The sequence below is a fragment of the Cannabis sativa genome, chromosome 3, assembly GCF_029168945.1.
Source record: "Cannabis sativa cultivar Pink pepper isolate KNU-18-1 chromosome 3, ASM2916894v1, whole genome shotgun sequence".
NCBI classification, from domain to species: Eukaryota; Viridiplantae; Streptophyta; class Magnoliopsida; order Rosales; family Cannabaceae; genus Cannabis; species Cannabis sativa.
The window spans coordinates 69,951,178-70,023,266 of NC_083603.1; the positions used below are offsets into that span (position 1 = coordinate 69,951,178).

At 32.2% G+C, this 72,089-nt stretch overlaps 1 protein-coding gene and 1 long non-coding RNA gene across 4 annotated transcripts; one reads left to right on the forward strand and one right to left on the reverse strand.

Moving 5' to 3' along the window:
- Window positions 1-21,148: 21,148 nt before the first annotated feature.
- LOC133035847 (uncharacterized) lies at window positions 21,149-22,224 on the reverse strand. 2 transcript variants are annotated; one of them, XR_009686966.1, is made up of 4 exons: window positions 22,053-22,224; window positions 21,750-21,959; window positions 21,469-21,625; window positions 21,149-21,387 (listed from the first exon to the last, which is right to left on the reverse strand). It is a non-coding gene; the product is annotated as an uncharacterized LOC133035847 (long non-coding RNA). The 2 variants fall into 2 exon arrangements; XR_009686965.1 differs by having other exon boundaries at window positions 21,149-21,625; window positions 22,053-22,221.
- Window positions 22,225-34,041: 11,817 nt separating this feature from the next.
- On the forward strand, window positions 34,042-43,363 carry LOC115702300 (truncated transcription factor CAULIFLOWER A). 2 transcript variants are annotated; one of them, XM_030629748.2, is made up of 9 exons: window positions 34,042-34,530; window positions 40,141-40,219; window positions 40,419-40,483; window positions 40,601-40,700; window positions 40,789-40,830; window positions 41,322-41,363; window positions 41,486-41,607; window positions 42,583-42,751; window positions 42,993-43,363. In XM_030629748.2, the coding sequence occupies exons 1-8, from the start codon at window positions 34,346-34,348 to the stop codon at window positions 42,716-42,718; spliced, it is 771 nt and encodes a 256-aa protein (XP_030485608.2). In that variant the 5' UTR covers window positions 34,042-34,345; the 3' UTR covers window positions 42,719-42,751; window positions 42,993-43,363. The 2 variants fall into 2 exon arrangements, with proteins under 2 accessions (XP_030485608.2, XP_060968230.1); XM_061112247.1 differs by having other exon boundaries at window positions 34,085-34,530; window positions 42,583-43,363.
- Window positions 43,364-72,089: the final 28,726 nt, after the last annotated feature.

Sequence of the window (72,089 nt, forward strand, 5' to 3'; positions counted from 1 at the left end):
TGACCCCAAAGGTGCACTTCTTTGGGTTGAGCTTCATGTCGTATCTCCGGACTAGCTCAAAACACTCTTCTAAGTCGTCTGCATGGCTATTGCATGCTTTAGACTTGATGAGCATATCGTCCACGTACACCTCCATGTTTTGCCCCAAGAGGCCTTTGAACATCCCGTTGACCATTCTTTGGTAGGTCGCCCCGACGTTCTTCAGTCCGAAAGGCATGACCAGGTAGTAGTATACCCCCTTATCGGTCCTGAAGCTAGTGCATTCTTGGTCCGCCGTGTGCATCTTTATTTGGTTGTACCCGACGTAGGCGTCCATGAGGGACAGTAGTTTGAATCCGGAAGTGGCATCTACCATCTAGTTGATGCTGGGTAGTGGGAAGCAGTCCTTCGGACAAGCTTTGTTTAGATCAGTGAAATCTATACAAACTCGCCAAGTCCCATTCGGCTTTGGCACAAGGACCAGATTGGCTAGGCATTCCGGGTAGTATACGTCGCGGATCATGTTGTTTGTCAAAAGCTTGTCCACCTCTTTCTCTAGGGCCTCGGCCTTTACTGAATCGAGGGGGCATCACTTTTGTTGGACTGGTGGCATGTCCGAGTTGACGTTGAGGACGTGGGTGATGACATGGGGACTTATGCCAGTCATGTCCTCTTGGCGCCCTGCAAAAATGTCGATGGCGCCCTTTAGTGTTTTTATTATTTTTTTCTTTTTCCTCCGAATCTAGGCTCTTTCCCAGCCGGAGTACTTTGGTGGAGTCGAGGTCACACACTGATATCTCCTCGACATCCTCCATTGGTTCTACAATTTTTTCGGACCCCACCCGGGGATCCAACTCATCTTATTCAGCCATTTCTGGCTCAATGGTTTCCCGGACCATCAGTACGGCCAGGTGGGTTGCAACGTTGTAACATTGCCTTGCCTCCCCCTGATTTCCTCTCACCGTTCCTATTCCAGCTTCCTGGGTAGGGAACTTTAAGCACATGTGTCGTATGGAAGTGACTGCGCCGAAATCTACCAGGGCCGTTCGGCCGAGGATCGCGTTGTAAGCGGTCGGGCAGTCCACCACCACGAAAGTGCAGTATTTGAATGTGCTTTGGGGGGTGTCCGGGCACAAGGTGACGCGAAGTCTCACTTTCCCCATTGGGATAAGCGTCGTTCCGTTAAACCCTGTGAGTTGGGAACCGCTGGGTGAGAGGTCTCGGTCCGTCAGGCCTATTGTACTAAAGGCCTCTTTGAAAAGTAGATTCACGGAACTTCCGTTGTCAATCAAGACTCGGGCCACCACTTTATTGGCGATGGGGGTCTCTATGCCCAACGAGTCATGGTGGGGAAAATGCACAGTCTTGGCGTCCTCTTCCGTGAATGTGATGGGTTGATCCATCAGCCGGGGCCTTTTAGCTGGGAGTTGAGCAACCTCCCAAACCTCATTGTCTTTTACGGCTCACGCGTACCGCTTCAATTCTTTGCAGGTAGTTCCCCCAATATGGGGTCCCCCTGAGATCATGGCCACTCTCCCATTAGGTCTGGGTGGTAGACCGGGGATATGCTGGGCATCTCCGGTGGGAGCAACTGGAGTCAATACTCCTGCTGCACCCTGCGGCAAAGCCCCTGTCGCCTGACCTGGATTAAGGTGAGGCAGCCGATTCTTGATCCATTCATAGAGGTGCCCCAATCGGATTAGGTTTTCAATCTCATCCTTGAGATTTTTGCATTCATTGGTGATGTGCCCAATGTCGTTGTGGTACTCGCATCTTTTGTTGGGGTCCCTCCGGGAGCTATCCTTGTACAAGGGAGGTGGTCTCCGGTAGTGCGTATTTTTCCTGGTAGCAAAGTACGCACGCTCTTGGGAGTCCGTCAACTCCGTGTACTGGGTGTACTGTGGAGTGTACCCCCGCTTTTGTCGTTTCTCCTCTGTCTGGGTGCTGCCTTTAGAGGATCATTTACTCCTCGAGCCTTGGGAAGGACCTGCCAGGCTGGCGATTGGAGCGGAGTGCGAGGGAGCTTGTCCATTTATCCCTGAGGGATTTCCAAAATGGGACAATGCAGGGGCCAAAGTCTGGCCCTGGCTGTATCCGGGAGTGGCAGAGAATTGTACGCCGCTCATTGGTGGAGTCGCGGTCGTGACAGTACCCGACGGCGGGGCTCCGGGCATATACCCTACTATCCCGGTGGGATAGTATCCTCCATAGGCCACTATTTGGGCCTCTTCAAGGTTGATGTATTTTTGGACTCTCTTCTGGAAGTCCTGAAGGTTTGCGGCTCCTTCCTGTTGTAGTTCGTTCCAGAATGGAGTCCCTGTACGGATGCCTGCCTGGAGAAGGGCAAGCTGTTGTCTGTCATCAACTTTCTTGGTCTTCGAGGCTTCCTCTCGGAACCTCTTTATATAGTTTTTCAAGGTCTCTGTGGGCAGCTGCTTGATATTAGTCAAGGCACTGACCTCAAGGTTGACCTTTCTTGCGGCGACAAACTGTCTCCGGAAGTTGGTCTGTAACTTATTCCAACAGCCCACGGATCCTGGTTCCAGCTTCTTGAACCATTCCTCCGCGGACCCACTTAGAGTAAGCGAGAAGCACAGACATTTTGCGTCATTGCTGACTCTCATGACCGTCATGACACGGTTAAACCGCGACAAGTGGTCGCTTGGATCGGAGTTCCTGGTGTAAGCTGCCATTTCAGGCATCTTAAAGTTCTTGGGGAGCTCTGCTTCCAGGATGTGCTTAGCACACGGCTCCCGGTCCTCACAGTCTAAGTCGGAGTCGTCCCCTTTCTGTCTCCGGGAGACTCGGGCGATATCTTTTCGGAGTATGGCGAGTTCCACCATGATTCCTTCATTTAACGTTCCCGTGGAGATCGCAGGCCCGTATTTCTTTTGGTCAAGGTGATCCCGGAGGTCACCTTGATTCCCATTGATTTTATTTCTCAAATCGACGGGAGGACATCTCTACCTCCGCGGTCTTGGTGCACGGAAACTCTTTTTCGGTCCTCTTGATCCTGAGGGCCAAGACTCCCTTTTTGGAGTTTCCCCTCTGCAGACCTTTCCCTTTCGGGAAATCAGAGCGGACCTTTCGCAGATCCTGCACATTTTTCTTTCTCCCAGGGGCAGAGGTAGGGTTTTTCTTTTGGTTCCCTTCAGCGGGATACCTTATAGGGCTAGGTTCCCTAGACTTCTACTGTTGGGTACTAGGCGAAGATTCCTCTGGTTCCTTGCCAAGTCCAGCAATCATTGCCTTGGGAAGCACGTGGATGCCAGCCGCCTCCATGGCTTTTTGCATGGCCAGCATTACCTCTTGCATTTTTTGGTTTTGTGCTTTTTGGGCTGCGATCTCAGCTTCATGATCGACAGTCTTTTGTCTTAGAAGCACCAACTCTGAGTAGCTACCTTCATCGTAGGCATACTCATTGAGGTTTCCCTCGTAATCATCATCAAGAATTCCTTCTTCTTCCTCAAAGCCCTCAGCTGCTCTTGAAGCAACGTCTTCCTCATTCGGGTCTTGAGCGTCTTCCAGAGGGCGAGGTTGACGATTGCTTCTAGTTTCCACCATTGTTGTAACGTAAAGTATGTTTACAGAAGCTTTCTTCAGCTGTCAATGAAAGCACCAAAATGTTGACCGAGGTTTTCGGCAACCAATAAAATAATAGAAGATTAGAGCGCTGTAAGAAATTAAGAGAAGGATTTTTACGTGGTTGGGGCGTTAATGAGCCTTAGTCAACGAGTCTGTGTATTTATGAGTGTATTAAATACAGAGAATGTTCTTGGTGAGTATTTACTCTTCTTGCACTTATGCAACCCAAAAATTCTCGACCCCATTAATGAGCTTTGAGGGGGTATTTATAGTGTTTTTGGTGGGGTGATTCCCAGGATTACAGTACATGTATTTCTGTAACTATCCATAAAGTTGGGTATTCCCAATGAATATACCATGGGTAATGCATGGTCAAATCCCTAGGTGCTGTAGGGTTTTTATGTGGAATGTCCTTATTGCCTTTTGACTGACGTGACCCTTCACAATGTACCCGTCAATAGACTTAAGTGATCATAGCTTCGTAGGTGCAGATTGGGGGTTGTGTCGTTAGACTTTATTGCGTGTGGCAGTCGTAATACGTTTCCTCCCATGCGGTATTAAATGCGAGATGACTGCTCAGGGGATGCCTGACACCTCGCGGAGATGCTTTGATGTTATTTAGGCCTCCGGGAGCATAGAGGACTCCGGATGCCTTCTCTGGGAGGCAGGTCCCGGAGGACGCCTTTCTTCATCGAGACTTAGCAATTAATTTGAATGTTAAGATCTTTTGGTCCACGTGTCCCTGTCCGGTTGGTCCACGTATATTGGGCAAAATCAGGGGCAACATCCCCCAACTCTCACACAAGGCCCAAAATAGAGGAATTCAACCATTCAATAAACAATTGTTATTCATTGAATAAGCCCAAATCTAATTGGGCCTAAATAAATTTACTTATGTCAAAATTTATTTTAGCAACCTAGTCCATTTACTTAGTAAAACTTAAATGGGCTTCCTATATGCATCTAAGCCCAATAGCAAACATATAGGCTCACACAGGTCAAATGATTTGGATGGGCCCTATCATGTTACTAGGTTTACAAAGATGAAAGAAATTGCAAAATTTACCTGTTACAAAATATTTATAAGATCTATTGACAATTGGACTATGACAAAAAATCAGATCATTGGATCTGTCAACAAGTTAATCATAGCAATTTAGATCAAATAAATAATAGGTTTGTAAAAAAAATTTGTATATAAATATATAAACAAACAATACAAACAAATAACTCATCTGGAATATCTGGAAAGTAAGCTAAAATATCTCAATTTAGAATTTAAAAAAATTTAAATTTTAAAATAAATATCTTAACTAGAATTCAAATTTAGGTTGTTAGAGAATGTTTGAAAAAATTCAAAATTCAACAAACTCCTAAATTTCTTAAATTCTAACAAAAAATCAAAAAAAATATCTAACCAATTTTTCAAATATCAAGTTTATTCAAAATTTAAATTTATTTAAAATTTCTAATAAGATAATATAATAAAATATCTTGAAATTGAAAATTTAGATATTTCATTATTATATTCTAAGTCTTATAATTTAATAAATTTAAATATTACATAAATAAACTAATTGAAAAATAAGATATTTTATATGGTTAGAATATTAAATAAAAATAATAATAATAAGTTTGAAAAATTTATGGTTTGAAACCCTAAAATATCTATTCAAACTAAACTAACAAATTTTTCAAATCTTCATGTTATTTTTGCCAAAATATAATTTTAATAAAAAAAATGTCTAATAAGATAAAATGTTAAACCTAACGTATTCCTAATCTTATAATTTTAATTAATAAAATATATTTTGAAAATAACAAATTTGAAAAAGATATGATATGGTTAGCAAATTTTGAAATGAGTACAAGATTATTTTTAAAAGATAATATTTTAATATCAAAGTAAGATCATTAAAAATTAAATAAAAAAATAATATCTGATCTTATAATTAAAATAAATAAAATAATCTAAAATTTCAAAAATAACCACAAGGCTCCTTTGTGAGAAATCAAATTTTCAAAATTCAAAGCCTACTAATATCAGGAACTAATTTTAATTAATAAAAAGTAATTTGATTCTGACAATTTGATTTTTCATTGAAAATTTAGATTCTACTCAAAATTCTACCAAAAATTGGCTTTTGTTTCAATGAAAAACGATTTTTGAATCAAAAGTTATGACGAAAACAAGTTTGAGGCACAGGGGTATGCATTGCATACCCCTGCGCGCGCGAAAGCATGGATTTGGCCTAGGAAAGAGGCTGCAAGCATCCTCATTTGACCGAGGGATGCGGGCGCGAGCTACCCTTCAGATAGGGCGCCGTCCAAGCGTCCGCGCGCGCGAGCGTGCATTCAAATCTTGATATTTTCGTTCAACTTCAAAAAATCATAACTAATTTATAAAAAATCCAAATTAGATTCTGTAAAAGCCTAAATTTATTAATTTTTCGTCTACTTTCCAGAGAAAATAATTCCAGATCGAAATAAAAAATATTTCAGTTACATATATTGTGATTTCTAAACTATCATCAAATAAGCACATAAACCACATGAAACCATCCAAATCAACATATAACATCGTTTTAATTCATATTTCATGAAATTAAATCATTACCATGGCTCTAAGGCCAGTTGTTGGATATATTTTACTAGGATCTAGATTTACTAACAAGTATGTTTCATTAACATCCTAATATGAATTCTAAAACAACGAAATAAATACATATAAAGTTTAGTAAACCTTACATTGGGTGCAGCGGAATATAATGACTCCTTCTGTTCAGATCTCTAGCCCTTGATTCCTTTCTGTAGCAGAGCATCACCAAGATCTGAACCTGGATCTCTTTCTCTCCTTCCTTTGATGCTGATTCTCCTTCTTGTTGGTTGATTTTCCACAGTCTTACACACTATGATTGAGATACCAATTGATGTGTGTGGGCACTCACTCATTCACTCAAGGATTTCGAAATTTATGAGGAAAAGAAGAGAGAAGGGAAGTGGCGGCTATGTATAGAATAGGAGGCTCAACTTTCATCTGACAGAGTTAAGTGTGAATGAGAGGCATCACTATCTATTTATAGGTAACCACCTAGGTTTAAGTTAGAATTATTTGGCATTAAAAAAATAGAAAAATAAATGGTAAATAGTAAGTGTGGCCGGCCATAGGATGTTGGATTGAGCCCACTTTGCAATTTTGCCATTTTGTCATTTTTCCATCCCAATTTCTCAAAAACGCCAATTTTCCAATTTAACCACTTAAATGCCAATTCTAATTAATTAATAACTAAAAATTAATTATTAAATAATATTTTCATTTAATATATTTATTAATTAGACATATAAAGTCTCTTAATTAATAAATAAAACCTAGAATCTCTTTTCTTTACAATTTCGCCCTTGCTTAGTGAAAATTCACAAAGTAGACATAGTCTAACTTTAGAATTATAATTGATTAATCAAAATCAATTAACTGAGTCTTACAAGCAGTGTGGTCTCAACTAGTATGGGGACCATGGGTCTATATATCCGAGCTTCCAATAAGTAGATCAAGAATATATATCTTAAATTCATTGACTTATTAATTCTTCGTTGAATCCACGCATAGAACTTAGAATTGCACTCTCAGTATATAGAACGCTCTATATGTTCCACGATATAGATACGTCATTAGTTATCCATTGTTATAATCCTAATTTGATCAATGACCCTCTAATAGATGATCTACATTGAATGGGCACTAAATTACCGTTACACCTTCAATGTAAAACACTTTGCTCCGTATAAATGATATTTCAGCGAAGTAAAATGAGATCTCCACCATTTATCTCTATTTAGCCAAGCTCGAAGGATATCATCGTTTCACTTCTAAATTCCTATAGAAGTTATAGATTCCATATTTATGTTAGCACTCCCACTCAATTATACTATCATGTTCCCAAAATGTACGTATCACCTTAACCCAAAAGTAGGCTTAACTAACAAATCAAAGAACATGTATAATACTCTTGAGATCGAACCTAAACATATCAGGATTAAGATCATTTGATCTAGGATCAACATGTGATATTGAATTGAATAGATATTACGGTAAATTTTAATATATCTAATCAAAGTTCAATATCGGTCCCTTCCAATGTATACTCCATACATCCGATGCTGGTAAACTTTGCCAATGCCCTAGAAAGGACATAACACTTATCCAAGGTGTAAGAATACCTATCGATGATTATCATGTCTGTCTAAATCCAGTAAACTGACAAATCAGGGAATAAACTTTCGAACATATAATTAAGATTATATTCCACTGTGCTGACAACACTATAATCATTAACAAATTGATATGTTCTGGACTTAAATAGAATTCATACATTATATACATATAATCATGAAATAAATCATGTGAACCATGCAACATAAAATGTTATTTCTGATCTTTATTAATAAGTAAATCTGATTATATTGAAATGAGTTTTATTTAGGGCATAAAACCCAACACCTGGTTGGGTCCTAGGCGCCATCCTCGGAAACCTGGTTAGGAAGTGATCGACCGTTGTTTATCCTAGGCCCTTCGAGTCTGAGTCCGCAATACTGGGTTTTCCTAGAGCCAGTGGCCTGTTCAGGTGATGAATCAAAAGATCCTTGAGGACTCAGAGGCTCTTTTCCAGGACAATGACTGATTCCTTCATGAGGATTATCTTCATTGTTGTCATCCATTACTTTTATGTCAGGAGGCTTTTTCAGAGCTTTTTTCACGAAAGCTCTTAATGAAAGCACCAAACTGTTAATGCAGAATTTCATTAATCAAAATTTGAGCCTCACAGTGATAATCTCACTCAGAAAAAGTTAAAGCAGTAAAATAAAAGATATGAACAAAAGGGAGTTTTTACGTGATTTTGCAGTTAAAATTCTTCATAGTCCACGAGTCAATCTTATTAGATTTCTGATAGTTTTCTCAGGGTCTTTTTTGTGTGATTTTTTTCGTCCCCTTTGATCTTACTTGGTACTATTTATAATTACATAGTAGGCAGTTAATTACGAAGTTGACTGTAATCCTTACAACAATTATCCCCTTAAATAATGGGATCTGATTACATATCACATTAAGTAAATGCGGTTTTCATTTAAATTTCACAGAGTTGTGAATATTCCGCTTTTATTGGGTCAAAATGAGCGTGTATTAAAGATATATGGTAAGCCTTATCGTATTGGAATGCCTCGCTGGGAATGGAGTCGAGTTAACCTTGATGGCGAGCTGGAGCTCGTCATATGTCTTCCCAAGGTTGATAATGCTTTTACTTTAATTCTAACAACTGCAGTTTCTGGTGACGAGATGATCTTTTTTCGCTTGCATGCCTTCCTACGGCGAGGTGGACGCCTCGCAGTATCTCGCTTTGCTTCACCCATCTATTATACTTAGCATGTATATCATACATTGTACGCTAAGTATCTCTATTGTCATTATATCTCCTCCACGTAACGAGGTTAGTGCCTCGTCTTGCACACCTAAAGTTACATGGTTTCTCATCGAGGCACAAGGCAACAATTTATACATTTTTATCTCGCATAAGACTGTTCAGTCATCCGAGTTGTAAACATACTCTGTTAATTATGCTTTTAACGAGTTATTCCATGTCAAGTGTAATTATGATTACGTGTTTGAGTTCTTTATTCTTCTAAACTTGACACGTGTCTTCCTCTGATGTATTAGCCGAATTTCGGGTATAATAGAGCATTTCTTTGATGTTATGCACAATTTTAATATTGCGGCTTACCGATTGATTAAACATGCTCTTAGAATAAATAATGAGTTTTTTTTTAATGGAAGAAACTCCTCAACCGGTGATGTAATTTCTTTTTTTATCACTAAAGTGAAAATGTAAAAAGCAAAATCTTAGAGTTAGGATATTTTTTGTTAGTTAGTTAGCTTCTGTTATTTTCTGTTATTTTCAGTTATAACTACTATTGGCTTTTGCCTATAAGTAATTGTAATCTCTCTCTGTAAGAATATAATTCATTCTTCAATAAACTTTTCTTTACAAACACGCTGTTATTAGTGTTCTGTTTCTAATATGGTATCAGCTGTAACAACTCTGAAGCTCTAAGCATTCAACTTCCAGCTTCAAGATTCAAGATCTCAAGATCTCTCATTCACGATCATGGTGAGAACTCGGGCCACCAGCTCTGCTACAATCTCTGATGAACCTTCTAGAGTCGAAGCTCCAATGGCTCCTCATCCTCCACCAAATCATTCCGCTGACAACACAATTCGATCGAATCTTCCCACTCCATCTGCTGTTCATCGCCCTCATCAAGCCGACAAACCAGCCTATGAAGACATTCGATTACCATACTACATCAGCACCGCTGATCATCCCGAATTATCTCTGGTTACTCCGGTGCTTTCTGACAAGAACTTTCAACCTTGGAAAAGGGACTTCAAGCTCTCCCTTGGAGCAAGAAACAAGACACCATTTCTCGAAGGTACCCTCCCTCAACCTCCTGAAAATGATTCCCTTCTTGATTCTTGGATTCGATGTAATCAGCTTGTAATGTCATGGATAATACATTCGGTTTCCCCTGAAATCAAAAGTAGTATCATGTATTTTGATACTGCAGCTGAAATGTGGACCGTGTTAAACAATCAGTTTAACCAAGGCAATGGTCCACGGATCTTTGAGTTGAATGAAACACTAACATATCTCAATCAAGGAGATGATTCTGTTAGTGCATATTTCACCAAACTCACAGCCATGTGGGATGAAATCAACCAATTGAAGCCTAGGATTCCATGCACATGTGCTGCTGTTGTTCAGCACTTGGATCATCAAAATCATGATCAAGTACTTCAGCTCTTGAAGGGTTTAAACGATTCATACCAAGCTGTACGTGATCAAATCCTTCTTCTTGATCCATGCCCTCCCTTGAACAAAGTCTTTTCTATGGTAATCAACTAAGAAAGACAAAGATCCATTGGCCATCGCATGCTACCCCGCATGACTAGCTCGAGTTCCTCTACTGCACCAGAAGCTGCTCCTGTAGCAAATGCAGCCTCTAAAAACAAAAGGCCAAGACCCCATTGTACCAATTGTCAAAAGCCTGACCATTACAAAGACAAATGCTATTTTTTAATTGGCTTTCCTCCCGGTTATGGCTCTCGAAAACCATCAGATTCCAACATCAAAAAATCTGATGCTGGTAATACCTCAAACAATAACCCTCAGGCCTCTCAAGTTTCCTCATCAACACCTGACATTTCCAATTCTCAGCTCACACAAGCTCAGTGTCAACAACTGATTTCTATGTTGGCACAGCAACTGCAGCCCACAGATGCATCTACCTCAACTGACAAAGCAGGTGTGAACAATTTCTCAGGCATTTTTCACCCTTCTTTATGGATTATCGACAATGGTGCAACGCACCATGTCTGCTGTCATTTAGAGTGTTTTTCTTCTATACAAACTGCTCCAATTGATTTTTCTATCCAATTACCTACTGGTGCCAAAGCTAAAATCCTAAAGATTGGCATAGTTGCTATTAATTCCAATATATCCCTTACTAATGTTCTCTTTGTACCTGACTTTAAATTCAATTTACTGTCAGTAAATGCACTCACACACACAAACAATTACAAGTTTCTATTTGATACTAACCATTGCCATATCCAGGACCCTTTGACATCGAGGATTGGGACAGCTAAACGTTTTGGCAAACTATAATACTTGAAGCAAATCGACTGTGAGGATAATTTTTCTATTCAAACTTGTAATGTTCAATTGAAAAATAACCAATGGCATACACGCCTTGGACATCCTTCTGTAAAAGTTTCAAATAAACTCAATAAATAATTACAAGTTCCTACAATTTCCATTCCATTTAATTGTCCAACTTGTCATATTGCCAAGCAAAAGAAACTCCCATTTCAATCTCACAATAACATAGCCTCGGCTGTTTTTGATCTTGTCCATATGGACATTTGGGGGCCATATTCTATCACCTCTATTGAAGGTTATAAATATGTTTTAACCATAGTGGATGATCACTCAAGACACACTTGGTTATATTTTTTAAAAACCAAATCAGATGCCATATTGGCAATACAGAGTTTTTTCAAACTCATACATACTCAATATAAGACCAATATCAAAGCAATAAGAACCGATAATGCTAAAGAACTCACTCTCACTTCCTTCTATGCTTCCCAAGGGACTATGCATCACACTTCCTGTGTAGGAAGACCACAGCAAAATGTTGTGGTAGAGAGGAAACACCAGTATATTTTGAATGTTGCCCGAGCCCTTGCCTCTCAATCCAACTTACCTCTCCAATATTGGTCTTTCATGATCTCTACTGCTGTCTATTTGTTAAATAGAACACCATCCATCTGTTGGAAACTTATTTTACCAGGATCTTAGATCTACTCACAAGTATGTTTATTAACATCCTAAATAAGAACTTTCTAAAACGATAAATTAAACACATATAAAGTTTAAGAAACCTTACAATGGGTGAAGCGGAATATAATGACTCCTTCCGTTCAGATATCTAGCCCTTGATTCCTTTCTGTAGCAGAGCATTATCAATATCTGAACCTGGAACTCTTTCTCTGAATCTTTGATGCTGAAACCTCCTTCTTGCTGAAAGTCTTTCTTCACGATCTTCCTCACTATGATTGAGGTATCACTTGCTGTGTGTGGGCACTACTCATACACTAAGGATTTCGAAATTCAAGAGGAAGAGAGAGAGAGTGGGTTCGGCCAAAGATAGGGAGAGAGAAGGCTGAATTTTTTCTGAATCAGAAGTGTCAGAAGAAAAGTGTGTTTTTCCTAAAGCCTTCACTATCTATTTATAGCATTCCACTAGGGTTAGGTTTGAATTATTTGGCATTAAAATAATGAAAATATCAGTTTAAATTGCCTACAAAAGTGGTTGGCCCTATACTAGTGGATTTGGGCCTCACTTTTTGCAATTTTGCAGTTTTACCTTTTCTGCATCTGATTTTCTCAAAAACGCCAATTTTCTAATTCAACCATTTAAATGCCAATTCTAACTATTTAATAACTATAAATAATTATTAAATAATATTGTCATTTATCATATTTATTAATTGAACCATACAAAGTATCATAATTAACAAATATGCCCCTAAAACTCTTTCTTTATAATTTCGCCCTTACTTAGTGAAAAATTCACAAATAGACATAGTCTAATCTGAGAATTATAATTGATTAATCAAAACCAATTACATGAGTCTTACAAGCAATATTATCTCAACTAGTGCGGGGACCATGGGTCTATATAACCGAGCTTCCAATAAGTAGATCAAGAATTTAGCACTAAAATTCACTAACTTATTAATTCTTCGTTGAATCCACGCATAGAACTTAGAATTGCACTCTCAGTTATATAGAATGCTCTATATGTTCCACCATATAGACACATCATTAGTTATCCATTGTTATAATCCTAATTTGATCAATGATCCTCTATTTGAATGATCTACACTGTAAAGGGATTAAATTACCGTTACACCCTACAATGTATTTATTCCTTAAAACACTTGACCCCGTATAAATGATATTTCAGCTTATGTGAAATGAGTACTCCACCATTTATGTTCGTTTGGTCAAGCTCGAAGGAGATCATCCTTTGCTTACTATTCGCCAGATAGAAGCTATAGATTCCATGTTTATGATAGCGCTCCCACTCAATTGCACTACCGTGTTCCCAAAATGTACGTATCACCCTGACCTAAAAGTAGGCTTAACTAACAAATTAAAGAACACGAATAGCCTAATGTATTGACTATGGGATGGTCCACCCCTAATCACTTAGAATAGCTAACAAACCATGGTTAATAGTTCTAGCTTTTCTTAAGATTTTGATTAGGTCATCCATGAATCTAGTAATGATTTGCATTAAGTATACAACCATTACATCATTCTGAAATTGTATTACCATAGAAGGAATTAGGCAACGACTAGTAACTAATCATCAACATGCAACTCGAAATTTTTGGGGAGGTAAGTTTGGATATAATTCAAAAATCAATTTTATGATCTTTGAACTGCATATCTACTAACTATTTCTCCACCCCTATCAGTTCGCAAGATCTTTAACCACTTACCTTAATGGTTTTAACCATTGCTTGAAATTAATGAAATATTTAAACATTTCAAATTTCTTGCTAAAAGGTATAATCTAGAGTTATCGTTTTAAGAATACAACGAAAAACTCATATCCACCCCTGAATGTACATCCATCTGTGAATGAGATGAACTACTTTCAGTGGATATAGGCATATTAACCCTTTGCAGAGATCGATCTTGTCAAATCCACTATGAACAAGATACAAATGCCATAGATTAAAAAAAGTGTGGTAGTGTCTTTTGATGACTTAGGTTTAGTTACATCAAAGAATTCTTAGAATAGTGCAAGTGGATCCTAGTCACAGAATACCTAACTCATATTCCATACAGTTTGAATCCATTAATAAAAGATGGATATTAAACACTTGAGAAAGTGTAACTTTATTGAATCTGGAATTAGAAATATAAGAAAATTTCTATTTGGAATCTAAAATTAAAGTCAAAGACTTAAAATTTATACCAAATATAATGAGTAATTCTATCTTGGACCACCACTACTATTTAATTCTAAGTCTGATTTGCCCATACAAGTAGGAGATTTCTAAGATTGAGGATTTATATCAATTGGGAATAGAATTTCGGGATTATAATCATAAGCGTCATTTAATTTTTTAAGAGAAAATATAGAATGACATGAAATGATTTATAGACCATTCATCCAATGATATGTTTTGAAGCTAATTCAAAATGAATAAGGTAAGAGGAATTAGGATAATTTCGTTTATAAATAAGAATCCAACGATGCTTCGATTAGCGAAAGTCAAAGTAATCTTATTTATACAATCTTCTTGTTTCATATCGTAAAAATACTAGTCTAAGGTGTCATCAATTGATGAACAGCTAGATGTCGCATATACAATATTTATCTTTCGAGATCTAACACTATTATGTATGTCTAATGGTTGAAATCCACTAGGGATTTATCTCATTAGATAAACAAGCCAAGTTAGACCAACAATGAAGATTCGAAATTAAACTACAACTTAATAACAGAAAATAACATGGTTCAATATAAATTCATACACAATTCAGAAATTATAAGCATATAGCAAGTAGGAATGACAAGTAAAAATACTAAAACATACAATCCTAAATAATTTCCAAGGTTTTCAACAAACTGATATCAGTGTCCCGTTTAGGCGAGAGTCAAAGCTACCATCCATTGAATAGAGTTGTCAGCTCGTCTAAAATGTTAAACATTCTAGCAACCTTTTATTCGATCAAGATTGGAATTCAGCGTTGTCCCGTTTAGGCGAGAGTCAAGGCAATTCTATCTTATGAGCTTCCACCATTGTTTCATAATTTGCAAGTCAAGTATGGTCGCCACCATACAAAACACTTACAAACTACTTATCATGCGAGGTTAAACGGTGCGAAATTGCTAATGAACGTTCCTCCATTAGGGAGGATTACTCACTAAAACAAACACGGTGTAAAACCCACAATGGAGATCGAATATCTTAATAATAAAGCTCATGATTTAAAGAGAGTTGTATTTTTTTTTTTTTGATTCTCTTTATTTAATCTATTTATTTTAAATATATATTTATTTAATTAAAATTTCTAATTTAAAATGAAAAATTCTAAATATAAATTTTAATTTAATATTTATAAATTTTACTTAGATGGATATGAAAATAATATGAATTATTTCCATCTGAGTACTAATTTCCAATAAATATTTAGAAAAATATTCAATTTAAGCTGTTACCAAATTAATTTAAATTAATTTACAACTCAAATTTAATTTTCTATAAATATATATTGCATTTCGAAAAATTAAAGTATTCAAGGACACAATTTTCGAAAATGCATGTTAAAATAAAAAAAATTAATCCTGGAAAAATTATTCTAATTTAATGTTGGCCCAAAATTAATTAATAAAATTAATTTACAACAAAAAATATAATTTTCTTATTTAATTAAATATATAAGAAAAATTTCAAATATTTAAGTATGATGATGAAAATCAACTTAAACATTAATTTTCTATTTAATTAAATACACTAGAAAAATACTTCAAGCAAAAATATCATCTATCTAGATTTTCCTTTGACTAATTAATTCAATTTCTAATAATATACTTTAATTCAATTTATTTTAAATTAATCAATAAATGAAAAAATCATTGATTTAAGTTGGTCCAAAAATAAATAATTTACAACTCTAATCTATTTTTCAAATAAAATTCGAAATTCCAGCATTTAAGAAATGCAATTTCAAAATTTGATAAATAAAATAAAGAAAAGATATATTTTGAAAATTGTTTAAATTTAGTTGAAAAAATAAATTTCAACTAAAAATAATTTTCTATTTAATTAAGTGTCATGAAAAAGAAATATTTAAGTATCATGATGAAAATCAACTTAGATATTTAATTTTGAAATTAATTAAATGTATTAAATTCAAGAAATAAATAATTAACTGTAGAGAAGGCTTAATTATTAATCTCTAGTTTAATACTAGGAAAAAATATACTTAAAATAAATTGTACCAAAATTAATTATTTAAATAATTAATTTCACAATGTATAATATTTTCCTATTTAATATTAGAAATAATAAGTAGTCTAGAAATAACTATCTATAAAATATCTTATTTGACTAAGTATCTTTTCCACAAAATTTAAAAAAATATCTAATTTAAGTTGTATTAGAAAAAATCTAGAACTTAAATATTTTCAAATTTAAATTTAATTAAATATCAAAAATTAAGTTGTAACCACTTAATTTTAAAAATATTCCATTTTAAGTTAATATTCGAAAAGATATTAACTTAAAAAATATCTAAAATATTCCATTTTAAGTTAATATTCGAAAAGATATTAACTTAAAAAATATCTAAAGAATCTTAATAACCAATGCCTAAAATTCCTCAACTTAATTTTGAAATTTTAAATCCAAAAGATATTCAGATTTAAGTTGGTTAGTTGTAGATAACTAAATATTAACTTAAATAGGAATATTTAATGAAAAATTTAAATTAAGCTTCAGAAAGAAGCTAGATGGTTATAATTCTATATTTAATTAAATACAAGAAAATACACATAGTTTAGCTTAGAATAAAATTCTTTAAACTATGATTTTCTTAAATTAATTTCAAAATAAATGAAATTAATTATGTTGTTAATCAATTTTATTAGGTTAAACTAGTTTAATTAACCTAGTACAGTTATTCAAATCAGGCAAATGGCCCTTCACAATTGGGGTGGTGCATGTGAGAGGTAATGGGTCCCAACTCTAACACAAGGCCCAAAAGAGAGGAATTTAACCTTAATAAGAACAACTGTTATTAATTGAATAGGCCCAAAAACTAAATGGGCCTAAATAAATTCTATCAAGAACTATGATAATTTATTTTAGCAACAACAACCTATATGCATCTATAATAAAATTAAACACATAGGCTCACACATGCACACTTTGGATGGGTCCTATCATGTTGCTAGGTCATACACAGATGAAAGAAGATTGTAAATATACTTGTTACAAATTATTATCTTGACCAAGGGAGCCATCAGATCATTAGATCTGGCAAAAAGTAACCATGGCTATTTGCAATCAAGTAATAATAGGTTTTGAAAACTTACAAACAAGTTAAAACACATACTCCTGCAACAAGGTTAGCTGGATAGTTGGATGTAGGATTTATTTAATTTTAAATTAAATAATTAATTTCGAAATTAAATAATTAATTTAAAAAAAATTGAAATAAAAAAAATTGAAATTAAATTAAAATTTAAATATAAAATTAAACCTACAATTTTGAAAAATTAGGTTTCAACCAACCTAAATATCATTTCAAAATTTGCTAACTACTTTTAAAATTTAAATGTTATTTTATAAATAAAAATTAAATAAAAAATTAGAAAAGATAAATGAATATCTTTTTCAGATTTAATGTAATTTAAATAAATAAAATAATAAAATTTAAAAGTTAGCAAAATATCTTACATCCTGTAAAAATTACTTGATTATAATTATCTTATTTTAAATTTAAATAAGGTCAAAATATCTAAAAAAGATTTAATTTAAAAAATATATATCAAATCTGACCTTAAATTTAAAAATAAGATAAGATATAATCAAATTTAAAAATAAGATAGATTTTTAAGCAAGAAGATAGATACTAATTCTATTCAAATTCAAATTACACTAATATCTTGAATTAAATTTAAAAAATATTAAATTAATTCAAAATGATAATTAGAATTGAATTAGGAATAGTAATAGTATATATACAAAACAATACAAAAAATCGGAAGTTAATTCCATGAAAAAGCATGAAAAATCGAAGAAAAACGAAAAAATTGTGAAATTTATCTTGTGATTTTCGCGATCGCAGTAAAATTTCAGCACAGCTCCGATTTTTTTCAAATCTTCAAAAAATCATAACTAATTCAAATAAAATCGAAATTGAGTTCTGTAAAAGGGTAACTTGTTTAATTTTTTCCATACTATCCAATAAAAATAATTCCAGAAACAGAATCGCAATTATTTTTCAAGAAAATTTACAAACATCAATCAATCATCAAATAACACTCAATACAACATGATACCATCCAAAAACAAACAAACAATCGTTTTAAAGTCCAAATTTCTTGCAAGTAAATCAATTACCATGGCTCTGATACCAGTTATTGGAAACTTATTTTACCAGGATCTTAGATCTACTCACAAGTATGTTTATTAACATCCTAAATAAGAACTTTCTAAAACGATAAATTAAACACATATAAAGTTTAAGAAACCTTACAATGGGTGCAGCGGAATATAATGACTCCTTCCGTTCAGATATCTAGCCCTTGATTTCTTTCTGTAGCAGAGCATTATCAATAGCTGAACCTGGATCTCTTTCTCTGAATCTTTGATGCTGAAATTGTTGTAAATTATTTTACCAGGATCTTAGATCTACTCACAAGTATGTTTATTAACATCCTAAATAAGAACTTTCTAAAACGATAAATTAAACACATATAAAGTTAAGAAAACCTTACATTGATGCAGCGAAATTAATGTCTCCTTCCACTCAGATCTCTAACCCTTGTATCCTTTCTGTAGCAGAGTATAATCAAGATCTGAGCCCGAATGTCCTTCCTCTTCAAGTTTGATCCTTCACAGTCTTCCAATCTATGATTGAGTTACTGCTTGCTGTGTGTGGGCACTTACTCTTTCACTAGGGTCATGAAATTGATGAAGGAAAAAAGAGAGAGGGATTTCGGCCAGGTATAGAAAGTGGGGAAGGCTCAGTTTTTCTGAAGAGAGAAATTTCTGTCAAATTACTAATGAAAAGCATTGTGTGAGACTGAGCCATCACTTTCTATTTATAGGCAACTACTAGGTTTAGGTTTAGAATTATTTGGCATTAAAATAATGAAAATATTAATTTGAAAAATCAACTTAAGTGGCCGGCCATGGTGTTGTAATGGGCCTCACTTAATTTTGCAATTTTATCAAATTTTATCTCTATTTTCTCAAAAACGCCTATTTTCCAATTCTAGCCTTTTAAATGCCAAAACTAATTATTTAATAACTAAAATAGATTATTAAATAATATTGTCATTTAATTTAATTATCAATTAGACATATAAAGTCCATTAATAAATAAATAAACCTAGAAACTCTTTTCTTTACAATTTCACCCCTGCTTAGTGAAAATTCATAAAATTAGACATAGTCTAACTTTAGAATTATAATTGATCAATCACGAATCAATTAATGAGTCTTACAAGCAGAATGTTCTCAACTAGAATGGGGACCATGGATCTATATGCTGAGCTTCCAATAAGTGAACCAAATTTACCAAGTAAATTCCTACTTATTAATTCTTCGTTGAATCCACTCTTAGAACTTAGAATTGCACTCTCAGACTTATATAGAGCATATTGTATGTTCCACGATATCAATATACTATCTCATTTAACCATTGTTATAATCTTATTGTGATTTAAAGATCCTCTATATAGATGATTTACATCGAGATGGGAATTTCTTTACCGTTCTCACCCTTCAATGTATTTTGCCCCTTAAAACACTTAGCTACCTGTAAATGGTGTTTAGTGATCTAATAATTAGTCAGTTAAACAAGAGCTCATCCATTTACTTCTATTTGCTAAGCTCGAAGGGAATCATCACTTGAATTCTATACACCAGTAGAAGCTATAGATTCCATATTTATGTTCAGCACTCCCACTCAATCAAACTATCATGTTCCAAAAATATACGTATCACCCTGACCCAAAAGTAGGCTTAACTAATAAATCTAAGAACATGAACAGCACTCCTGAGTTGAGCCTAAGCATATCGGGATTTAGATTCTTTTAATCTTAAGATCAACTAGTATACTTTACTAATGTCCTGGAAAGAACATAACACTTACTCCAAGTGTAAGTACACATCATCGCTGATTATCACATCAGTGTAAATCCAATAACACTGATGAAACAGGGACCAAAACTTTTGATTCATATGATCACAATCACATTCCACTGTGTTGACGATACTGTAATTGTGAATAAACATATGATCTGGATTTAACAGATTTTGTGTGTATGAATGTAATAAACATATTAAACATATTAAACCATTAGCATGTAAAATTCATGCAAACATCAATCACTTCAAATTTTTTATATTGATAACTAATCAGATTGTAAAGAGTTTTATTTAGGGCATAAAACCCAACAAACTCCCACTTGCACTAATATAAAACAAACTGTGCAAATAGGTCAATCTGATGTCTTGATCTTCAGATCAAGTGTAGTATATTTGAATCCACCCAAACTTCTGGAAACTAGTCACTACTAGAAAAATGGGTTTTAGTGACACACATTGAGTAACTCTAAAACTATTTAGTGACACTTCAACGCGCGTCACTAATGAGGGTGACTGGAAAGATAGTTTTTAGTGACATTTCACACGTGTCACTGAACCCTTTTACATTCACTTTTTGCGCGTCACTATAGGCATAGTGTCAGATTTTGTCAGACTGAACAGGTAATAGCCACACACATGAAGTGTCACTATATCCCTTTTTTTCTTTTTTTTTTTGTTATATTTTATTAATATTTTTAGAGATATAGTGACACACAAAAAAAGTCACTATACTTATTCATTTATTTATTTTAATAATTTTTTTAATATAAAGTTTTATTTTTTTATTTATTTTAATAATTAATATACTTATATATATATCAGATTTGTTTTATTTTAATTTTCAAATAAAACAACTTTTTTTTTTTGAAATAGATATAAAAAAAATGTATATATACATTTACATTCAATAATCAAAAATTATTTTACAGAAAAAAAAAATAAAAATAAATAAAGTATATTGAACAAAAAAAATATTATTTTAAATCAATATAACAAGTATTGTTCAATACAACACTAAAAATTTAGGATAATTAAAAACAAAGTAAAAAAATAGCTATGAACACATCCAGAAATAAAATTGAAATTTGAAAAAAGAAATTACAAGCAGAACCCTACAGCCACCATAGACGATGAGCCTAAAATCACCAGCGTTCGAATGTTGAGATCCACGAAACCTGCCACCTTAGACCAAGAACCTAGAGCTGTCAGCATTCGAATGACGAGATCAATGAACTCTGCCACCGTAAACCACAGACGACTTTGAATAGCGAGATCCACGACGACCTTCAAACATAGTCCTCCTGAAAAAATCAAAGACAGAGGGAGAGATTTATAGCTCGAAAAAAAATATACTGAGGGAGGCGAGGGACACGAAGGGAGACCTTGAGCGATTGGACAAAGGAGAAGCTATCGATCATAATGGCGAGAGATGTTTCTGCAAGCTTTTATTAAAGTATTTTTCCTTAAAACATGATTAAAGAAATATTTTGTTGAGGCTATTGTAGCTGTGAACAAATATGGACTCCACCATCCCCCAACCTGTTAATAAGAATAAAATTCCATGTCACAAAGTTTTGGGAGCATTTCATTATGTATTTCCATAAAAGTAATAAATAAAAGCAAAACAAAATTATTCAGCAAAAAAAAAGAAAAACAAACTCACGAATCCAGGAGCTAGGAAAAAGAATGGAGTTTGAGGAGAATACTTGATTGTTACAAAAAATTACATTAAACATCCATAAATTGTTTAAAAAATTTGGTCACAAAAAGGCGCTCCTCTTTCCATTATGGAAGGTACCATTGGATTTGTATTACAAAGGAGGAGCTCACAACTTTTTCCAATTAAATTATATGCTGTAACCATTATTTGTGCCTGCAAATTTAAATTAACAATTGTTTTCTTTGTCTTCAAATAAAAAATGTCTGGGAATATTTGTTAAATTTATTTAGTTTAATTAGTATGTACCTGTAATCCATCCTCTACGCCCTAAATCCGCAAAGTCTCAGGCGCTTGTCGCCAGAGGAAGCTGGGCAGCAACATCTGCCAAGAGAAAGGAAGAAGAGGCGAGAGGAAGAGATTGCAGAGGCGAGAGGAAGAGAGGCAGAGGAAGAGGCGAGAATATTATTAGGGTTTTTTATGAAAGAGAAAGAAGGGTTCAGACCCAATTTATTTCTTTTTATTTTTTTTATTAATATATGTTTTATATTTTTTGGTCAGTTTTTATGGGAAAAAAAGCTTTGGGTTTGAAATTATAGAAAACCGTGCTACCTTTTAGTGTTTTTATATTTTTTTTAAATAATTAGGGCTGATTATTAATTATTATTTTTTAAAATAAAAGGGTGTATAGTGACACGCTACGCGTGTGAGCAAATTCGTATTGCCAACGCGTTATGCGTGTCGCTAAATCCACGTGATTCACATGTGGCTTTAGCGACACGCATAACGCGTTGCCAAACAAATTTCCTCACACGCGTGGCACGTCTCTATAGGCCGTGGTTTTTTTATTTTTATAAAATTATAAATTTTAGGTTTTAGTATTTAGTGACACTCCATATTTTTAGTGACTCGCATTTCGGGTGATAAACACCGAATATTTAGAGTCTAATAGTGTGTGTCACTAAAACCTACTCCTAATTTTTTAGTGACCCACACTATTATGCGTGTCACTATATAGTGTCACTAAAAGCCTAATTTGTAGTAGTGAGTTCATAAAAAACTCTTATGAAACATCCTTTACTATATGCTTTACTCATCAAGGGATACTGAAATCTTTACTGTTTTAAAAGTACATCTGGATAAACAGAAGACATATCTCTCATATTTTAAAATATGTAATTGAGATAATACAGTGTAGACTTTTCTTCAGTGATATAACTTTCTGGTATTTTCGAATAGACCAAGTTACAATTCTTCTCTAGTAGAGCTTGAATTATTATACAATAATTCCTCCACCCCCAAAGTAAGCACCATCTCAAGAATTTCGAAATTAGATGGCTAGATACAAGGATAACTGATACACAGTTCCTTAATATCTGACATATAGATCACTTTCATAAATCTTTCTTGAATATCTTCTAATGTTCCCTATTTGGTTACATCTCAGATAGCTCCCACTCAATAGCAGATGTTTGGTTAAATAATACTTTTAACCTCTGATTGTTTAGAGAGTTACCTAGTTGTGACTTTTGTATTAGTCTGAAACTTTAAGTCAAGACTAAGTCATCAACATAGCAGACTAGTATTTGAAGTGAAAAATACATGCCAGAGATAAAGTAATCAAAATTAAGATGCCATCAAATTTTTATAAGGATTAAGAATTCCTTGTTCAAGTCATTCGAATGGACTGAACTAGAGTTATTTATCTTATTCTCATAATTCTGATAAGCTATACCTATCCATGTGAATGGTTAGATTTGCTTTTCAGTAGTGTTCTTAAGTACCTATCACAATTATCAACCTAATGAAGATGGGTATAGAATTTTAAAATTCTCCCACTCAATTAAGGTAGTGTGAAACTTTAACAAAGAACTTTAAAAGGTATCATAACTTTTACTTACAACAGTAAAATCGAAATGGAACATACAATCAAGATCAAGAATTTATATTGACAATAGCTGACTCATTATATTACTTCCATGTTTAAACAAGATATGTGTTTCATAGGGAATTGTGGAATGGACTCCACCCCTAATAATATACATATAGGGTATTATGGATAATCTCCACCCCTAAGTATATAGAGATTATGATCCACCCCTAAAGGTTGTAAAGATCATGATTCTCTTAGTGTGATAGAGTTTATGTGGAGTTGAATACTATCCAGAGTTCATTAGATATAAAAGATCGTTGAACTGCATAGTTTTCTTAACTTTTTTCCACCCCTATCAGATCATAAGATCCTTTTATTAAACAAATTCTTAATAATTGTATGAGAATTAACAATTATTGATAAACATAGAAATAATTTCTAGTGTTTCTATAATATAACTCTATGAAGAGTTGTAAATATTATAGAATTTGCATCAATAATAAAAACACTTACACATACAAACATACAAATATAATGTGGTAATAATTGATGAAGATAAATTAAATGAAGCTCAATCTCATAAATTGCAATAGTAAATTTCGAAAAAAAAAAGAATACTTTATTAATAAAAAAAAATGTATTGCAACAATATGAGAAAAACAGGGATAAATACCCCTAACTAAAATTTGAAATTCAAATTGTCTTTAAACTAAAACAATTAATTCAAAATTTGAATAGCTTCATCTTCATCTGGACGATTTCACCCTTGGTCCAGCTTTCTGATCCAACTCAACTGAGTTCAAGTAGCTTGGCCTATAAGAAGAAGAAATAAACAAAGTTAGTCCAGAATCATAAATCCAATTGGATAATAATTCACTAAAACTTATAAAGTTTATAAATGGAAATACCTTGTTTCTTTGCAAGAAGTTTAGGACACTGGGGTTTCCAATGACCTTTCTCATTGCAGTAGAAACACTTTCCTTTAAGTGTAGCATCACCAGAAGGAGCAGCCTTTTTCATGGCTTTTGTTCGCTTCTTGGTGTTCTTCCACTTCTTCTTCGATTTGGGCTTTGAAGCAGAGGCAACATTTGCTTCAGGTTTCATCGTCCCATTACCATTACCAGGATTATGAGGTTTACTCCCTTTCTTCTTGGGTCCTCCAATCAAATTTTCATAAGTTTGAAGGTCATTGACTAATTCATGAAAGTCAATTTCCTTCTTATTCATGACATAATTTGATGTGTATGGTAGAAATGCTGGAGTCAGGCTATTCAAGATAAGACTAACTTGAGTAGCACTGTCCATTTCAGCACCATGATCCTGGGCTTCTTGGAAATAACTGGACATGAGGAGAACATGGTCACGCACGTTTTGATGAGGTTCCATCCGTGCATTAATGTACTTCTTAGTCGCGTCAAAGCGTGACTGAAGCGATGCCTTACCGAATAGCTCATTTAACTTCGTCACAACTTCAGCAGCCTTCTCAGTTTTAGAAAACCGAGTTTTGAGGGTGTCAACCATGCTAGAAAGCATAAAGTATAGAGCTTTGTCATTTGCCTTCTGCCAACGCTCATACTTTTCTTTCACAGCTTTGGATGCATTATCCCCAGGCACTTCAGGTGACGGCTCAGTTAAAACAAACAAGGCACTTTCTCCTATGAGAGCAATATTAATGTTCTCATTCCATTTATTAAAGTTAGATCCATTCAGCTTGTTTTCAGTCAACAGTGATAACATGGGATTCATTTTGACAAAACAGAATACTACAAAATAATAGAAATCAACAAATAGAAATTAATAATGGTTTAACACACAAAATCAATTTAGAAATTATAAGCACATAGCAAGTAGGAATGATATGAGAAAATACTTAAAAAATTCAATCCTAAATAATTTCCAAGGTTTTCAACAAACTGATATCAGTGTCCCGTTCAGGCGAGAGTCAAAGCTACCATCCATTGAATAGAGTTGTCAGCTCATCTAAAATGTTAAACATTCTAGCAACCTTTTATTCGATCAAGATTGGAATCCAGCATTGTCCCGTTTAGGCGAGAGTCAAGGCTATTCTATCTTATGAGCTTCTACCATTGTTTCGCAATTTGCAAGTCAAATATGGTCGCCACCATTAGGGTGATCTATACCATATAAAACACTTACAAACCACTTATCATGCGAGATTAAACGGTGCGAAATTGCTAATGAACGTTCCTCCATTAGGGAGGATTACTCACTAAAACAAACGCGGTGTAAAACCCACAATGGAGATCGAATATCTTAATAATAATAAAGCTCATTATTAAAATGTATTTTCTTTATTATTCTAATAAATAAATCTCATTAAATTCTAAATTAAGAATTAAAATTCAAAAATAAGAATTTAATATAATATTTATAAAATTATACTTAGATGGTGATTAAAATAAAATAAATTATTTCCATCTTAAATATAAATATTAAGGAAATTAATTTAAGTTGAATTAAATAAATAATTAGCAACTTAAAAATTTCCTTTGAGAATATATTTATTGTGTTCGAAAATTTAAAGTATATAAAAATATAATTTTCGAAAATAATAAAAATAGAAAAGAAATACTTCAAGCAAAAATATCACCTATCTAGATATTCTTTTGACTAGTTAATTCAATTTCTAATAATATATATATATTTTAAATTCATTTATTTTAAATTAATCAATTAAATGAAAAAATCATTGATTGTAGTTGGTCCAAGAATTAATTAAAATAAATAATTAATTTACAACTCAATCTATTTTTCAAAATAAAATTCGAAAATATTGCATAAATAAAATGCAATTTTTGAAATTGATTAAGAAAATAAAGAAAAATATATATTGAAAATTATTTAAATTTAAGTTGAAAAAATTAAATTTCAACCTAAAAATAATTTTTTATTTAATTAAGTGTCATGAAAAATCAATAAATATTTAAGTATCATGATGAAAATCAACTTAGATATTTAGATTTTTGAAGTTAATTAAATGTATTAAATTCAAGAAATAATAATTAAGTGTAGAGAAGGCTTAATTATTTATTTCTAGTTTAATACTAGGAAAAATATACTTAATAAAATTGTACCAAAATTAATTATTTAAATAATTAATTTCACAAAGTATAATTTTCCTATTTAAATATTAGAAATAATAAGTAGTCTAGAAATTACTATCTAGAAAATATCTTATTTGACTAAGTATCTTTTCAAAAAATTTGAAAAATATCTAATTTAAGTTATATAGAAAAAATCTAAAACTTAAATAATTTCAAATTTAGATTTAATTAAATATCAAAAATTAAGTTGTAACCACTTAATTTGAAGATATCTTTTTAAAGTTAATATTTGAAAAGATATTAACCAAAAAATATCTAAAATATTCCATTTTAAGTTAATATTTGAAAAGATATTAACTTAAAAAATATCTTAAGAATCTTTAATAACTAATGCCTAGGATTCCTCAACTTGATTTAAAATTTAAATCAAATATTCAAATTTAAGTTAGATAAGAAAAATCAGTTGTTACAACTAATTTATAACTTAAATAGGAATATTTAATTAAATAAGCTCCAGAAAGAATCTAGTTAGTTAAAATTCTATATTTAATTAAATACAAGAAAAATACAAATAGTTTGTCTAGAAATAATATCTAAACTAAAAGTGTTTTTCTTAAAATTAACTTTAAAATATTAAAATGAAAATAAATTTCATATATTTTAAAAGTTAATTATGTTGCTAATTCAATTTTATTAGGTCAAACTAATATAATTAACCTAGTACAATTATTCAAATCAGGCAAATGGGCCTTCACAATTGGGGTAGTTCATGTGAGGGGGTGCTGGGTTCAGTATGTCGTACCCACTTCTATGGCTCCCAACTCTCACACAAGGCCCAAAAGAGAGGAATTTAACCTTAAAATAAATAACTGTTATTAATTGAATAGGTCCAATAACTAAATGGACCTAAATAAAATCTATCATGGTGTGACATTTTATTTAGCAACAACCTATATGTATCTATATTAAAACAAAATAAACATATAGGCTCACACAGGCACACTTTGGATGGATCCTATCATGTTGCTAGGTCATACACAGATGAAAGAAGATTGTAAAATTTACCTGTTACAAATTATTAACTTGACCAAGGGAGCCATCAGATCATTAGATCTGGCAAAAAGTAACCATGGCTATTTGCAATCAAGTAATAATAGGTTTTAAAAACTTACATACAAGCTAAAACCACACACTTCTGCAACAAGGTTAGCTGGATAGTTGGAAGTAGGATTTATTTAATTTTAAATAAATAATTTCGAAAAATAAATAATTAAATAAAAAAAAATTAATTTAATTTTCGAAAATAAATAAAAAAAATATTTATTTCGAAAATAAAAAATTTAAATTTCGAGATTATTTAAAAAAATATTTAAAATTAAACCTACTATTTTGAAAAATTAGGTTTTAATCAACCTAAATATCATTTCAAAATTTGCTAACTACTTTTAAAAATTAAATGTTATTTTAAAAATAAAAATTAAATAAAAATTAGAAAAGATAAATGAAATATCTTATGAGATTTTAAATTTAATTTAAATAAATAAAATAACAAAATTTAAAAGTTAGCAAAATATCTTACATCTATTTAAAATTACATGATTATAAATATCTTATTTTAAATTTAAATAAGGTAAAAATATCTAAAAAAGATTTAGTTTTTAAAAAAATATATATATAAAATCTGACCTTAAATTTAAAAATAAGATAAGATATAATCAAATTTAAAAATAAGATAGATTTTTTAAGCAAGAAGATAGATACTAATTCTATTCAAATTCAAATTACACTAATATCTTGAATTAAATTTAAAAAATATTAAATTAATTCAAAATGATAATTAGAATTGAATTAGGAATAGTAATAGTATATATACAAAACTATACAAAAATCGGAAGTTAATTCCATGAAAAAGCATAAAAAATCGAAGAAAAACGAAAAAATTGTGAACTGTACGGACAGTTTTGCGATCGCAGGAAAATTTCAAAGATGTACTCGATTTTTTCAAATCTTCAAAAATTCATAACTAATTCAAATAAAATCGAAATTGAGTTCTGTAAAAGGCTAACTTGCTTAATTTTTTCCATACTATCCAATAAAAATAATTCCAGAAACAGAATCGCAATTATGTTTCACAAAAATTTACAAACATCAATCAATCATCAAATAACACTCAATACAACATGATACCAACCAAAAACAAACAAACAATCGTTTTAAAGTCCGAATTTCATGTAAGTAAATCAATTACCATGGCTCTGATACCAGTTGTTGGAAATTATTTTACCAGGATCTTAGATCTACTCACAAGTATGTTTATTAACATCCTAAATAAGAACTTTCTAAAACGATAAATTAAACACATATAAAGTTAAGAAAATGAACAGCACTCCTGAGTTGAGCCTAAGCATATCAGGATTTAGATTCTTTTAATCTTAAGATCAACTACTGATATTGACTTGGAAAGAAATGTATAACGGTAAGTTTGTCATATCTTAACTTAGTTGCAATATCGGTCCAGTCCAATGTATACTCCATACATTCGAAACTAGTATACTTTACTAATGTCCTGGAAAGAACATAACACTTACTCCAAGTGTAAGTACACATCATCGCTGATTATCACATCAGTGTAAATCCAATAACACTGATGAAACAGGGACCAAAACTTTTGATTCATATGATCACAATCACATTCCACTGTGTTGACGATACTGTAATTGTGAATAAACATATGATCTGGATTTAACTGATTTTGTGTGTATGAATGTAATAAACATATTAAACATATTAAACCATTAGCATGTAAAATTCATGCAAACATCAATCACTTCAAATTTTTTATATTGATAACTAATCAGATTGTAAAGAGTTTTATTTAGGGCATAAAACCCAACAGAAACCTCCTTCTTGCTGAAAGTCTTTCTTCACGATTTTCCTCACTATGATTGAGGTATCACTTGCTGTGTGTGGGCACTACTCATACACTAAGGATTTCGAAATTCAAGAGGAAGAGAGAGAGAGTGGGTTCGGCCAAAGATAGGGAGAGAGAAGGCTCAATTTTTTCTGAATCAGAAGTGTCAGAAGAAAAGTGTGTTTTTCCTGAAGCCTTCACTATCTATTTATAGCATTCCACTAGGGTTAGGTTTGAATTATTTGGCATTAAAATAATGAAAATATCAGTTTAAATTGCCTACAAAAGTGGCTGACCCTATACTAGTGGATTTGGGCCTCACTTTTTGCAATTTTGCAGTTTTACCTTTTCTGCATCTGATTTTCTCAAAAACGCCAATTTTCTAATTCAACCATTTAAATGCCAATTCTAACTATTTAATAACTATAAATAATTATTAAATAATATTGTCATTTATCATATTTATTAATTGAACCATACAAAGTATCATAATTAACAAATATGCCCCTACAACTCTTTCTTTACAATTTCGCCCTTACTTAGTGAAAAATTCACAAATAGACATAGTCTAATTTGAGAATTATAATTGATTAATCAAAACTAATTACATGAGTCTTACAAGCAATATTATCTCAACTAGTGCAGGGACCATGGGTCTATATAACCGAGCTTCCAATAAGTAGATCAAGAATTTAGCACTAAAATTCACTAACTTATTAATTCTTCGTTGAATCCACGCATAGAACTTAGAATTGCACTCTCAGTTATATAGAATGCTCTATATGTTCTACCATATAGACACATCATTAGTTATCCATTGTTATAATCCTAATTTGATCAATGATCCTCTATATGAATGATCTACACTATAAAGGGATTAAATTACCGTTACACCCTACAATGTATTTATTCCTTATAATACTTGACCCCGTATAAATGATATTTCAGCTTACGTGAAATGAGTACTCCACCATTTATATTCGTTTGGTCAAGCTCGAAGGAGATCATCCTTTGCTTACTATTCGCCAGATAGAAGCTATAGATTCCATGTTTATGATAGCGCTCCCACTCAATTGCACTACCGTGTTCCCAAAATGTACGTATCACCCTGACCTAAAAGTAGGCTTAACTAACAAATCAAAGAACACGAATAGCCTTTCAAGATTGAGCCTAATCATATCAGGATTAAGATCATTTGATCTAGGATCAACTAGGCGATATTGGCTTGAATAGATATTACGGTAAGTTTAATAAATCTAAGTCAAAGTTCAATATCGGTCCCTTCCGATGCATACTCCATGCATCCAACCTGAGCTTTACTTTAACCAATGCTCTGGAAAGAACATAGCACTTCTCCAAATGCAAGTAAACTCTGTTGTAGATTATCATATCAGTAAAACCCTATGTCTGATAAATCTAGGAAACTTTATTCATCACATAGTCATGTTTACTTTCCAATGTGTTGACGGCACAATAAACAGGATCAAGTATGTGAAAAGGGTTTCAGATGAATTTATACATTATGTACATATAATCATGAAATAAATCATGTGAACCATGCAACATTAAATGTTATTTCTGATCTATATTAATAAGTAAATCTGATTATATTGAAATGAGTTTTATTTAGGGCATAAAACCCAACACCATCCTCCTCAAAGACCAAACTTCTTATCAATTATTACACAACAAACCCCCCCAATACAACCATCTTCGAAACTTCGGTTGTCTTGCATACGCATCTCACGTTAGCACCTAAACCAAGTTTTCCCCTCGAGCAAGAGCTTGTGCATTTATTGGTTATCCTCCAAACATGAAGGCCTACACTCTACTAGACCTTCAAACAAAAAAATATTCCATTCAAGAGATGTTCTCTTTTACGAAAATATTTTTCCCTTTGGTTAAGTTATTGACAGTCAGACTATAGACCCATTTTTTCCACATAATACTGAGAATTATTCATCTCAAACACACAATTCTCCCCCTGTTACCACTGAGACCACTTCACCTCAGTTACATATACCAGACAGTTCAATTCCTGAACATTCACACACTGAATTCAATCAGTGCAAATACAAAAATCCAAATAAGCAAACTACACAAAAATGCACTACCAAATCCGGCCGTGCACCTAAAACACTTGCTTATTTAACAGATTACCAATGTGACTCTGTCACAACAAATCACAGCACTCATCACCCCTTGATAAACTTTCGGTCATACCATAAATTCTCACCAGAATTTCGTGCTGCAATATTATCCATTAGCTTAATTCCCGAGCCAACCTCTTACAAATAAGCTTCCAAATTCAAAATATGGAACAATGCTATGGATACCGAGATTGATGCTCTCGAGAAAAACCATACATGGATTGTTGTACCTTTACCACCAGATCAACACGTGATTGGCAACAAATGGGTTTATAAAAAGAACTTCAATCCATATGGCACTGTCAAACGTTGCAAAGCACGTTTAGTTGCCAAATGATACACACAATTACCAGGCATAGATTACTTTGAGACATATGCCCCAGTTGCCAAAACACATTAAAATTGCTATTTGCCTTAGCTGCAATCCATAAATGGCATTTACATCATATGGATATCAACAATGCATTCCTACATGGGGACCTCAATGAGGAAGTATACATGAAACTTCCCCAAGGTTACAAGCCTAAACATCCCATTCCAACCAATGCTGTTTGTAAATTACAGAAAAGCATATATGGTCTTAAACAATCTTCACGCCAATGGTATGCAAAATTGAGTTCCACATTGAAGCAACAACAATTCACTCAATCTCCAAATGATCATACTCTATTCATACGAAACCAATCAGGGGTCTTTATGGCTTTGCTCATATATGTTGACGACATTGTCGTTGCCACAAACAACACCACTGAACTACAAAAGTTCATCACAACTCTCGACACAAGGTTCAAATTGAAAGACCTTGGTTCTCTGCGATTCTTTCTTGGCCTCGAGATAGCCCGTTGTTCCCAAGGTATATCAGTATCACAACGGCCCTTCACCATACAACTGTTAAAAGAATCCGGTTGCCTTGGTTCCAAGCCTGCATCAACCCCCATGGAACCAAACAACAAGCTCAGCAATGATATCGGGGACCTCCTTCCCAATCGAACACAATATAGAAGCCTCATTGGGAAGCTCCTTTACTTGACTATCACACGGCCAGACATCAGTTTTACTGTTGATAAACTTAGTCAATACCTTCAATCCCCAAGACTTACCCACATGCACGCTGCAACCAGAATTCTCCAATATCTCAAAAACTCACCAGGACAGGGTCTCTTTTTTTTATGCTTCCCCAACATCATCTCTCAAATTAAAAGCTTTTGCCGATGCTGATTGGGGAGCCTGCCTTGACACCAGACGTTCAATAACAGGCTATTGTATATTCCTTGGCAAATCTCTCATTTCATGGAAATCCAAAAAGCAACAAACCATTTCTCGATCTTCTGCTAAAGCAGAGTATCGAGCCACGACTCACGCGACTTGTGAACTCACTTGGCTCACCTCAATCCTCAAAGACTTCAATGTCCACATTACATTACCCTCTACTCTATACTGCGACAACAATGCTGCAATTCACATCTCTGAGAATCCGGTATACCACGAAAGGACCAAACATGTGGAAATAGACTGCCACACAGTTCGGGAAAAAGTCAGCCAAGGCATCCTTCGCATGAGCCATGTCCCATTAAAAGCCAACTTAGCAAACATACTGACCAAGCCGCTCTTCCCTACTCAGTTCAAGGAGATCTTATTCAAGTTGGGTGTTCGAAACTTCTACGCTCCAACTTGAAGGGGCCTCTTAGAGTTAGGATATTTTCTGTTAGTTAGTTAGCTTCTGTTATTTTCTGTTATTTTCAGTTATAACTACTGTTGGCTTTTGCCTATAAATAATTGTAATCTTTCTTTGTAAGAATACAATTCATTCTTCAATAAATTTTTCTTTACAAACACTCTGTTATTAGTGTTCTGTTTCTAATACAAAACTATACAACATATTTTTTTTTTTTTTTGATAGATTTATTGCTTTACTAGAACTACTATGTTTTATTATTAATCTTTCAAAATTCATCCAAAAAAATAATAATAAATAACATAGCACAAAGATGACAAAATTTTGTACCTGGGTTGCAAATATACGAGGAAACGCAATTAAAAGTAAAAAGTAAAAATTAAAAGTTGAAAAAAGCGGAGTCACTAAAGGAAATAAAGTAAGTAATATTTTTTTTTTTTTTAAAAAAAAATAAATAACAAAAAAACAAAATAAAGTGTGTGGTGAGAAAGAGGACAAATTTAAATTAGATTTAAATGAAAATTCCGGTTTATTACACCAAACCAACCAATCAAAATTCGACAACATTTTAGACGAAACCACTCCCGGTTTTATAATACTAGCCATCTAAAATCAGGATGGTTTTCAATAATTTTCCAAAAATATATATACATAAAATTCTGCATAATATAACAGAACCAATCTTTCCCACACCATATTTACACTAAAACACTCTTTCAATCTCTTTATATATCTATCTTCTTTGGAAGACGACGACTCGAAAGTCGTTTCTCTTTCTTTCTTTCTTAAGAAATTTTCTGGGAAAATCAAGGTGAATATTTGTAAGTTGGGAGGGGAGCTACAAATATAGTAGTGTTGCGTGTGCGTATAGTTTAGATATATATAAAATATATACATATATATATATATATACACACACATATACATCATGGGGCGAGGACGAGTGGAGATGAAGAGGATCGAGAACAAGATCAACAGACAGGTGACATTCTCGAAGCGTCGTTCTGGGTTGTTGAAGAAGGCACATGAGATCTCTGTGCTTTGCGATGCTGAAGTCGCCTTGCTCGTCTTCTCCACTAAAGGCAAACTCTCGGAGTACTCCACCAATTCCAGGTAAGTAACATCTATCATTATATTCTCTTTCTTCTCTTTTGTTTCATTTTCTCTCTCAAAACTCCATCTTGTTACTTTGCTTCGTGTTCATGTGCTCCTCTAATTGGTATTTCATGTTTTTTTTTTTTTTTTCAAGTCCCTTTCACCCTTCATTTTTATAAAATAAAATCTTTTAACCAATGTTAGCATTGTTACTCCATGAATTTTCCCTTTATATATCTGCTATTTATTATTTTTCTTATTTCCCTATTTTCTACCTATTTGTTAATTAGTTCATTTCATCCCTTCATACATACATAATATATTTGTATGTTCTTGGTGTTGTGGGATTCTCTCGTCTAATTTGTTTTATTAATCATGTTATTGTTTAAATTTTTCTAGTATTCATAATTTCGCCCTTCATGAAAAAATCTATTGGTTTCATTATTGATAAGTTGATTTCATGTACAGTATATGTGTACTGATTTTTTTTTCTTTTTCTGTTCTGCATAATATTTAATATATATGCGCAAATAAAGATATATATATATGTATATATGTATTTAATATATATATATATATTTTTCTCATCTTTTGTAACTTTTCTATAATAAATTTCATGCATAAATATTGCTTCATAATTTTCATTTATACTAGCAAAGAAGAGTAGTGCTAAAAATCCAGTATAGATTTAGATATGTATATGTATATAAAAATGATAAGTACATAGTCGTACAAAATGTGAAACGTTTTGTATTTTAGTGAGTACAGTAAAAGAGAGTGAGAGTACTTTTAACATTTAAGTATGTGGTTTCATGCCATGCTTTAACAGACTATTTGGATTTGTCTCGTTTAACTAATTTAACATATTATGTAATTTGTACATGTTTATAATAAGAACATATTAGTTTTACACAAAATTATATTGTAAGTTTATATTATATATTAGACAACTAATACATTTATGCTTTTTTTTGAGGGGATGAGAGGGGAAATATTTAGATATATATGTTATCCTTTTTTATAGTATTTGAACAAAATATTTACGAATTTCTAGACACTGTTAAATGAAAACTGATAAGGTCCTAAAGTTAAGTAATTTACAAAATTAGGGTAATTGAGATTAATTCCAGTTATTTGGCAAACATTTGACAACATATTCGAAACGTACTCACATGACCTATCATAGATGTACTTTTTTTTTTTTTTTTTTTTTTAAAAAAAAAAAAATTCACTGTGTTTTTTACAGTTATTTTGTGCCGTTGATTTTAATATAGAAAAATTATGTCTATAACATTAGTTATAGAGGTCTTTTTTTCAAAAATAATAATAAAGAAAAGGTATAGTGGATTAAATTTTATCGTTGTATACAATTGAAGTCTAAGATATTATATTGGCTTCTCATAATTTTTTTTTTCTTTTTGATAAAATCTTTTGAGTCGATTCTTAAACATCATTTTTCTTTTTTTGAAGCAATATACTTATACTACGTGCACTATTCCATTATTTTTGTAGATATAATTTTTTTTATGTTTATTTATTTATTGATATAAAGAATAAGTATCGACTTATCATACCATAAATGGCCCAATAATTTTACTTCGATGTATAAAGTAAGGTTTACACATTTGATGCACACATAATAATGCAAAACATCAAATATTTAATAATGGCATTCTTTGCTTTTTATCTTCACCAAGTAATCATATCTGCACATTTCACCTCTTTTTTCATATTTTTTATATAGTTTTCAATATTGTACATATTATTAATACAAGTTTAAGTGAATATTTGACATACTTTGATGATAATAATTTCCCGATTGACATCGTAATAAGTGTACATTTTTCTTAACAAATAGCCTTACTTTTGGAATTTTTATTTCTTAAAAACCGAATACCTGACAGTAGTGAAAGCATTCGGTTAATTAGTTTTTTTAATTAGTTTCTTCTAACATTTACAATATATGGAAAATTTTGGCAAACATCAATGATTTGTAAAGCTGTTCTTTTTTGCTTTTTCGTTTAGTTTGAATTTTATTAATTGGTGGCTGTCCTGTACAGAATGTGTATTTGAAGATATTATATATATATATATATATATATATGTATGGATGTATGGTTGTGCATTGCTTCCACATTGGACGTTTTCTTGATTGTAGGAAAAAATTAATAAGCATCACTTTGGTGTCTCTTAATTAGCATTTTTCATATATAACTTATTTATATATATTATTAGATTGCATGTACATGTTCCTATAATTGCTCTTAACTATTAACTGTTTTCTTAAACCATTTTAAGGAGATGTACATGTTCTGTTTTCTTATGTGTATATGTTTCGAATGTTAATTATTTTTTTTTTAAAAAAATATGATTTAAATGATTCAATCCCTACCTAATAATTAGTTTATTACGAATGCACAGTTTTCCAATATGACGTACATATTGCGCATTTAACTTACAATGTGTTTAAGCTCTTAGTAACACTATATTCTATACATCTACAAAGTTTGATCCCAACAACGAATTTTATTTGCATATAAGATTACTCATTCTACATACAAAATTCGTTTGTCTATATATTTAAACGTGTTAACTTGGTAAGTGTTAGTTGAATAGTTCGTCAATAATGGTTCCGACATTTAACATTTTATTGATAACAAACTGTAAGAGAAAGCGTATTCCAAGAATCTAAATTAAATAGATCTGATAAATCAATTAATGTAGTAGTAAAATTCTTACTAATAACTCTATGCGCTTAAATTGTTAATACAATGTAGGAAATAGGTAGGTAGAACTTTCATAAAAACAGCCTTATAAATTTCTCTCAAAGAAAAAAAAAAAAAAAAAACCTATTAGAAAAGTTCAGTCATAAAATTTCATCCAATGTATTACATCATCTACAAAAGTCGTAGAATTAAGTACACCTATAATTCTAAAGCTGATACACCTTATTAAAAAGTTTTTAATAATGTTGTAGAATTTATCGCTCTAAAATCACTTACGGATTGCAGGCACTTACCTTATCAAATTAAACTTTATTAAAAAGTTTTTACCCCATGTACTATATCCTAATAGTAATAGATATAGTGGTCCTGTTATTATTATGTAAGAATTGTATTACTAACTCTGATTGCTTTATCAGCTACAATTTAATTAATTTGGATCCTTAGAATTCACTTTGTCAAAGTCAAAAATAATCATAATAAAATAATAATTCGCTTATAAGAACATATAATTGTAACTTATTACTTTTACTTTGTAACACCCTATCACAAATATCATCTCTCCAAATTAAAATCTTAGAATTAATTATATCTTATTAATTAATGTTCTACCCGAATGCTATATCCTAATAAATATAGCCATATAGGGTACCTAATAAGTTATCAATGAACATTAAAGTTTAAGAAATTAAATATCAATGCAAAGGCATGAGTTCGTTGTATGTGTACATATAATAAATATTTAACTTTTAATTTTATGATTGATAATAAAATATGTGAATGTAAAGTTATGTACCTTTTTTTTTTTGTTAATACGTAATGCGTATGTTTTACTTTCTAGATGAATATATATAGCCCCTATTATTAAAAAAAATTAAATTAAATTATTTTTTAAAATTTGCTCTTAACATTATTTCATAATTTTTCCATGAATTTCATAATTTCATAATTTCATATGTTTATATTAATTAGTAATGTTTTTTGACATTTATTTTAATAACACTTCATTTTTGTTTGCTGTCTTCATATTTAAAATCTATCTTATTTATCTCATAAAATAAAGTTATTTTTTTAGAATATGAAATAAAAAAAAAAAATAGGAAAAGTGTGTATAAATTAAAAAATATCTAATAATAATAATGCTTTGATAAAATTGTGGGGTGTTAATATAATACAATATTAGAATATATGCTACAGTAGTACATCTCATAATAGGATGGCTGTCTATTCATGTAGATTATTTCTTAAAAGGCATCAATGAAGCTCCATCACATGAAATTATTGTTCGTACAAATCAAAATTAACTGCATCTAATATATTTTAGTTTAGTAATATCGGATATTAATTACTACTATAACCACTCTTCATGTATCACTTAATATAGTGTTAGGCAATACAAACTCATTGATGAATTTGGTGTTAAAGAATAAAGATTATATTCTAAATCCTATTACCTAGATTGGTATTGGTTACCCTATCCGGGAAGATAAGGATACTCACAATTAAGGCTTTGGTACCAATTAATATGTGTTTTTGCGAAGTATCATTTTGGTATTCTTGTTTTTAATTTTTTGATATCTTATATTTTGAAATCTTACCTATTTGGTACGTGCTCTAAATTGAAATTTATGTAATGAATTTACGATTATGTATAAATTTCTCTCAATTGTATAAATTCTAAATTAATTATTTAATTACATGTTAGCTAGTTTGGTTGTACGATAAAATTTTATTTATTAAATTTAAATGTAGACTACAAATATGTTGGATTTTAAAATACTGGTAGTGGTACCTGATAAGCATTACTGATAACCAAGATACTTGGCAAATAATTGTAAATTCCCATATTAATTAATTATTATTCGTAAAACCACCCGATCGAGTTATAAAGAAATAATTACTCAAATCCGACATATCTTAAGTTCCTAAGATATTATCTAAATGTTTGTTGTTTTTTATTTAAGTGGTGTTTGGTTGGAGGTAATGAAATTGAATGGAATGGAAAGGAAACAATTTTCATTTCATTGTTTTGTTTGGTTGCATTTTAAAGTATTGGAATATCATTCCAATAGAATGTCTTTTCCACCATTTTGGTGGAATGACTATTCCATTTTCGAAGGAAAGACCATTCCAATACAAGATTTGAAAAAATTTAATAATTTTTTTTATTAATTTTTTTATGCATTTTAAATTTTATTCCATTCCTATTCCAATTCTCATTCCACTTCCTATATTTTCATTCTTCTCAACCAAACGGCGTTTGGTTGGGAGGAATGAAAATATAGGAATGGGAATGGGAATGGGAATGGGAATGGGAATAGGAATAGGAATGGAATGGAATAAAATTTAAAATGCATAAAAAAAAATTGATAAAAAATCATTAAATTTTTTTTCTTGTTACATTGGAATGATCATTCCTTTCTTTTTAAAATGGAATAGTCATTCCACCAAAATGGTGGAAAGAGCATTTCCATTGGAATGCTATTCCAATACTTTAAAATGCAACCAAACAAAGGAATGAAATAAAAGTTGTTTCCTTTCCATTCCATTCCATTTCATTACCTCCAACCAAACGTCACCTAATCTCATTAGATGTTTAATTTAGTTGTTTATCTATTTGCATATAAAATAGTATTATTTTGTCTATGTAACATTTTAGTATGGATTAGCAGTCTAACATATAGTATCGTAGCAGAAAGTAATGTTATAGTAATTAATATATTAGTTAATAAGAAATGTCCTAGAAAATATTTAGTATTGCTCTGGCTGATCAGTCGTATAGAAAATTAAGAGAACGTATCTGTGAATTTCAAACTCTCTCCTTTTTTGTGTGCTGAATAAGTTATGGTTTAGGAAATGTGAGTATATTCGATGTTGATATAAGTGTATCATTGATTATTGACAGCATGGAAAGGATCCTGGAACGGTATGAAAGATATTCATATGCAGAAAGGCAGCTTATGTCAAATGATCCTGAACAAACTGTAAGCAACCATTCTCTCAACAAACTAAACTTTGCTTCCTCAATTTGTTTCGATCTGTCTATTAGTAACATTATGTAGGAGTATATAAATATATATACACAACAATGAATCAAATTTGTCTCTATGTGCCTAAATTTATTGATTAGGGCTAGAGAAATATACTAGTTAATACTTACAACATATATATGAAATCGTTTAGGGAAGCTGGACTCTGGAACATGCAAAGCTCAAGGCTAGGATGGAAGTCTTGCAAAGAAACCAGAAGTAAAATATATAAGAATCAATCACTGTTCTCATATTATATATATATTTATATATATATATATGTGTGTTCATATATGTGTGCCAAATGTATCATCTTTGTTGTATGATCGTTTTCAGGCATTTCATGGGAGAAGAACTAGACTCCCTAAGTATGAAGGAGCTTCAGAATCTGGAACAACAACTTGATTCTGCACTCAAACACGTAAGGTCGAGAAAGGTAATAATGAACTCCTAACTAAATATTAATACTTGATTAAAGCATTCATTACGTTCTTGGTATGAACTGATCTTTCCTTGGTTTTCAGAACCAACTCATGTATGAATCTATTTCAGACCTCCAAAAAAAGGTAATCTCCGATATAATATTTAGTTTTTGGCGGCTAAATCTTTTTAATTATCGTTTCACTTGTACTTAATTCTCCAAGTTCAAATCGCAGTAAAAGCTTCTAAACTAATAAACTATTAGCAAATTTAATGTGCTATCTGGTTAATTGTTACCATAAACTGCTTATGCATACACTCTTGTATGTGATACAATTATATTGGTACACTTAATATTATCATTTCAACATTTATTTTAAAAATTAAATAAATTATAAAAATAAAAAATATTATAAATTTTAAAATATTTTTTTATAATTTTTAAATAATAATATTAGGTGTACCAATATAAACGTGTTACGTCTATAAAAATGTAAACATAAGCCGTCTATATTGGCAGTTAACTATAAAAAATAGATGCCACCAGTTTATTAGTTTGGAAGAAGTGTAATATTGGGTAGATTAACAATTGTGGAATAAGTTTTAATAATTTTTTTATGCTTGTGTGTCATAATAGGATAAGGCATTGCAGGAGCAAAATAACATTCTGACAAAGAAGGTCAAATTTTTCTCTGATCCTGATCAGTAAAATGATACGAGCAATACAAATATATATAATATACACATAAATTTTAAATTTAAGTCAAATTTGTTGTTCATGCATTAATTACCAAATACCAGATAAAAGAAAAAGAGAAAGAGAAAGCCCAACAGGCGCTGTTAGAACAACAGCAGATCAATCATGAAGTGGAATCATCTTCCAATATCGTTCTACCACAGTCCATGCAAACCTTGGATATTGGGTAATTAATTTCTTTCTAATTAACATGAATCTCTATATTTTGTTCAAATTATATTATCTGTTTATTCTCCTGAAATGATTTATGTGTTTCAAAATTGATATCATCTCATATAGATGCAGTGTTATTGAACTAATTATCCAACAAGAAGTGGCAAGAATATTTATGAAAATACACATTGTTTTTATAACTTAATTATAGGCTATGTATACGAAATAATTTTAAAATTTTAGTCACATCTTCAATAATTTTAGTCCATTCACATGTTGCCTCGTGAAAAATGGATTAAAATTGAAGGAACTCACTTTAGTGGAGATCTTGTAGAGATATTTAGTTTATTGTAAAAATTATGTTTGTATTTGGTTATACTTTTTTAATTAATTTTTTATTTTTAAAATTAAAATAGTTAAATTATTTTTTAAAAATTATATTTTATGAAACTGTTTTTACTTTTTAATTTTTTAATTAACAATTTAAACTTTACAAATAAAAAAAAAATCACTTTTAAAATTTTTTGATACAATTTTTTTAATTAATATTTTGAATTGGGGCTCCAACTTAGACATTGGAAACCGAACTTGGACCCAACTTCAGTCCTGACCTCAAAACCGACTTAAATAAAATTTACAAATGAAAATAAAAATAAAATTTACAGATTATATTTTTGTTTTGTTATTAAAACATTTTTATTTTTTAAAAACAAAAATTTTACTTTTATTTTTATAATTAAAAAATTTGAAAATAAAAGTGAAGTTAAAATAATATTTTAATAATCATAATAAAAAAAAGAATAACGTACAACTTAAATATCGATTATAGAGCACATGATAGTCACATTCTAGCTTTGAGCATATATATATATATATATATAGATATAGAATATAGTTATATATGTAGATAAAATAGATATAGAAATAGAAGTGTAATAAATGGCAGAAAAGGAAGATCAAAATATGTACTGTACCTATAATATTGCAGAGTGTCGAGTTACTCGGCCAGAGGTGATGATAATAATAGAGACGGGGAGGACGAAGCACGCGAAGACCAAAATCGAGGCAATAATAATAATAATAGTCACCTGCCTTCATGGATGCTCAGCAATCACAATGCATAAAAGGAAAAGGAAAAGGAAGGAGATACTATAAAAGTAACTTCATCTTCAGTCCACATATATATATATATGCTTAATTTACTCATGCATATATATTTTCATATAACCGTGTACATATATAATATTTCACTTGGTAGCTAGCTATTAGCTCTCTCACACTTGAAGCTTTTCTTTACATATGATACGGTTCTTTTAATTAATTAACGTACGGTGACTAGCCATAGATATATATATAAAGACTATGATCATTTTTGGCTTAAATTATTTTAAATGTCAGGTGTCCTCCAACTTCAATAGGAAAACTCAAAGAAGATACATCTGTACGACGTGCTTCCAGCATGGTGTCTTTTTTCTTTGCAATTTTTTTACATTTTCTTTTGGGAGGTTACGCTACAATTGAAACCAAATAACTCTTTTGCATGTATGTACTACGTGGATGAACTGAGCTCCTCCATCACTATATAGATTATCCTAAACTAAGTTTGTACGACAATATATATTTATATACGTAGCTACCATGTTTGCTAGCTAGTAGTATATATGTATATGTTGTTGAAATAGTACTAGTCGTACTCGTTTTTGTTGTATAATCTTTTTATCGGTCATACTAATCTTGTATATATGTATGCTGTTCTTTGTTGCTGTTTATTCATCTTTTTTTGTAATTTTTTTTGGAACTGTCATTTGTTTTCTTCCTTTTTTAGTTAATATGCTATATGGGGTTAATTTTAATTTGTTATTGGAATTCGGAAGCCTCTCTGATATATATTTTTGACCATTGAAAATGATAGTGCGGTGTTAATATATGTAGTTATTACTATATTCACAGTTGATCTATATATGGGTTGATTCTTTTGGATTTATGAACTAATTATAGTGCCATATATATTTGATCACACCCCCCAATTTGGGTAATTAGAAATATCTTTATTTGGGTTACGATCTTATTGAAGAGATTTCTTTTGTCTCAAGTTTCTACTTTTATAATCAGTTGTCAAAGTACGTGATAATTACTAAAGAAAGTGGGTTTCGCTAATTTTGTCCTGTTTGATTTATGTCCGGGATTTTCTAAAGTAATTTGTCTTATTTAATGTTACCTGTATTTTACACCAAAAAGGAATAAATATTTAAACAAATCTTTATTATCTTATTTCCCTAAATATTAAGTTGAGCGGTAATACTGGCGACTAATTAAGAAACTAATTGCTCTTAACTAGTAATTGTAAATCTTCTTTACATACTTTGTCGGCACGATATCTTTTATAAATTTCGTTTGGCAGAATATCTTTTGACAATGTTTCAATTACCTGATATGAGATCACCATGCAAAGTAATTTACTTTTCAAATTTGGCTGACTTAATTGAATGTTTTTTTTAGTAACTCACAAAACTACACTTCATCTACAACGAAAAAAAATGAGTTCTCTTAATAGCATCAGTTATGAAGTCCTCCTATCGACGTCAATGCTATCATACTATTGGGTCTGACCTTGGCATTGGTATAGAACTAGAGGCAACCATTCTAAAGCAGCGTTAAAAGCTTCTCTAATAAAGCTGTCCTATATATATATATATATATATATATATAAAAATTGTTAACACTTCTAAATCAACTTATTGAATAATTTAAGGAGTAGCTTTTGATGCTGAAAAGTGACCAATTTCGTACCGTTTAATAAGTGGTAGCGGCCTCCCAAAGAATAAAAAAAATAAAGGGAATACCACAAAAACTATAGTACTTCACTCCTTGTGAATCGCTAGTATAGACCTACTTCTACTTCAAGCTTTTATTATCGTAAAAGTGAATTTTCTTACAAGAGAAGTAGAAAAAAACTGACTAAGTCTAGCTTCAAATCACAATTTTTAAAGAGAGAAATAGTAAGGAGAGAGAAGCCATGACCTTGTAGGGAGAATGGAAAGTGTCACTACAACATTTGACTTCATTAGCGGCGGACCACTCCTCCGCTAATACCCCCTAAATCGGCCGCTATAGGGTATTAATTAGCAGCGAATTTCGGCCGCTATTGGTTCGCCGCTAATGCGTGGCCGCTATTAATACCATTAGCGGCGGGACCCCGCCGCTAATGCTCTTTGTCTATCTCTTGTTTCGAGAAAGACAAAGAGCATTAGCGGCAGGGTTTCGCCGCGAATGCTCCGCCGCTAATGGCAATTAAAAAATATTTTTTTTTACAAATAATTATAAATATGTAAATAATTATTTATTTACAGAAATATATAATAAAAGAAATTATAATTAATATTATTTAAATCCAATAAAATTTATTAATAATTAAAAAATGTATCAAAATAAATTACTTAAACATTAATCCTATTACAATATTGTCTCAAAATTAAACAAAATTATTAAAAAACATAAACAAATTATTCCATAACATCTTCATTAAGGTCTCGAATTATAAAGTCTTGATCCGAATTATTATCGTTACGAGTTCCCGAAGCCTGTGGTGGAGAAGACACATATGCTTGATCTGATGATAAACCCAGTGTTAAATTTCTGAGCTCAGCTTGGTTGAAAATGGAGTTGAATAAAATTGTTACTCCTGCAATGAACTCCCAAATAATCAAAAATCAACAAAATTTGAGCCGAGCGGAGTAGACTCTGATGGTGTTCTATATAAGAACTGATTTCCCAATGGCGGACCACATTGTTGTTGCTGTTGAGGAAAAGATTGAGGTTGCTGCTACAAAAAATTTTCGAATTGCTGCTGTGACAAATTTTGGAATTGCTACTGTGAAGGTTGTTGTTGTTGAGGAGGTTGTTGTTGCTGTTGTGGAGGAGCGGCATAACTCTGAGAGGACGAACCGCCAGGCAACTGCGATTGACTATACGTTTGAATAAAGTTCTCAAATCGTGGGTTATATAAATGAGCACGTTGTTCAGGCGTCAAATTACCCCCCATGTGGCACGCATAGTTGAAAATATTTCTGCCATGGTGCTCATCATTTCAGTAGTTGGTGGAGGAGGCACCGTCGACTGACTTTGAGTGAATGACTTCTTTCTTTTGCCTTTGAGCCTTTTACCCACGCCTCTTTGATAGTCAGATCTTTCTCCTAGAACTGTTTCCAGAACGTCAAACAGATTCAGTACTAGATGTATCGCTCTGGGATTGTCGTTCAAGTCTTTTCCTATGAAGCTCCTTCACCAGTTGCTCCTATTTAAATAAAAATTATTAGAATATATAATTAATATAAATAGAATATATAATTAATATAAAATATAAACTTTAATAATAAATCATTTTATTCACTTACATAATCTTTTGCAGCAGCTTCATTAACGAAAGTGCCAGACGGCTTTTTCAAATGAACCTCCGTCCATGCGTCAACTCCATGCTCTCCAGGAGGACCCCCTGTACGAACATAAACAATGAAATTAATTTATTATAAAGAAAAATCATATTTAACAATTAAAGTATTAATAAATATCATTCCGTGTCGTATCGAAGCCAATGATTTTGTGCCTTACGTTGTTGGATATTTCATTTGTTGCCGATTCGCTTTATTTTTACTTGAGCGATTCAAAAAAATTTCGCTAGTGAACAACTCGCAAATCGACTTCCAACTCTCCGTATTCAAGTGGTCAGGAGGCAATCCAAGAACTTTCTCCCAATCTTCTGTTTAGTTTAATGTTGTTTAAACCACTTGTATCTGATTGTCTTTCGCTCACTATACCTCTCAGCCATCTCCGAATATAAAGTCCTCATAAGTAGGTCTCGGTGGGGATTCCCATCAATATCAAAATAGTACTTAGAATAATTTAAAAATTAGATTAATTTACAAATAAGGATATAAAATAATTACAACCATGAATAATTAAAAATCACTCACTCTTATTCGATTGAGCACTTGATCCTTATATTGTTGGGGTACATCAGAAAAATTGCAATGATGACCTGGGCACAACATGGTTACTTTCTGGCCCATAAATCGAACATAAGCGCTCGCTTCAGTCCCAACTATTTTGCCAGTTTTAAGATCCACCTCAACCTTTAAGGGCTTACTAGCATCTCTCCTTTTTTGTTCAAGTTTAGTGTTTGCTGCAAGGCCACGACCCTTTCTGGCCGGAGGGGTTATACTTTATTTATTCGAGAGAAAAGTTTTTATTAGTACATTGAACATTAACCATTATTTTATTATTTTATTAGTACACTTAGCTACCTAAAAATGATACTTCAGTAAAGTAATATAATTACTGAAACGAGGCCTCAATAATTTATCTCTATTCAGCCAAGTGTTGGAAATTATTTTACCAGGATCTTAGATCTACTCACAAGTATGTTTATTAACACCCTAAATATGAACTTTCTAAAACGATGAAATAAACACATATAAAGTTTAGGAAACCTTACATTGGGTGCAGCGGAATATAATGACTCCTTCCGTTCAGATATCTAGCCCTTGATTCCTTTCTGTAGCAGAGCATTATCAATATCTGAACCTGGATCTCTTTCTCTGAATCTTTGATGCTGAAACCTCCTTCTTGCTGAAAGTCTTTCTTCACGATCTTCTTCACTATGATTGAGGTATCACTTGCTGTGTGTGGGCACTACTCTTACACTAAGAATTTCGAAATTCAATGAGGAAGAGAGAGAGAGTGGGTTCGGCCAAAGATAGGGAGAGAGAAGGCTCAGTTTTTTCTTAATGAAAAAGTAGAAAATTTAAGTGTAATTTTCCTGAAGCCTTCACTATCTATTTATAACATTCCACTAGGGTTAGGTTTGAATTATTTGGCATTAAAATAATGAAAATATCAGTTTAAATTTCCTACAAAAGTGGCCGGCCATGCAAGGTGGATTTGGGCCTCACTTTTTGCAATTTTGCAGTTTTATCTTTTCTGCATCTGATTTTCTCAAAAACGCCAATTTTCTAATTCAACCATTTAAATGCCAATTCTAACTATTTAATAACTATAAATAATTATTAAATAATATTGTCATTTATCATATTTATTAATTGAACCATACAAAGTATCATAATTAACAAATATGCCCCTACAAACTCTTTCTTTACAATTTCGCCCTTACTTAGTGAAAAATTCACAAATAGACATAGTCTAATTTGAGAATTATAATTGATTAATCAAAACCAATTACATGAGTCTTACAAGCAATATTATCTCAACTAGTGCGGGGACCAGGTGTCTATATAACCGAGCTTCCAATAAGTAGATCAAGAATTTAGCACTAAAATTTACTAACTTATTAATTCTTCGTTGAATCCACGCATAGAACTTAGAATTGCACTCTCAGTTATATAGAATGCTCTATATGTTCCACCATATAGACACATCATTAGTTATCCATTTTTATAATCCTGATTTGATCAATGATCCTCTATATGAATGATCTACACTGTAAAGGGATTAAATTACCGTTACACCCTACAATGTATTTTATCCTTAAAACACTTGACCCCGTATAAATGATATTTCTGCTTATGTGAAATGAGTACTCCACCATTTATGTTCGTTTGGTCAAGCTCGAAGGAGATCATCCTTTGCTTACTATTCGCCAGATAGAAGCTATAGATTCCATGTTTATGATAGCGCTCCCACTCAATTACACTACCGTGTTCTCAAAATGTACGTATCACCCTGATCTAAAAGTAGGCTTAACTAACAAATCAAAGAACACAAATAGCCTTTCCGGATTGAGCCTAATCATAACAGGATTAAGAACATTTGATCTAGGATCAACTAGGCTATATTGACTTGAATAGATATTACGGTAAGTTTAATAAATCTAAGTCAAAGTTCAATATCGGTCCCTTCCGATGCATACTCCATGCATCCAACCTGAGCTTTACTTTAACCAATGCTCTGGAAAGAACATAGCACTTCTCCAAATGCAAGTAAACTCTGTTGTAGATTATCATATCAGTAAAACCCTATGTCTGATAAATCTAGGAAACTTTATTCACATAGTCATGTTTACTTTCCAATGTGTTGACGACACAATAAACAGGATCAAGTATGTGAAAAGGGTTTCAGATGAGTTTATACATTATGTACATATAATCATGAAATAAATCATGTGAACCATGCAACATTAAATGTTATTTCTGATCTATATTAATAAGTAAATCTGATTATATTGAAATGAGTTTTATTTACGGCATAAAACCCAACACCAAGCTCGAAGGAAATCATCGTTTTAATTTTAAATACTTATAGAAGCTATAGATTTCATATCTATGTTTAGCGCTCCCACTCAATTGAACTACCATGTTCGTAAGATGTAAATATCTGCTAGAATCTTTGGTTAGCATCCACGAACAACTTGAAGAACTTAAGTAATACAACTAAGTTGAACCTAACCATATTAGGATTAAGATCCATAGACCTAAGATCAACCATTGATATTGACTTAGAAGGATATAACGGTAAGTTTATGATATCTTATCCAAAGATCAATATCGATCCTTTCCAATGTATACTCCATACATCCGATACTAGTAAACTTTGCCAGTACCATGGAAAGGACATAACACTTATCCAAGGTGTAAGTATACCTTATCGTTGGTTATCATGTCAGTCTAAATCAAGTGAATTGACAAATCACGGGAATTTAAATTTTGAACATATAACCATGATTATATTCCATTCTGCTGATGACACTATAATCATGAAAAAATATATATATATTTATATATGTTCTGGACATAATAGAATTTATACCTTAAACATAATCATGAAATAAATCATGTGAACCATGCAACATAAAATGCGATTTTTGACATTTATTAATTAGTAAATCTGATTATATTGAAATGATTTTTATTTAGGGCATAAAACCCAACATGCCGGCCAAGGCCGATTGCTCAGCCAAAGGCTGGCCAGGCAAGAGAGTTTGTCTAGCCAAGAAAGGTCGTTTGGACAACAACCCTCTAGGATAGATCTATTCAAATAAAGTTGGATGAAATCAAATATACAATGGCCTATCCAACCTAAAGGTGTCAGATTTAGAACTTGACAAATTAAGGGGATCACCCTTCTCAGCATATATTAATGCACTGCCCCTTCCAATGTTCAAAATGCCAACTTGGAAGGTGTACACAGGGAAAGAAGATCTCATAGCACACATACAGTACTTTGAGATCCAAAAAGATCTCCAAAAAGTAACTGGAGATGACTGGAGATGTGTGATGTCAGATCTTTCCAGCAACCCTATCTGAAATAGCCCAACATTTGTACTACAAGTTGACCCCAGGAAGGTTTAACTCTTGGGGAGAATTCTTTCGAGAATTCTATATAGTTTTCAGTCTCAAGACAAATACCTTAACAACTAAAGGACCTTGTCAAAATAAAGCAAAGGCAAGATGAGTCTTTGAAAGACTACATTCAAAGGTTCATGGCCAAGGCCACCAATGTCAAAAGCCTAACAAAAGAAGGTTGATATACGACCATATTTGGAGGTATCCAACCGTTGAGTGAATTTTGGAAAGATATTAGGAGGATCTCTACAAATAACATGAAAGAGTTCCTTGAGTGAGCTGATGGCTTCATAATTTGGGAAGAAGCTATCCGAAAAGCCCAAACAATAAGATATGCCAATGTTGAACAGACACGGGGCATCATACTGTTGGGTTTTATGCCCTAAATAAAACTCTTTACAATCTGATTAGTTATCAATATAAGAAATTTGAAGTGATTAATGTTTGCATGAATTTTACATGCTAATGGTTTAATATGTTTATTACAATTACACACAAAATCAGTTAAATCCAGATCATATGTTTATTCACAATTACAGTATCGTCAACACAGTGGAATGTGATTGTGATCATATGAATCAAAAGACTAAGTCCCTGTTTCATCAGTGTTTTGGATTTACACTAATTTGATAATCAGCGATGATGTGTACTTACATTTGGAGTAAGTGTTATGTTCTTTCCAGGACATTAGTAAAGTATACTAGTTTCGAATGTATGGAGTATACATTGGACTGGACCGATATTGCAACTTAGTTAAGATATTACAAACTTACCGTTATATCTTTCCAAGTCAATATCAGTAGTTGATCTTAAGATTAAAAGAATCTAAATCCTGATATGCTTAGGCTCAACTCTGGAGTACTATTCATGTTCTTTGATTTATTAGTTAAGCCTACTTTTGGGTCAGGGTGATACGTATATTTTGGGAACATGATAGTATGATTGAATGGGAGTGCTGAACATAAATATGGAATCTATAGCTTCTACTGGTGTATAGAAGTCAAGTGATTATTCCCTTCGAGCTTAGCAAATAGAAGTAAATGGATGAGCTCTTGTTTAAGTGACTAATTCTTAGATCACTAAACACCATTTACAGGTAGCTAAGTCTTTTAAGGGGTAAAATACATTGATGGGTGAGAACGGTAAAATTATCCCATCTCGATATAAATCATCTATATAGAGGATCTTTGATCACAATAAGATTATAACAATGGTTAAATGAGATAGCATATCTATATCGTGGAACATATAATATGCTCTATATAAGTCTGAGAGTGCAATTCTAAGTTTTAAGAGTGGATTAAACGAAGAATTAATAAGTAGGAATTTACTTAGTAAATTCAGTTCACTTATTGGAAGCTCAGCATATAGATCCATGGTCCCCATTCTAGTTGAGAACATATAGCTTGTAAGACTCAATAATTGATTTGTGATTAATCAATTATAATTCTAAAGTTAGACTATGTCTAATTTGTGAATTTTCACTCTGTAGGGGCGAAATTGTAAAGAAAAGAGATTCTAGGTTTATTTATTTATTAATGGACTTTATATGTCTAGTTAATAATTAAATTAAATGAAAATATTATTTAATAATCTATTTTAGTTATTAAATGATTAGTTTTGGCATTTAAAAGGTTAGAATTAGAAAATTGGCATTTTTGAGAAAATAGAAATAAAATTTGTTAATACTGCAAAACTAAGTGGGACCCATTACTTACACCTTGGCCGGCCACTTTATGTGGAATTTCAAATTGATATTTTCATTATTTTAATGCCAAATAATTCCTAACCTAAACCTAGTAGTTGCCTATAAATAGAAAGTGATGGCTCAGTCAAAATAACAAGTTTTCATAAGCTTTTCTGTCAAAAAAATTATCTCTTCAGAAAAACTGAGACTTCCCTTTTCTATTCCTTGGCCGAACCTCTCTCTCTCTCTCTTTTCTTCTTCTAAATTTCGAACCTTAGTGATAGAGTAAGTGCCCACACACAGCAAGTGGTAACTCAATCATAGATTGGAAGACTGAAGGATCAAACACAAAGAGAAGGACATTCGGGCTCAGATCTTGATAATACTCTGCGACAGAAAGGATACAAGGGTTACAGATCTGAGTGGAAGGAGACATTAATTCCGCTGCATCAATGTAAGGTTTTCTTAACTTTATATGTGTTTATTTTATCGTTTTAGAAAGTTCATATTTAGGGTGTTAAACAACATACTTGTGAGTAGATCTAAGATCCTGGTAAAAGAAATTCCAACAACTGGCCTCAGAGCCATGGTAATTGATTTTCTTGCAAGAAATTTTGACTTTAAAACGATTGTTTGTTATTTGGATGGTTTCATGTTGTATTGAGTGTTATTTGATGATTGATTGGTGTTTGTGAATTTTCGTGAAAAATAATTGAAATTTTGTTTCTGGAATTTTTTTTATTGGATAGTATGGAAAAAATTAAGCAAGTTACCTTTTTATAGAACTCAATTTCGATTTAATTTGAATTAGTTATGATTTTTTTGAAGATTCGAAAAAAAAAGATAGGGATGCTGCATCACCCACGCTGCGGACAACAAGCATTCAGACAAGCAGCTCGCCCAGCACCTGTCTGAAGCCCCTTACGGGCGCGGAAATCCTGCACGTCCCTCCCTGCGCCGAGTTTTCTCGGCAGGCACCTTAGTGAGCACGCGCGGACGTGTATGCACAGCATACCGTCCGTACAACTCACATTTTTTTTTTTTCGTTTTTCTTCGTTTTTTCATGCTTTTTCATGGATTTAACTTTCGATTTTTGTGTAGTTTTGTATTTAGACATTTACTATTCTTATTTCAATTCTAATTATCATAATTAAATTATTTAATATTTTTTTTAATTTAATTAATTATATTAGTGTAATTTGAATTTGAAAATAGTAAATATCTATCTTTTTGCTTAATTATCTATCTTACTTTTAAATTTGATTATATCTTATCTTATTTTTAAATTTAAGGTCAGATATTAATTTTTTAAATTAAATATTTTTTTTTAAATAATTTGACCTTATTTAAATTTAAAATAAGATAACTATAATCATGATATTTTAAATAGATGTAAGATATTTTGCTAACTTTTAAATTTTCTTATTTTATTTATTTAAATTAAATCTAAAAATCTGAAAAAGATATTTATTTATCTTTTTTAATTTTTATTTATAAAATAAAATTTAATTTTTAAAAGTAGTTAGCAAATTTTGAAATGATATTTAGGTTTGTTGAAACCTAATTTTTCAAAATTGTAGGTTTAATTTTAAATATTTAATTTATTATTTTCGATATATATATATTTATTTTTTAATTTCAAAATAAATATTTTTTTTATTATTTAATTAATTAATTATTTTCGAAATTTAATTATTTAAAATTAAATAAATCCTACATCCAACTATCCAGCTAACCTTGTTGCAGGAGTATGTGGTTTTAGCTTGTTTGTAAGTTTTTAAAACCTATTATTGCTTGATTGCAAATAGCCATGGTTAACTTGTTGACAGATTCAATGATCTGATTTTAACTCAGGGCTCCCTTGGTCAAGTAAATAATTTGTAACAGGTAAAATTTACAATCTTCTTTCATCTGTGTATGACCTAGCAACATGATAGGACCCATCCAAATGTGTGCCTGTGTGAGCCTATATGTTTATTTTATTATATAGATGCATATAGGTTGTTGCTAAATAAAATGTCACACCACGATAGATTTTATTTAGCTCCATTTCGTTTTTGGACCTATTCAATTAATAACAGTTATTTATTTTAAGGTTAAATTCCTCTCTTATGGGCCTTGTGTGAGAGTTGGGAGCCATAGAAGTGGGTACGACAAACTGAACCCAGCACCCCCTCACATGAACTACCCCAATTGTGAAGGCCCATTTGCCTGATTTGAATAACTGTACTAGGTTAATTATATTAGTTTGACCTAATAAAATTGAATTAGCAACATAATTAACTTTTAAAATATATGAAAATTTATTTTTTATTTTAATATTTTAAAGTTAATTTTAAGAAAAACACTTTTAGTTTTAGATATTGTTTCTAGACAAACTATTTGTATTTTTCTTGTATTTAATTAAATAAAGAATTTTAACTAACTAGATTCTTTCTGGAGCTTATTTAATTAAATATTCCTATTTAAGTTATAAATTAGTTATATTAACTAATTTTTCATATCTAACTTAAATTTGAATATTTTATTTATATTTAAAATTAAGTTGAGGAATCCTAGGCATTAGTTATTAAAGATTCTTAAGATATTTCTTAAGTTAGTTTTAAACTTAAAATGGAATATTTTTTAAATTAAGTGGTTATAACTTAATTTTTGATATTTAATTAAATTTAAATTTGAAAATATTTAAGTTTTAGATTTTTTCTATACAACTTAAATTAGATATTTTTCAAATTTTTGTTGAAAAGATACTTAGTCAAATAAGATATTTTCTAGATAGTTATTTCTAGACTACTTATTATTTCTAATATTTAAATAGGAAAATATTATAGATTGTGAAATTAATTATTTAAATAATTAATTTTGGTACAATTTTATTTAAGTATATTTTTTCCTAGTATTAAACTAGAGATTAATAATTAAGCTTTCTTTACACTTAATTATGTATTTCTTAAATTTAATACATTTAATTAACTTGAAAATTGAATATCTAAGTTGATTTTCATCATGATACTTAAATATTTATTTTTTTCATGACACTTAACTAAATAAAAAATTATTTTTAGGTTAAAATTTATTTTTTCAACTTAAATTTAAATAATTTTCAAAATATATTTTTCTTTATTTTATTAATCAATTTCGAAAATTGCATTTTAATTATGCAATATTTTTGAATTTTTCTTGGAAAATAGATTAAGTTGCAAATTAATTATTTATTTTAATTAATTCTTGGACCAACTTAAATCAATGATTTTTTCATCTATTGATTAATTTAAAATAAATGAATTTAAATATATTATTCGAAATTGAATTAATTAGTCAATGGAAAATCTAGATAGGTGATATTTTTGCTTGAAGTATTTTTTCTGAGTATTTATTATTTAAATTTTCGAAACTTTGTATAGTTTTATACTTTATTTTTCGAATACAATATATATTCTTATGAAAAATTTATCTTAAGTTGCTAATTAATTTAAACTAATACAACTTCAATTAATTTTTCTTAATATTTATATTTAAAATTACTACTAAGATGGAAATAATTCACTTTATTTCAATCACCATCAAAGTATAATTTTATAAATATTAAATTAAATTCTTATTTAGAATTTTTGATTCTATATTAGATATTTAATGAATATATTTATTAGAATAATAAAGAAAATACATTTTAAAGAATGAGCTTTATTATTATTAAGATATTCGATATCCATTGTTTGTTTTACATCGCGTTTGTTTTAGTGAGTAATCCTCCCTAATGGAGAAACGTTCATTAGCAATTTCGCACCGTTTAATCTCGAAAGATAAGTAGTTTGTAAGTGTTTTATATGGTATGGATCACCCTAATGGTGGCGACCATATTTGACTTGCAAATTATGAAACAATGGTAGAAGCTCATAAGATAGAATAGCCTTGACTCTCGCCTAAACGGGACAACGCTGGATTCCAATCTTGATCGAGTAAAAGGTTGCTAGAATGTTTACATTTTAGATGAGCTGACAACTCTATTCAATGAATGATAGCTTTGACTCTCGCCTAAACTGGACACTGATATCAGTTTGTTGAAAAACCTTATAAATTATTTAGGATTTTATTTTATAGTATTTTCTCATATCATTCCTACTTGCTATGTGCTTATAATTTCTGAATTGTTTTTGTGTGAAACCATTATTGATTTCTATTATTTTGTAGTATCCTGTTTAATCATGATGAATTCCATGTTATCACTGTTGACTGAAAATAAGCTAAATGGATCTAACTTTCCTAAATGGAATGAGAACATTAACATTGCTCTCATAGGAGAAAGTGCCTTGTTTGTGTTAACTGAGCCGTGTCCTGAAGTGCCGGGGGATAATGCATCCAAAGCTGTGAAAGAAAAGTATGAGCGTTGGCAGAAAGTAAATGACAAAGCTCTATACTTTATGCTTTCCAGCATGGTTGACACCCTAAACACTCAGTTTTCTAAAACCGAAAAGGCTGTTGAAGTAATGACGAAGTTAACTGAGCTATTCGGTAGGGCATCTCTTCAGTCTCGCTTTGACGCGACTAAGAAGTACATCAATGCACGGATGGAACCACATCAAAATGTGCGTGATCATGTTCTCCTCATGGCAAGTTATTTCCAAGAAGCCCAGGATCATGGTGCTGAAATGGATCATACTACTCAAGTAAGCTTTATCTTGAATAGTCTGACTCCACCATTTCTGCCCTATACATCAAATTATGTCATGAATAAGAAAGGACATAGACCTTCATGAGTTAGTCAATGACCTTCAGACTTATGAAAATTTGATTGGAGGACCCAAAAAGAAAGGGAGTAAGCCTCAAAATTCAGGGAATGGTAATGGGACGGTCAAACCTGAAGCAAATATTGCATCTGCTTCTAAGCCCAAATCGAAGAAGAAGTGGAAAAACACCAAGAAGCGTGCAAAAGCCATGAAAAACAAAAAGGCTGCTGCTTCTGGTGATGCTACACTCAAAGGAAAGTGTTTCTACTGCAATGAGAAAGGTCATTGGAAACCCCAGTGTCCTAAACTTCTTGCAAAGAAACAAGGTATTTCTTTCTATAAACTTTAAGAGTTTTAGTGAATTATTATCCAATTGGATTTATGATTCTGGACTAACTTTGTTTATTTGTTTCTTCTTCTTATAGGCCAAGCTACTTGAACTCAAATGAGTTGGATCGGAAAGCTGGACCAAGGGTGAAGTCGTCCAAGATGAAGATGAAGCTCTTCTATCTATTTTTTGAATTAATTGTTTTTGTTTAAAGACAATTTGGATTTTGAATTTTAGTTAGGGATTTTTATCCCTGTTTTTCTCATATTGTTGCAATATTTTTTTTTACTATTAATAAAGTTTCTTTTATTTTCGAATTCAAACCAATTGCAATTTATGAGATTGAGCTTCATCTTAATCAACAATTACCACATTATATTTACATGTTTGTATGTGTAAGTTTTTTATTATTGATGCAAATTCTATATTATTTACAACTCTTCATAGAGTTATATTAAATAAACACTAGAAATTAATTCTATGTTTATTAATAATTGTTAATTCTAATACAATTATTAAGAATTTGTTTAATAAAATGATCTTTTGATCTGATAGGGGTGGAGAAAAGTTAAGAAAACTATGCAGTTCAACGATCTTTTATATCTAATGAACTCTGGATAGTATTCAACTCCACATAAACTCTATTACACTTAGAGAATCATGATCTTTACAACCTTTAGGGGTGGATTATAATCTCTATATACTTAGGGGTGGAGTCTATTCCACAATACCCTATGTAACACATATTTTCTTTAAACATGGTAGTAATATAATGACTTAGCTATTATCAATATAAATCCTTGATCTTGATTGTATGTTCCAATTCATTTACTGTTGTAGTAAAAAATTTGATACCTATAAAAGTTCTTTGATAAAGTTTCACACTACCTTAATTGAGTGGGAGAATTTTAAAATTCTATACCCATCTTCATTAGGTTGATACTTGTGATAGGTACTTAAGAACACTACTGAAAAGCAAATTTAATCATTCACATGGATGGGTATAACTTATCAGAATTATGAGAATAAGATAAAGAACTCTAGTTCAGTCTATTCGAATGACTTGAGCCAAGAATTCTTAATCCTCATAATATTTTATGGTATCTTAATTTTGATTACTTAATCTCTAGTAAGTATTTTTCACTTCAAATACTAGTCTGCTATGTTGATGACTTAGTCTTAACTTAAAGTTTCTGACTAATACAAAAGTCACAACTAGATAACTCTCCAAACAATAAAGAGGTTAAATGCATTATTTAACCAGACATCTGCTATTGAGTGGGAGCTATCTGAGATGTAATCAAATAAGGAACATTAGAAGATATTCAAGAAAGATTTATGAAAGTGATCTATATGTTAGATATTAAGGAACTGTATATCAGTTGTCCTTGTATCTCACCAACTCATTCGAAATTCTTGAGATGGTGCTTACTTTGGGAGTGGAGGAGTTATTCTATAATAATTCAAGCTCTACCAGAGAAGACTTATAACTTTGTAAATTCGAAATTACCAGAAAGTTATAAAATAATCAAGCAAAACTATCAAGCAATAAGCGAAAGGAGTTAAGTAGGTCATCAAGACCCTAGCCAACCATGTCTTTCCAGTCAAAAGAAGCATGTCTAACTTCCCAATTGAAGGTTGTAGGTCGGTCTTGTCTTGAGAATAAGTTGGTCAGCCAAATGTCCTTGTCAGACTTGAAAGGGTTGTTCAAGCACGGGCGCCTGGCCCTTACAAGGAAAGTTGGACAACAAAGCTATGTGGACAAGGATGGCCGACACATACCAAGGCTAGAAAGAGCATACCAAGGCTGGCAGGCCCATACCAAGGCTTGTATGAAAATACCTGGCTGGCTAGGTCCTAAAAATAGGGTTGGTCGACCATTTTGTGTGCACAACTCTAAACAGCTAAATAAATTGCGGGATAGATCCAACAACCCATGAAAATAGGAATATTTTCTCGAGACATTAGTCCTATTTTCTAGGGATTTAGTTATCTTTTTTTTTTTTTTTGTAATCAATAAAGATATTAATATTCCTCTTTGAAAGGGATATCTTTACCTATTTGAATTGGGATCTTTTGTAAGCCCTACACTATATAAAGGGAATTAGATCACTCTCTCAAGGCTAAGTCACTCCACAAGCAATAAAGGGTATCTACAAGTCCTCTCTCATGCTTAATTCAGTCTCCCACACGTTCAAAGCTTCTCTATATCTCAATCTTGACATTCTATTTATGCCTCCTAGACACCAAGTCATGTTCTCTACATAAGTTCTTCATAAGATCTCACCATTTCTTTATCTGTAACACATTGTTGTCACAATTATAATACTAAAGAGAGTCATAGCTAAAGATTATAAGGTTTTTACCTATACTCTTTATGGTATTATCTCAAGAGTGAATACAACTAAAAGGGAAGTAGGTCATTACCTACTAAATAAGGGGGCCTAACCTCTATAAGTCTTTGTGTCACCTTTACCATTTATTGTTTTTAATTACTCATGGTGAGAATCAATAATTAATAAGGCTCCACTATCAGTTCACCAAATTCTGAGTCAATAGGGTCCTAGGGTTATTTCCATGTGTCAAAAGCGGTGTCCACATCATCGATCAAATTTGTGGGCAAATATTTTTCCCCCAAGTTAGAGAGACACAAGTGTCATGATGAATTTCCAATGCGGACTATGCCTATTTCATTCAAAGCCACTAGTCTGGTATCACTTTTTGGCACGTGACCAACATTATTGGGCTTCCGCTTAGAATCTCTTTGATTTTGGAAGTTTCAAATATTTCTGATAAAAGATAATGTTTTAGTGATATCCTAATTGCATTAGGAATAAATGATATTTTCACCTATAAATAGATAATTTCATCATTCAGTCACTCCCTCTACCTCACAAACCTATAGCAGTTACAAAAATCTTCTAGGGCTTGTTTTATCTTGTTTTTGAGATTTCTGCTTCATCAGGTAATCAATTTTTTTTTTTATGAATCTTGAAGAATACGACTCAACGATTCTAGGGGAATCATTAGAATTTTAAATTGATAAGTGGTTCCCCTTGAAATTCAATTTTTTTTTAAAAAATCTATTTTCTGTTGAAGCTTTATTTCCATTTCTAGCATAAAAAATATGTTCATATGAGTTGAACTGAGCTAAAGTGAGCTAACTGAGCAAGGGTGAAGTATATTGAATCGATTTGGACCACCCAAAGCTAAGAAATGGACCATATGAAACAAATCTGAAGATTCCCAGCTAGTTGTGACCCTTACATTGCTCAGTACTTCAAGGAAAAGTATACGGTTCCTAAGACTACGACCTTAGAAACTTTGAGAGGTGGGAATAAGATGGCCTTTAAAATTGTAACTTAAGCCATTGAGAATGAGAATGTTCTTGACAAACATTTTGAACTCAAACCACTTGTCAAGAGCACACTTAGCGACAAATAGCTATAATCCATCAGAATTGATTATGACCTTCCTGATGAACTAGCTAAAAAACCAAGGCTAGAGGCGCTTGTGCTACTGGGAACACCTATTGCAGCCCTTGGTCTTGCATGCACATGAATACGAGTGCTAGTCTTCTACTTCATTCATGGTTTATCTCCATTGCTAACTTTTTTGGAGTTTGTCCGTATCAAAACAGTAACTGAATTTTGTCCACTTTGCTCTTATTTTAACGCTTAAGGGGCTGGCTTGTTCCCCACCCTATGAAGTCAATATCATGTTTGATCTCAAGAGGTGTAGTACAACTAGAAGAAACATTGGCTTTTACTACTTATCACAATTTGTACATTCTTTGACAAGAAAAAGAATGAAATGGCAAGAGGTATACCCATGAGTATTTCTTCACGTCATCCATCCAATTGAGGCACATCTCTTTTTAGAAATGGGAGTCATTCATGAGGCTACCTTTTTTCCTAATATGAGACAAAGAGCAAACACCATGCTATGTGATATTCCTCAGGAGAAAAGGAATGGAAGATTACTCTTTCTGAATCATTCCTCACAAGCTGCTATATATTCAACTTCCATGATTGAATCTGCAATACTGGTTTACTTAATGCTTCTCTAGACTACAACTCCACCATCAAGAATGAATACTGACCTAAATGTTGATTTTTGACTATCTTTGTTAGATTAAAAATCATAATCAGTATGTATAATAGGACTCAACTCTCCTCTAGTATACATAAGCATGAGATCTCTCGTTCTTCAAAGATACTTGAGAATGTGCTTCAAGCTACCCACTATTCAAAATTTAAATTTGATTGATAATGACAAACAATTCCTACTACATAACATTTTTAGGTCTTGTATACAGCATTGCATACCTTAAGATCCCAACTGCTGATGGAGAAGGATACGTTCCTGTGTGCTCCATCTCTTATGGAGCCTTTGGACATTGATCCTTCCATTGAGAAATTCCATGTTTGAACAGTAGCTATCCTTTCTTAGAATTCTCCATTGAGAATATTTCTAGTATTTTATCGATATAAGTTATTTGAGAAAGTGCTAATATTCTCCTTTTTCAACCTCTATAGATATGGATGCTGAGAACATAGCTTACTTCTCCCAAATTCTTCATTTAGAACTTTTGGCTAACCAATTCTTTACGTCTGATAATGTTTCTATATTGTTTCCAATAAGTATAATGTTATCAACATAAAGAACAAGGAATACCACTACATTACCTATAATGTATTTGTACACACATGCTTCATTGACATTTTGCTTAAAATCGTATGTTTTAATTGTTTCACTAAAATAGATATTTCAAGATCTAGAGGTTTTCTTTAATCCATAAATGAATTTAAACAATTTATAAATATTTTGATCTCCCCAATCTAGCACATCCCCTTCGGGTTGGTACATATAAATAAATTCTTTAAGATTGCCACTTAGAATAGCAGTCTTAACGTCCATCTGCAAAATCTCATAATCATATGTGGCATATATGAACAAGAGAAGGAGAACAGACTTATGCATGGCCACATGAGAAAAGGTTTTGTCATAATTGGTGCCTTCTATTTGTGTATAGCCAAAATGCTCTATAGGTCTTAACCATTCCTTAAGCATTGCTCTTATTCTTGAAAATCTATTTACACCATATAGATTTTATCTTTTCAAGTAGGACTTCATACTCACAAATTTTTTTGGTGCACATGGGATACATTTCTTGATCCATGAAATTTTTCCACTTGTCTGAGTCAGGATCATCCATTGCTTCTTCGTATGTCAATGGATCGTCCTTGTTTGTGTATGAGATAAGAACATGTGTCTCATGTTCGCAACGAACAAGCTATCTCACAACCATCCTGCTATGAAGATATACCAAGGTTCCCATTTTAGGAATTATGGTAACCTTGATTGGTCGTTTGGCTAGTGGTATTGGAGTTAACGGTTCACAATTCTACTTTCCTTGATAATCATTTTTTTTTGGTTTGTGATCTCTCATATAATCTTGTTCTAGAAAGATTGCATTTGTAGAAATAAATATCTTATGATCCTCATGACTATAGAAGTATGCACCTCGAGTTTGTTAGCCCGATTTCTTTACAGGGTGACACAACTTTATTTCGAGTGACACGTGAAAAATATTTTAGGACCTAGACGAGAAGTACGATCCTTGGTATACCGTCCAGAGTGGTTTATTATCCAGAAACAACTCATTTGAAGATTAAGGTGGAACATCCAGACAAGGTGAATACAACTGTCTGACTAGCTTTGATTTTACAGTAAGGTTGCATACAACGACCATGGTAAATACGATGGTAACAGATCCTAATGTGAAAACTCTTTTTAATAGGAGTGATCCAATGGTGGAAAATCTTGATCCGAGCACCCGTCTACCTACACGAGTTTAACCATCAATAGGACAGAGAGTGACAACTCCTCTGGTTGGGTTCACTCCAGGCACACAAGAAATTGGAACTACTAGTACTCATAATGGAGAGACTGGGTTGGGTACTAGAGATCCATCTGTTGGAGAACCTCGAGTTGTGATCGGTGATGATATTGAGTTGCAAAACCTGTGAGATACCTTAGGGCGAAATTGTAATTTATAAAAATTATTATTTTAAATAGTTATGACAATTATGAATTGTGTAATTAAATAGTATTTAACTATTTAGTTTTATTTGATTAAACTATATTAAGTAGTTAAATATATATTATTATTATTATTAAATAATATTACAGAGAGAAATATATTATTTTAGTGAAAATAATCTTTATTTTAATCCCTGTAAAATAAGAGATTAATGAGAATTAATCAATTAATATTTTTCGGTAAAGTAAATAATAAATCTTATTTGTGGTAAAATTGAGAAATTAATTTTGGACCTTAAAATATGACCCCCCACATTGTAAGCCTAGTCCACATGTGTAGGGTGACATATAAAGGCACATGTCAATTTTGTTTGATTATTTTATTGTTAAAATGATTCAAATTAAATTAACTAATTATCTTTTAATTATTGAATGAATATATAATTAGATAATCTATTTAATTAAAAATATAATAATAAAAAGATTTAACTAATTTTTGTTAATCTTATATTTGAATTATAATTAAAATCAAATTAGATATTATCTTTTATTTTAAAGAATTAAATAAAGGTTTGATTATAACCTTATTGATATGATATATATCAATAAAACAAATAACCTTAAGAATAAGAGAATAGAGCAATACTTTTAAAGAGAAAATATGATTGAATTTTTTTGTTCTCATTAATTCTCTCTCTCTCTCTCCTCAATTCACATGCCACACTCTTTGTAGTGTGGTGTGAATTTTGTAATTATCCATATCTCATCACAGTATCTCATTAGTTGAGAATATACTAAGATTTCATAATTGTACTCATACAATAGAATTTAATAGCTCACTCTCTTCCTGAGTGTTGAGGCTGGCTTAAAAGATTGTGGTGTGAACTCTTCATCAAATTTTGGGATTTGATATTCGATAATAATACGAAAACATAGCAAGAATCTCCTAATAAGCTACAAGAGGTATTGTCTCTCTTTTCATTAGTCTAGATTAATATATATACTTTATCTTAAGATCCTTGAGATTATGGTTCATATTGGATTAAATTATTCTTTTAATCAAATCTACTTCTGCTTTTTTAACTCTCATATGGACCATACAAACTAACAAATGGTTCTTCCTTGTGTGGAGAATCATTCGTACATTGGGGACCGGTGTTGGAGTAGGGCATGTGTTGGGTGAAGGCTTGCACTTAGTGGACCAAATGGTCAGAGGAGCAATTCGAATAACGAAGAGTGTAGAAAGAAGGTGCACGCACTACCATGGTCTGACATAGAGGACAAGATCTGATACTATCTCCAAAAAGAATAACCATCATAAGGCCATCCAGCTTTCCCCTCATAAGTGGCTTTCGGTTCTTTGTGCGTAGTGGGCTTCCGTCCTAGACTCTTTGCGTGGCTCTCTGACATCTGCATGTACTAGTAAGTAAGTTGGTCTTCTCCTGGTGCCAAAGTAATGGTGGGATTCTCAGATCCTGAATGGTTATTTGTTTTGTGGCAACTTTCTTATGCCTCTCCTGGATCAAACCTTTCCCGGGTCAGTATTAAGGAGACTTAATCAGAAATAGTCTTCATATTCTCTTCCATTGATTGCTACGTGTCCTTCATCCAAAAATTCAGATAAAAACTAATAAGTAAATAAGAAGAATTTTTTTAAAAAGAAGTAAAAAAATTGAAAAAACAAACAAGAGAAAAAAGATGGTAAAAAATATAGAAAAGACTTAAAACAAAAGTTTTAAAAGAGAAAATGGAGTAAAAAAATGAGAGAGATTTTTTAAGAAAAGGGAAGAAATATGAGGTTTCAAAAAAAAAATTACAAAAATATTAATAATTGGTACAAATAAAATAAAACACACAAACATGACCAAAAAATCACAAATTACTAAGATAATTTTATTTATTTTGAGAAAATATATAAAAAAAAAAGGACTATAGGAAAATCTCACCTAAGGAGTGTGAAACAAGTAAAAAAAAGGGCTTGCAAAGTTATGTATAATTAAAAAAAAAAATTTAAAATAATTCTTATTAAAGTGAATAGGAATATGTACATATTAAGAGCAATTTTAATGAAGCACTAAAAGTGTTGTGTATATGCATATTTTAGTCGATCTTCGTAAAAGTAAACTCCAATAATGGTGTATGAAGTGGTCAAAATTTAGCACATGCTAAAAGTTATACCAAATATACCACAATACATATTACTTTTTTATTTACTCCTTTTCCACTTATTAATATAATTAATCATTTTTTCACATTTTATTTATATAATTAATAGAATTTTAAATAAATTCAATAATAATTTAATGTTTTTGTTATTTCTTTTTTACAGATTTTTATCAAGAAAGGATTAATTTTACCCTAAATATATTGAAGCACTATTATAAAATCTGAGCTAAATTTAATATTGACATGCTTTTTTAGCTCAAATTATACACCATACATGAAGATGATAACAAAAATACTAAAGGATGTGCTAAACACCATATATGGGACATACCGTTATTGGTGTATGTCAAGTGAGAAAATGCAGATTTAGAATATGTTTGTAATAATCAGCTCAATGAGCTATGCCTTCATTCATTGCTTAAATACAGTACAATGGATAATTCTAGAAAGATTACACCTCACCAAAATTATAACAAGAAAAGGAATATTCTTACAAAAGGTAAATAACAGAAAGATATGCAAATCAGAGTGTAATCATTGGCTAATGATGAGTTGTCAGGAAATGCTGATGTTGGACCGCTATGACAGATGTCAGCAACAGCAGAGGATAGGTAGAGGTGACTGGAGTGTATTTCATTTCTTAACATGTCAATATCGGGTCTCACAAGTTGTAATTTAGGGAATAATATAGGAAATGCTAAGTATTAAGTGCCATATTTGTATAGTATTAAACATCTTAAGGTGTCAAATAATAATGTTTTATTAACAATAATAAAAAAATAATTCATCAGAAAAAAATATTATAAAAAAATGATTCATAAGGAAAAAAAATAATAAGATCATTAAAAAAACCACATAAGTTGTTGTAAAAAAAATGTCATTGATAAAAAAATGCTAAGAGATGTGTTAAACATTATAAATGGTGGCATATCATTATTGGTATCAAGCACTACAAAATGTATCAATAAAAAAAAGCACTACAAAATGTAGTAAAAAAAAAAAACCCACATAAAATATGGTAAAAAAAATATACAAAAAATATTTTAAAAATAATTGTTGACCGAGGTTTTCGGCAACCAGTTAAATAATATGTAAGAATAGCTGTAGAAAATTTAATGCATGTGTTGTGAAAATTATATTGCTTTATAATTACGCAAGTGTACACAATCACAAACAAGTAATACAATGATAAGTAATCAAAGTTCGTCTCCACAGGGACTTTTTACTAAATAATGTTAAATCAACTAAAAGTAATTCCAAGAATTTCAAATAAAAATAAAATAAAGTCACACATTAATGCACGAGAAAAATTTATAGCTTTGATTCTAAACTTGAGACTAACTTTTTAAGCTAAATAAACTAAAAATGAGAAGCTAAAAGTGGTTAAAGTGGCAGTAATTTTAGATTTGGAAAATAGACTTGGGTGATTAATTTCCACTTGTATGTCCCAGTTGATACAACAATGACCCAGCAATCCTGACAGAGTTAACAGATTTCAAAAAAACCAGCAAGCTTTTTCCAAAACTTGCAATATACCATTCATAATCTCAACAATGCATTCCTACATCAGATTAGATCACAAATAGTCCAATATAGCATCAAATCTTTAGTTATGCATGGTAGCAAAATATTCCTATTTCACTACTAATTAAAACCTAGAAGAGAAGGTAAAAATCATGCATCAATTAGAGGGGTTCAACTAAGTCTTGCTTTTCCAAGTAAGATCTAGCTTGGTAAATATTAAAAATGGCCAAAAATTAACATTCAATCAACATTTCATCACAACTAATTGAACTAAGACAAGATTACTTCATCATTGCAAAATCAAAACACTAGTCCATACAAGGGTTCATAACCACCCAAATCTCAAAGAGTTTAGTTCATAGCTGAAATTAAAAACTACAAACCAGAAAATAAATTGTTCATGGAGTTAAAGAGAACATTAGAGAGAAGAAAATGATACAAAACGAAGTGGAGAGCAAGAGAGATGAGTGGTGAGCTCAAATCCTTTCTTTGGTAGTTGCCTTCTTCTCAATCTTCTTCTTCTTTCTTTGTACTCTTCCTTTCTGTACTTAGATTTCTTTTCTGCTGTGATTTTTCGTACTGCCCCATTCAAAGTGCAGCCACCATATCTATTATCCTCCTCTTTTTCTTTTTGCCCCCCAATTAGGGTACCAAAGTTTACCCTAATTGGAAATCCAAGTCATCACCCACTTGTCCTTCATTTTCCACATGTTTGTTGAGTCAATAGCCAAATTCCGCCACCTCAGCTCATTTTTCTTTTCATTAATGCCAGCTGGACGTTCTGCCAAAATACACTTACTGGGCTGACAAATTGCTACGCGATGATTGCTATAGCAATGCCAGTCAGCAATTAGCATTTTTCTGCTCTTTTTCTTCCTTGTCCCAAACATTTCCAAATGCCTATTCTTGTATTTTTTTTCTGCTTAAAACACATAAAAACAACAACATAAGTCCATCTAACACTTACTAACACACACACTTCCATTTATTAAAAAGACACAACAAACTAAACACAATTACACAATATAGACATTAATTGCTCCACAATTCACTTTAAAATTCAAGCTTAACGATATAAAAATCTAAATCTTAGAGTTATCAACACCCCAAACTTAGAATCTTGCTCGTCCTCGAGCAATGACAACACAAAATGAATAAAATAAAACACAACAAAAAATTTTTACACAAAAACTCAACATACAAGACAAATGAGAGATTTCATAGAAATTAAAGTTGGCCTAGCGAACATTCATGCTCTCAGAAAAAAATGGAATTAAATGGAATAGGAAATTGCTTGCCGTAACTTTATATGCTGCCCTTTTAAAGTTTTTGTCATTGGATAACATTAATATTTCCCAAAAGTCACCTAATAAAAAATTTATACAAGTATATCCCACCAATACTTTGAACTTTCCTACAACTACCTTAAACTTTTTTTTTTTTTTTCATTCATTTAAGCTCCATAAGTTGGATTAGTGCACTCCTCTCCACTAGTGTAGTCTAAACTTATCCCCTTGATCAATAGGACTTTATTAGGCTTGTAATGTTAGGCTTGGGTTAGGGTATGTTAAAGGATGTATTTTAGCTAGCTCAACACCTAACCACTTCACTTGTCAAAAACCGAGCCTCTTCCTTATGATTTTTTCTTGACTCACTTCCCTAATTCAATACTCACAAGTACTTGATATTAAAATTAACTTCTCTTGCTATGTTTATTCTCCTTTTTTTTTTATTTAATTCAAATGGGTGGAACACCCCAAACTTAGTTGCAAGTATATATATATATACTTTTTTTTTTTTTGAACTAGAAAGGAATTTAATACTATATTATACTTATATATAGCAAGAGAAAGTTATTAAAAATGCATACTAATATACCTTGTGAGCTAATTTCCCCACCCCAAACTTACAACCCAACATTGTCCCCAATGTGGCTAAAAGTATAATCTTGAATTAGCTCGCCACAAATTACACTCAACGCACTCACCCCAAACTTAATGTGAAACTTGGCTCTTGACAAGTGAGCAATTAAGTTGGGACATATGTAGAAATGCAAATTAGGATTGACGTGATATGTATGATCGGGTTGCACAACAAGAATAGGCGAAACGGCTCAAACTTGGGTGACTAGGGAAAAAATTCATTTTATAGGGAAGGTTAGAAAGGCTCAAACGTCCAAGGAAGGCCTAAATCATTTCTAAGGGACAAGTCTAACTAGGATTTCGCTTCAAGGAGACGCACTAACCAATTCTAGATGCTAAAATTACATGTGAAATAATCGTATGAGAAATGCAAAGCATGGTGGAAAAATACAAGTATAAACTAGGGAGGAGAGACTAAAGAGAAACATCCATAATATCCAACAATTCAGCATGACAAGGCAACAAATAAAATTAGGCAGCAACAGTAATGGAAAGAGAGGAAAATATCATCATCGAGCAGAACACTAGGCCACAGAAAAACTCATAAATCTCTCAATGTCAAACTAACAACCACATAAACAACAATAAATAAAAGTTCCAAGCACAAAAAAAACAACACACAACTAGCACAATACAATCGAAAAACAAACAACACAAAACAGAAAAATATAAAATAGCTTAGGTATTAGAAAACTCCCTCTACTCGGAGTCCTCGTGGGGCTCCTCTGTGTTCGAAGCTGATGGCCCCCCCCACGGGTCTAGAACGTGCTGAGGGAAGTCCGGGAACTTGGGATCAAAACGGGTCGTAGTCCTCTTGAATGCACGTTCCATGACGGCGTCGCGCTTCTGCTCATAATCCCACATTGCGTGCAATCGGCCACACATTTGTTGTTGCACTTGCTCAAAGCGAGCAAAGCGATCTACGGGAGGCTCCGTGGCTGGGGACGTCGCTGGGGTAGGCGTTGTTTTTGGAGCTCGAGGTGGACCAAAATTGATAGGCCCCCGAGGATTCAGGGCGCCTTCTTCCTTCCATATTGGTACACCTGCCTCGCTACAAAGAGCAGTGATAGTAGCAGGGAGGAATAACTTCCCCTTCCCCCGGTGTGCACAATCAACAATCTCTTGGGCAAGGACAGCCCCTACGTCAACATCCCAACCCATTCTAAGGCAATATAGCATCCAAGCGCGGTCTCTGCTGACGGTCGAATCATGTGAGGTGGGGCATAGGGCAGTTTGCACGAATGTATACCAACATTTCAACTCGTGCTCCAAGTCAGTGCGCCGAAATCGAAGATTGCCATAATTATCGAAACCCCATTCGGACCCTGGCTTAGCAAGCACCGGCATCATGTCACCCACAGTCTCGTCGCTCACCTGCCCTTTTTGCGCGGAGTATTGGCACTCGACAGAGTTTAACCCAAACAGGTTGTTGATTGCTGCAGCTGAAAATGAGACTGGGACTTCAGGCACCACCACTACAGTGGGCCATTCTTGGGATAGGAAGTTGGCGTAAAATTCCTTGACAACTTCCATGACCGCCGGCTCTATTTGCTGGACAAAAAGTCCCCAATCTCGCTTATGAACTGTTGCACTGACCCATTCGGGCAACTCATCAATATCCTCAATATCGGCTACTAATCCACGCTCCATATAAAACTCCCGATTATCCACCTTCTCGTGATACTTTGTCTCAGCTGCCTGGCAATGGAACTTGGAAATTTCATGCAGTGATTTCTTTTTATTCTTGTTGGCGGTCTTCTTAACTTTTGGCATTTTCTTTTCTTTTCACTTGCACACTACCCCAACACAATGAATTTCTTCTTTGCTTTCTTACTCACTGCTGCCCCTCAACACAATAATAACTCTTACAACGCACTTCACTTTCCCCAACCCAATCTTGTTCAAAAATCACCCGTCTCTGACCATACCACACTAAGTCAGATATTGACACATTACACACACTCCATGTAGTACTTGGCCATGATAACTTCCCCTGTGTAACTCACTCAATGTCCAATTTATCCAACACCACTAATCTGTTCAAACCTGCAATATTTCTAACACTCCCACTGCCAATTCAACACCATTTCACTAATAATCACCATCATACAAACACGACAGAGAACAATTAGGAATTCAAAACCACACCAAAAATTTCCAAATTACAACCCCAATTTCAAACTATCAATGTATCCAAATTAACTCCTTTATACCAAATAAACCCTCTTCCATGCATCAATCTGTTCACAATCACAGTTTTTCTCAAATTCACCAATTTTTCTCAGCCCAATATTCTTCAACAATTTCACCAAATTTCCATTCAAGCCATCCAAGCCAAAATTATCACACTGCTACCACACTTAAATCACAATGACAATCCTTAGCACCATTTAACAGAATACTATCAGTCCACTACAGCCACCAATTATTCAATTCAACCCAAAATAACTTTCAAATTAAATCACCAAAACAAACTTAGCTCGAGCTGGGTAATCGAAGTGGAAAATGGATGGACTGCAGTGGACGGAGATGGCTGTTGTGCTTGGGTGCTTTGACTTCAGGTGGATCCGGTGAGTGCTCGAAACGAAGATGGAATTGAAAGTAGCAACTGGAGCTGGTTCGTGCGAGCTGCTGGATCCGTGGATGTGCAGGGACTGTGATGCTCGGAAGTGTGTTCTGGTGAAGCCGTGGGTGGTGCGAGTTAAAGGGTGATTGCTGGATATTGGTCACGGTGGAGCTCAGTCGACTGGGGTGCTTTGAAGGTGAGTTTGAACTCGTTGGAGGGGAAATTGTGGTGCAGTTCGAAGTTGAATGTTGTTGAGATGAGTTCTGTGAAGTATGGGTTGAGTTAACAATGGTGGTTCGGATTGAGGCTATGGGAGCTGGTGCGATTTCTGTGGCTACGGTTTCAATGGAGGAAATGGAAGCTCGGGTTTAGGTGAGATTTTGGGTTCAGTTTCAGGTGAAATGGAGGTTGGGTCGACTGGTGCTTTGCTACGGGAAGTGCGATGGTGCGGTTCGAAGAGCTTGGAGTTGGTGCGAGTGGTCACGTGGCTGGGTCACGTTGGTGAAGGGAAGTGCGGCTGTGTGTGTGTTGGTGATGGATGAAGATGATGAAATGGTAGGGTTGGGTATTGGGCTGAGAGAAGTGGGCTCTGATTAGTAGAGGGGCCCAGTTGACTAAAGTCAAAAACTGAAAGCCCCACTAAATAATACATGTATACTTTATGTGGCATTTTTGAGTACAAAGGTACATCACTCCAAATGATTGGACTGAGTAAAAAGAGTTGTGCCCAATGATTGCTCATTAAAACAATTTTTGTCACATGTTTCTCTTAATCAGACCATTCACTTTATTTTTTTTTTCAAACCCCATTTCATTTGATCAGCCTAGTAGCAAAACACCTTTTGCTAAGCCTTTGCTATAGCAACTGAACAGCAACCTGCCACCCCAGACTTAATGCTTTTGCCCAATTCAAAATTTCTTCACTTCCACAGCCTTTTTCACTTGATTCTCTGCACAAAGAAAAGAACACAATCTCAATTTCACCATGAAAATTATTTATAGCTAATTATAATATATATATAATTTCTTTTTCTTTTTTTTTTTTTAATTTCTTTTTTTTTCTTTTGTTTTTTTTTTTATTTTTTCAAGGGGTGCCTTCATTGAGAATTTTTTTTTTCTTTCATTCTTTTTTCAATTTTTTTTTCAATTCAATTTTTTTTTCTTTTGTAGGCACCC

Coding starts and splice junctions, on each gene's coding strand:
- LOC115702300 (XM_030629748.2), top strand. CDS start 34,346: ATGGGGCGAGGACGAGTGGAGATGAAGAGGATCGAGAACAAGATCAAC. Junction 34,531..40,140: donor GAGTACTCCACCAATTCCAG/GTAAGTAACATC, acceptor GATTATTGACAG/CATGGAAAGGATCCTGGAAC. Junction 41,608..42,582: donor ATGCAAACCTTGGATATTGG/GTAATTAATTTC, acceptor ATAATATTGCAG/AGTGTCGAGTTACTCGGCCA.